The sequence below is a fragment of the Ursus arctos genome, unplaced genomic scaffold, assembly GCF_023065955.2.
Source record: "Ursus arctos isolate Adak ecotype North America unplaced genomic scaffold, UrsArc2.0 scaffold_3, whole genome shotgun sequence".
Lineage (NCBI taxonomy): Eukaryota > Metazoa > Chordata > Mammalia > Carnivora > Ursidae > Ursus > Ursus arctos.
In genome coordinates this window covers 70,736,739-70,806,739 of record NW_026622985.1, presented here as the reverse complement: position 1 = coordinate 70,806,739, position 70,001 = coordinate 70,736,739, and the positions used below count along the sequence as shown (strand labels likewise).

At 34.6% G+C, this 70,001-nt stretch overlaps 1 protein-coding gene across 3 annotated transcripts; it reads left to right on the top strand.

Annotated features, from left to right (window-relative positions):
• Window positions 1-12,418: 12,418 nt before the first annotated feature.
• On the top strand, window positions 12,419-62,066 carry ASZ1 (ankyrin repeat, SAM and basic leucine zipper domain containing 1). Of its 3 annotated transcripts, none has more exons than XM_026510001.3 (13): window positions 12,419-12,535; window positions 12,943-13,042; window positions 14,985-15,107; window positions 17,200-17,311; window positions 48,310-48,421; window positions 48,939-49,073; window positions 50,225-50,349; window positions 51,293-51,368; window positions 52,359-52,415; window positions 53,361-53,470; window positions 57,040-57,145; window positions 57,968-58,081; window positions 61,518-62,066. In XM_026510001.3, exons 1-13 carry the CDS (start codon window positions 12,419-12,421, stop codon window positions 61,668-61,670), a joined length of 1,440 nt encoding a protein of 479 aa, XP_026365786.1. In that variant the 3' UTR covers window positions 61,671-62,066. The 3 variants fall into 3 exon arrangements, with proteins under 3 accessions (XP_026365786.1, XP_026365793.1, XP_057160274.1); XM_026510008.3 differs by having other exon boundaries at window positions 12,431-12,535; window positions 57,995-58,081; XM_057304291.1 differs by lacking the exons at window positions 12,419-12,535; window positions 12,943-13,042; window positions 14,985-15,107; window positions 17,200-17,311 and adding an exon at window positions 42,092-42,140.
• Window positions 62,067-70,001: the final 7,935 nt, after the last annotated feature.

The following is a 70,001-nucleotide window of genomic DNA, read 5'->3' as shown; positions in this document are numbered from 1 at the left end:
AGAAAAAATGGTTGAACCCATACCATCGCTGACCAAACTTATTTGTGAAGACATATGACACATCTGTTGGGGGAGGAGGTTCCACACAACACAAAACTCAGGTCCTACAATAGCAAGGGGATGGTGATAAGAGTCAGATAAAGAAGAGTAGTAACGGATCCCTAGGGACTACAACTCTCATTTTTATTAATGTTGGGGATATATGCCTAACTTACAGGTACAGGCTGACAAGTGACATTCGTGATTGGCATCACGTTCAGGTGGCTCGCCTGGAGCACTATTCTAGGGTCATAAGATACATCAGGAATAAAGCAGATGTCTGCTATAGCGTATACCCTAGCAGGGGATAAACATAATAAATAAACAAATAATACCCTGCAGTTATGTTAGACGGAGGTAAATGCTATGGAATTAGAACAAAGAGAATAGAGTAAGGCATGAAGGAGCAGGCTGAAGTATTAAATAAAGGTCAGGTAACGTACAGCATGGTGACTATAGTTAACAATGCTATATTATATATCTGAAAGTTGCTAAAAAATAGTAGATCTTCAAAGTTCTCATCACAAGAAAAAAATTGATAACTGTGTTGTTATGCATGTTAACTAAACTTATCATGGTTATCATTTCTTAATATATACATGTATCAAATCATTATATATCAAAATATATAGGGTGGTCATGATAAGCCTTCAGAAGAGGGTAAGATTTGAGCAAAGACATAAAGGAGGTGAAAGGATTATTTTAGTGGTTTAGTGGATGTCTTAGGGGGAGCATTTCAGACAGAAGGAACAGCTACAGAAAAGAACAGTCAGCAGAAAATCTGGTGTGTTTAAGGGAAAGCAAGGAGAGGAATACGCAAGGGGAAGAGTGTTACAAAATGAGGTCCCGAGAGTGACAAGAAGCAGCTGCGATGTGTGCAGCTGGGGATTAAAAGTGGAAGGACGCTGCAGGGTTGTTGCTCATCCTCTCTCTTACGTGGCCTGGCTCCTGCTCCCCATTAGAAGATTAGAAGCCACAGCTATTCTGTTGTTCTGTTGTTGAGTATCAACTTTTGCCCGCACTAGCCTTTTGTTGTGTTTTGCCTGCTGGATTAAATGCACTACCCTCTCTCCCATCCCCTGCTGCTAACTCCTACCAAGTCTGTGACATTCTTGGGATTTTCCTACAACTAGCATATTTTTCTCCTTAGCCTTTCCACCTCCATGCTCCCCTGGTCCACATGTGTCCCTCTATCACATTCTTCATCATACTAAAGAGTGGGTGCTGCTGTCCTACTTTTAGGCAACTCCCATCGAAACATAAATGCATTAAACAGGGCTTTTATGTGTACCTTTGCCCAGCAAGTAATAGTTCACCTTTCCTTCCTAAAAATGGAGAATTTGATAAAATGACTATATCTGGCAGATGATATTTTATAGTAAATACATTTGCAGTATAATATGAAATACTCCTTCTTTGTGTTTCTCAAAGCCTTTTTTTTAAAGCTCTATACCCAATGTGGGTCTTGACGACCCAAGATCCAGAGCCACATGATCTATCCAGTGAGCCAGCCAGGTACCCCTCTCAAAGCCTATCTTGGTGTCAGGCAATATTTGCACAAATGTGGAACAAAAGAGACTAGGTTCAAATCCAAGCCTCAGACTTAGTGGCCCTAATCAAGGTATTAAACTTCTTAGCCTCAGTTTTCTCAAGCACAATGGGGCTGACACATAATTCTCAGGGTGATTTCCTGACTTAAATAAAAGAGCATAAAGAAGACCCCACATGTTGTAGGTGCTCAATAGTAATTCCATTTCCACCTTAAATATGCTTTTTCTTCTTTGTGTTGTTGCTTTCCACTTATCTTGCTGATAATACTCAGCATAAAACCGTGGAGCTTTAGAAGATCTATTCCTTAGCTCATTACATATTAATAACTCATATAGGCCTGGTCAATCTGGATACTATACAATCTGGACCCTTATAAGAATATAAGGAAAACAATGGCCATTAAGCCAGGTCAGAGCAAGAAGACAGCTGCCTCTCTCTCCCAAAATATAATAAATACCATTCAAATAGCCCCCATTTGGAGATCTGTTTGTTCTCCAAATAACAAATTGTGAGAGGTACATTTCTGAAATTTTTCTTGGAGGCCAAAAAAATTCCATGCACACTACTGGTCTTTGTTAATGTAACAATTCCAAACACAGCTTTAAGCCAAAGACACACAAGTTATAGTTAGCTTTAGTTACCGTACACATAAAAATAAATATGTTTTTTTTAAATAAAAATGATACGTGCCAGAGGTCATTTTCTACAAGTTCACAGCAACTGTTTCATGTGCATTCTATAGCAACAATGACTGCATAAATCCATTTTCTAGAGTTAAATTGACATCTTCCATAAACTCGCAACACTGAAAAAGGAAAGCTTTTTGACATGGTAGTATGCAAACAAGAAGTCTACTAAAGGGAAATAATGATCTATTTTATTTACAAAACTCTGTAAAAATTTAAAAAATCAATTTTGCCTATTAGAACAGGAAAAAATTAGTAAGGAAGAAAACTAATTTGATTACAAGAAACAAAATAAAAGATTAACTCCAACCGAAAGAATATTTGATATAAGTGATACCAATGAGTCTTTAATTTCTTTCAAGCAATAATAAAAAAGTGTACAATTCATTTCCTGCAGGAAATTTACGATTACTTGGGGTAATAGTTTATATAAATAGAGCCATAAAAATGTGTCAAAATTTCAAGCAACCAATGGAATTAGCTCTTATAAAATATGGTACCTCAGAGCCCATTGTTAAGAAAGGAAATGAAGATATATTTAAATGCTCAATTATCTTTTGGATTTTACTTGTTTATTTGAGAGAGAGAGAGCACGAGTTGAGAGGGGAGCAGCAGAGGGAGAAGCAGACTCCTCACTAAGCAGGGAGGTCTGATGTGACCCTGAGATCATGACCTGAGCCGAAGGCAGGCACTTAACCAACTGAGCCACCCAGGTGCCCCTTAAATGCTCAATTTTAAAGTTTTTAGGCTTTGCCTAGGTAGGAAAATTTTTAATATAACACTGGTTCCCATTCTTCTGTAAATTTATTTAAATATTGTCCTAAAGTAAAAACATCTATACTTGCAAGTGTCTAATGAAGAATGCCCTGGCTCTACGTAGATCTGAGTTTAAGTCTCTGATCTCTTTGACACAACTTTGATCTAGTATTCCCGATTATCAAATGCAAACGGTCATACCTACCTCTGTCTTTTTCTTACAGGATTTATGAAGAAATCACAGGTATGAAAATATGCATGAAAATGTGTAGAATTCTTTGAAATAGAGTCTTTACAAATTTAACTATGGTGTTTATTATTATTGGTCAGATAAGAAAATATAACTGCAATAGCAAACATTTATTTGATTTTAGGTAATACTTTGCCTGTTATAAAAAAAACAACATGGCATTCATGAGCATGTCAGGACATTATATGAGAGAGCATTCACACAAGAAGGTACAATGTGGTATCATTGTAAGGCTTTATTTCCACAACCTAGAGAGGTGGCTGAGAAGAGTGTTAACTCTGGAGGCAGACCACCTGAGTTGATTCCTGGTTCAATCATTTCTTAGTTATTGGACCTTGGTCAAGTTTCATAACTTCTCTACATCTTAGTTCCCCATTTGTAAAATGGCAATAAATAACAGTAGCAATTTGGTAGGGTTTGTATGAGGATGACATGGATTTGTGAAAGTCACTGTTGTCTGCTTAACCCAACACCCTTCCTCAACCTTCTTTTCCCTTCTCCTGCTCCACTACAAAGCCTGAAAAAGTGTAATACTTGATTTCTCAATCTCCCTTGCAACTTGGGATCCTAGGTAACAGTGTCAGCAGAGGAAACAAAAGCAGAAATCTGTCGCAGCTTTTGGAAGGCTTTGTCTTCCCTGATAAAAGAGGACGGATGTGACTGGGACCATCTTTTCCTTCCATTCTCTGGCTTTCAACACAAACACACTGCTTGGAGCTGAGAGAGATATCTTACAACTACGATGACAAGGCCAAAAGAATGGGGTAAATGCTGCCAGATACCACTGCCACCGAACCAATGCCAGTTGCCAGACTCCTTTTAACAGGAGAAAAACAAACCGCGTGTTTTTAAATGACTGATATTAAATACAGTCACTTGTAGCTAAAAGTATTCCCAACCGGGGGCGGGGGGAGGAAGTATTCCTAACTGATACAGAATTAACACATATAAAATGCTTGGCATAGTTCTTAGCCATGATAAATGTTCAATATTTTAGCTATAAGTTTTATTTTGCAGTTAATCACATGTTGTATATCACCCACTTGATATTCATTAATTCGTGATATGTATTTGTCTGGTTTGTGTATCCTGTCTTACAGTTTCAATACAGACCTGTAATATTGTTTAAAATTCATTGCATTTTAAATATATGATTAATTTGATTGTTTCTTGTAGCAATTAATCTAAAAGCCCACTTTCTGCTATTTAAATTCAAGAACCCATTATATTTGTTGAGCTCCTCTTACTGTTCATCAATATGTTACGAATTTAAAGATGCCCTTTAGTTAAGTAAGTTTTGGAAAAGTCGCTCCAGAATTTTATAATTAGCTAGCTACCTTTTAATTCCTTTTTAAAAACTAGTAATTTTCTGCAGTGTTTTCTATGCAAAAATATTCAGGCATTTATGACTTCTGCGATTTCGCAGAAGTCTACGTTCATAATATTTTGTTGGAAGTAAGGGTTACCATACTCATAAGGCACTCTCTTACACAATGGTTATCTGCGATGCAGTAGCTTTATGAGTATACATTAAAAATCAAGGAAGAAAAAAGTAAAATTACATGGAAAAAATTTTAAATGTACAAAGGCTGCCTTTACAAGTGAAGTAAATAATAGAGTAAATTTCCTAGTTAATATAAATAAGAAATAGATACAAAATTGAAGACAATTATTTCAGGAAACTGATAATTCAGTTGTGAACCTCTATCTAACTCTCTACTTAACACCCCGTTTTAGAGTTGATTAGCACTCTCTACATTATGAAGTACAAAGTGATACTTTTTTATTTCAATAGCCACCCACACCTACACACACACAGACACGTATATCCCTGCTTTTCCACCAATTTGCTCCCATTACAGTAAATTCAATCATCACTCACTCAGCTTTTCAGGATTAAATTTGGAGACCAATCCTGACCCTGTCTTTCTTTTTCAGCTCACTTTCCATCTCCCTACTGTCTCCACAAAACATCTAGCCACCTACAAATATAACTTCTCTAGATCCAGCCTCCCATATTCTACTACAATCATTTTCAAATCTGGGATAATATCAGAATATTTGAAGAAATAAACATAATATAAACAAACATTTTCACTATTACTTCTTTGTATTATATTGGTTAATGCTTGTTAACCAATACCCATTTTCATCATTACCTGATGATTATTTTCATCTTTAAGGATATGTTTTGTTCTTTGATCTAATCATATTTCTTAAGGAAGAAAACAGATCCAAATAAAGATCCATTCCTGTTTTAATAGCTTAACTTAAACATTCTAATTTTTTATATTTTCCTACTGGATATAGATAGCTGCTCTAGATCCAAGCCCTGACATCTTTTTTCCACTTTTTCCAACCCTGGCTACATATTAAAATCACCAGAGGAACCTTAAGAAACATCAACTCCTGGACCCTACTCCCAGAGATTCGTACATAATTGTGATTTATATGAAGTCTGGCTAGAATCACCTCCAGAGTGATTCTATGTACAGATAGGGTTGAGGACCTAAAATGTTGTAACAGACTTGTAACTGGTATTCCTGATTCTATTCTTGTCCTCCTACTTACTTTTGTCCTTGTAGCCAGAATAACTTTTTAAAATGGAAAATCAAGGGGAAGCTGGGTGATTCAGTCAGTTAAGGTCTGACTCTTGGTTTTGGCTCAGGTCATAATCTCATGGGTCGTAGGACTGAGCCCCGCGTCAGGCTCTGAGCTCAGTGCGGCATCTACTTGAAAAGATTCTCTCCCTCTGCCCCTCCCTCTGCTTGCTCACTCTCTCTCAAATAAATAAATAAATACATCTTTTAAAAAAAATGGAAAATCAAATCTCTGTAACTTCCTATCACACTAAGAAGACACTTCAGAGAGGTCTTCCCTGAAATCCAGATTTTAAATTCCCAGTTGCCTCCATTACTCTCTATCCCCTTCACCTGGTTAATTTTTCTTCATAGACCTTATCATTACCTAATATTCACTTATATATTTGTTTGTTTCTCTTACTACACTCTAAACATTCGGAGATGAAGGATTTAGCCTGTCTTCCTTGCAACTTCATTCTCTATGCCTAGAAAATATAGTGGGAGCCCAGTACATACTTATGGAATCAATTAATACCATATAATTATTTTTAAATATTGCCTATCTCTCCCCTTGGCTGTCTTGTGAATTTTAATAATGAAACATGAATTTTAATAATGAAAAAAATGTATTTGCCATTTTTATGCCTCCAAAGTTATCCCTAAAAGGGGCAGTTAACCCAACTGGATCACAGACAAGATTAAGAATTAGGGATCCCAACAGAATATTTTCAAATTATTGAAAGTGATACCACACACATCACCATAGAAAATAAGCAAGAATTATAAAAAAAAATGTGATAACATTAAATTTAAAACAAGTTCTTCACAAAAATACAGCATCATCATGTGTAATGATATAATGAATTGTATTAGCTAATCATCACTCATGTCTGAGTCAAAGCTTAAAAGTTAAACAACAGAAAACTAAAAATGCCCAGGAACTAAGGAGAACCTAAATTTGAGTAACTTTTATTTCTCGGATCCAGCTGGTTTCTTGCCCCCTTTGTTTTACCAGTCTCCTGTCATCATTGAACCAAGCAGAACACTGAAGTCATTAACAATGGGTAGGTGGCTTTCTGACCCACTCCAGGAAGTCACCCTGGGGGAATTCCCAAATCACTTCAGACAAAACTAAATCACCGATTTCTTATCTGTCCAGGAATGAGCCTGTGATTAACCTGTAAATGAGTCAACATTTATTCCGAGTCTGATTTATTAGTCAGATGAAATCAGCTTGGGAAAGGAGAGCTACAGTGTGAAAGTGAAAACCCACTGGCGAAATGCGTATCCCATCCCCACCCCTCAAGAAGAGAGTGCTTTGGTGGGCTTCACTTTCCCACTCTGGAGCCAGAGAGCCTGTTGTGAATTCTGACCCGTCCCACTTAGCGGCTGCATGATCTTGGGCAGTTTATATAAACTTTCTGTACTTCAGTTTCCTCAACTATAAAATAGACATATTTAAAATAGCACATACCTCAAAAAGTTACAGTGAGGATTATGCGAATTAATGGATGAAAATGCTTAGATGAGTGTCAGGGCAGAAAGTGCTACATCAGTATTAGATAGTAATTAATGACTAAAAGCATGGACAGCAGAGCTGTTTCCTGAGTTAGAATCCCAGCCCTGCCAGGTAGATGACCTTGAGAAGGCGACTTTGCCTCTTTGTGCCTCCATTTTCCCTTCTGTAAAATTGAGGTAGTATGTACCTCAGTAGGGCAGTGAGAGTATTAATGGGACTTTGTATAAGTAAAGACCTTAGAACAATGACTGGCATATAGGAAGTACAATAAAATGAATTTATTATCATTATTGCTATTATTGTTACATCTTTACACTACAATTCAATGTAAGATTTTTGAGACATTGATTTCTTCCTAGTCTTGTGCTTCTAAGATTACTATTTCTTAGTCCCCTTTGTTGCTTGCTTTTCTTGGTGGCTTCCTAAAAGAACAGTCATTCCCTAGGGATATATTCCTGGCCCTTTCATCATCTCATTCTATCCCTTCTCCCGTGACAATATCATCACTCTAATACGTCCATTATTACCTCTTAGGAAGATGACTTCTAAGGCTGAACTGATAGTCCAGGCCTCTCCAGGGAGCTCCTGACCTTACCTGGACATGGATATTCCTCAGGCATTTTCAACTGTCTCTGTGCAGAACAAAATCTACCTCTGTTTCCTCAAAACATTTTCTTCTTCCTGATTTCTTACCACATCAGCTTTGACTTCTCTCTCCCTCTCATCCTCATATACAGTCCCTGATTCCTATTGATTCTAATTCACAATAAATTTTGAATACATCGTCTCCTCTCCACTTTTCCTTTTCCTTCTCCAGTTCACAATTAGAGTAACCTTCTTTCTCTTTTTAAAGATTTATTTATTTAATTATTTTAGAGAAAGAGAGCGTGTGTGGGGAGGGGGAGCAGAGGGAGAGGGAGAGGAATCTCACGCAGACTCTGCACTGAGCACAGAGCCTGAAACAGGGCTAGATCCCGCAACCCCGAGATCATGACCTGAGCCAAAGCCAAGAGTCAGATGCTTAACCGACTGTGCCACCTAGGTGCCCCCACAAGTACAGTAACCTTCCAATGGATCCTGCCACCTTCTGAAATCACCTTCTGAAATCAATACCACATATTATTCAACATAAAAAGGAAATGAAGATTAGAACATGCGACAGTTTAGATCTGGAAAACATTATGCTAAGTGATATGTATAGTATACTAGATTAAATAGTGCCCTCCCCAAATTTATGGCCCCTCAGAACCTGTGAATGTGATCTTCCTTGGAAATAGGAACTTTGTAGATGTAATCAAGTTAAGATGAGGACATACTGAACTGAGAGAGCCCTAAATCCAATATGACTTACAAGAAGAAAAAAATTTAGACAACACAGGCATGCAGAGACACAGACACACAGAGAAGAATGCTTTGTAAATATAGAGGAAAAAATTAAAGAGATGCATCCAGGAGCCAAGGAAAACCAAAGATTGCCAGCAACCACCAGTAGTTATGAAGAGGTGAGGAAGGATCCTCTCCTAGAATCATCAGAGAAAGCATGGTTGACGGTGACACCTTGATTTTAGACTTCCAGCCTCCAGAATGGTGACAAAATAAATTCCTGTTGTTATAAGCCACCCAGCTTACGGTAATTTGTTATTGTAGTTCTAGGAAACTAATATATATGGTATGGATATCACATTTTGTTTATCCACGCATCAGTTGATGGACATTTGAGTTGTTTCCACTTTTTTGGCTAAAAGAAATAATGCTGCTATGAACATTTGTGTTCATGATCCATTTTGAGTTAATTTTAATAGAAGACATGAAGGTTAGATAGATTCATTTTTTTTTAACCTATGGATATTCAGTTGATCCAGCATCATTTGTTGAAAATGTTAAGGAAGCTCCACTGAATTCTTCTTGTACCTTAGTCAAAGATCATTTGGTCTTACTTGTGTGGGTCTATTTCTAGCTTCTCTGTTCTGTTCCACTGATCTACGTGTCTATCCCTTCTCCAATACCACACAGTCCTGATTACTGTAACTACACAGTAAGACTTAAAATCAAGTTGAGAAATTCCTCTTACTTTATTCCTCTTTCACACAATTGTTTCAGCTATCTAGTTCCTTTGCCTTTCCACATAAATTCTGGAACTATCTTATCTATTGTCATGGTCTGTTTGGGCTGTTGTAACAGAATACCACAGACTGGATGACTTATAAATAAGAGAAATTTATTTCTCACCATTCTGGAGGCTGGGAAGTCCAAAATCAAGATACTGACAGATTCAGTGTCTGGTGAGAGCTCACTTCCAGGTTCATAGAGCATCTGGTTGTGCCCTCACGTGGTGGGAGGGGCAAGGGAGCTCCTGGGGTCTCTTTTATAAGGGCATTAATCCCATTCATGAAATTCTGCCCTCATGACCTAATCACCTCCCAAAGGCCCCACCTCCAAATACCATCATTTTAGGGATTAGGTTTCAATATATGAATTTTGGGGGAAAGGAAACACAAACATTCAATCCAAAGCATGTATATTTACAAAAAAAAAAAATCTTGCTGGGTAAATTCCCAACTTTTAATAATCAATATGTGTATTGATTGTTGTGTGTAATCAATATGTGTATACAATAACAATATGGGTATAATTCCCAAATTTATATCTCTAAGACCAGTCTTTCTCCTGAGCTCCTTACATGAACACCCAACTACCCACTTGACAGCTACACTTCAGAGTTTCATTTTGAATACATTAATTTTGAGATGCTCATTTCATCTTCAAGTTTATCCTCTGGTCTTCCCCCATCTAGTAAATGGTACCACTAATTAGCCAAATGCTTAGACCAAAACCTTCTTTATGAAAGAGTTTGAGTGTCTTCCAATACACACACACACCAGAATGTCTTTCATTAGTTGAAAAATAGTTAATGTTATATTGTTCTTAAAGTAAAATCCAAACTACTTAAGTTCCATAACATCCTCTCATTACATACCCCTTCCTTCATGATGGTCCAACCTCAGGCTTCCTTTCTGGTCCAAGCAGGGCAAGGATGAAATAAGTAAGATGCCCAGATGCAAAATATAAGAATTGCAAGGTCCTTCTTGAAGGAAGTGCTGCCTTAAATTTTGCTTGTGATGCAAAACAGTGTGGTTGCCTTTGACGTCACCTGCTTAAAGAAGTCTCACTTGCCTACTTTAGTCTCAGGACTGGGTGCAAGCTTTTTCCTGCCTTCAGACCTTGGTACTAGCCATTTCCTCCGCCAGGAAAGCTCTGCTCTCCTACTTTTTATGGCTGGCTTCTTGTCATTCAGAATTCTACTCTGGTCTAACTACCTTATTTAAAATAGTAATAATAATAATAGTAGCTACAATTTATTTACCTCTTACATTGAGACTAACCCTATGCCGAGCCCATTACTTTATTTACTTTATTCAAACAACGCTATATGGTGGATACTATCATTATCTCCGTTTTACAGATTAGGAAAGTGAAGCAGAAGAAAGAGGCTAAATTGCTCGAGGGCACACAGCTAATGGCAGTAAGTGGTTTGGCTGGGAAACCTAAGTGGTTTGATTCCAGAAACCCAGCACACTTATCTACTTTGTGGCACCTCTAATTTGCAATAGCCTTATTTATTTGTTTAGTTGCTTATTGTCTTTCCTGGTTAAAATGTGAACTCCTGAGGCAGCTTGGTTTATCTTTGATGTTGTCTCCCCAAACCTAGTTGCACCTGGTTGTATGCAACGATCCATAACACTTACTGAAGGAACGCATTTAGAAAACACAGGTGGGTCCTAAAATAACCAAACTACTTAAAAATACTTATCTGTGAAAGTGAAGGAAATAATTTCAAAATCTTACACTGGAAATTCTTTAAGGAAAAAAAAAATATTACAAAAACTTTTAAAGAATGGGGTATGATTTTCCTTTTAAATTATCTTGACGGAGGTGCCTGGGTGGCTCAGGTCATGATCCGAAGGTCCTAGGATAGAGCCCGCGTGGGGCTCCCTGCTCGGAGGGGAGCCTGCTTCTCCCTCTCCCTCTGCCTGCTGCTCACCCTGCTTGTGCTTCCCAACTTCTCTGTCAAACAAATAAATAAAATCTTTTAAAACAATCATCTCAAGGAACACAAACGTGCCTTATTCCTTGATGGATCCACTTTTCTGTGGCAAAGATAATTAATGTGTTACCATTTCATCCAGAAGTTAGATGCAGAAAGCCAGTTTGAGGTTGGGCTGCTTTCACCTGGAGTTGTTTGTATTATTTACTTACTCTCTGAAAGTTTAAATCATTTCTTCTTCCTAGCACTTAGATCCACTCTCTCCCCAACTCCCCCTTTGTTGACTGACTTTTTCCTTTAGGGCACCCAGTGTCTAGCTGGGAAGGTGTTTTGGTGGCTTGAAGTTTCCAAATCTAAGCTGAGATCTGAGGTCACATGAAATTTAAAGGAAGAATTCTTCCTGTGGAATGGCATTTTCTCTTGGCTCCTTTGTCAGCTCTCATTTGTCTGACAGCTTTTTTTGAATGTAAGGATAGTGCTCCCATCTGTATTCTGGCCAAGAGTTGTCCCTCTTCCAGGGGTCGCATGTTTAACAGGCTTTCTTCTTCATCCTCATGGATGAGGGGGATGAGGGGATGAAGGGGATGAGGGAGAAAGCCTAGTCTTACTTGGCATTTTAATCCCCATTATGCTCACCGAAAGTAGGGCGTTCCTTGAAGATCAAGAACTTCATCAAACAAATACCGTAAAAAGAATGAAGAGTAAGTCCCGGAAATGAATTGGAAGCACTGGCTAGAAGCGTGACCCCCGAGTCTTCTCAGCTGCTTCAGGCCCACAGACCCTACCACGTTAGGCAGCATTGCACCTACCTAGACCGCAAGGCTGGTTGCCGATAGAGGGAAGGTGAGGGCCACTACGCATGCCCACGCGCCTGCGCCTGAGAGCTCAAGGCCTCCGCGCCAGCATGCGCACCTTCCCGCGCAACCCTGCGTGCTCCCCCAGTGCGCAGGCGCCAGGGGAGCTGGCGGGCGGTGTAGTGTGCTTAGGGAGATGTCGGCGGGCATGGCGGCTGGTGCGCTACGCGGCTTGGCAGTGGCTGGTGGAGGCGAGAGTAGCGAGAGCGAGGATGACGGCTGGGAGATTGGTTATCTAGACCGGACGGTTCAGGTAGCCCAGGAGGCCTTTTCTTGACCACACCTGGATCAGCACCCCCTGGCTCTTGAAGGCCTGACTTCGTGAAACCTCTTACTTGCTTTCCTGTGTTTCCCTAGTGGAAATACAAGCGTCTAGACTCCCAACAAATCCTGAGTTTTTCTGTTCCCTACTGTGCATTCCATAAAATGTGCGGTCGTCGATGTAGCTCTTGGTTTGGGTTTGGACCCATAGCATTACCCATTCCATTTAAAGATAATTTTAGACATGAATTCCTTACGAACTTTGTATGTTGCACTCCCTAGCCCCCCCCCCCCCCCCGCGCGCAGCCAAAAAGATGTACCTGAAACCAATCATTGTTTTCTGATGTAGTGGAAATGAAAATATGTATAACAATTTTCTTTAACTTTATCCTTTTTTAGAAATTAAAAGGACCATTACTCCCTGAAGAAAAGAATGAAACATTTAAAAAAGCATTGACCACAGGAGATATTTCATTGGTCAAGGAGCTCCTAGATTCTGGTGAGAGATAAGGGATAGTTTCAACCTAACACAGTTGTCTACATTTACAAGGGTTCCTTATTTTAAAAGGTTTGAGTTGCTTTTCTAGTGTAAGCACAATGAATGTTAATATATTAAGTGCTCTCTATATCTTACTTGACTGGATTCTCTTTGCCTTATTTTCTTCTACCCTCAAATTTGGAATGCCAGCCTGTTGCTTCCATCAGTTCTTCTACCTCCTTCAAGAAGCCTGTTCTGATTAATCCTATCCTCTCCAGTAACTCTTAGACATTTTTTCTTAGCATTTACTGTCTATAATATTATTACATGTTTCTCCAAAATTGTTTCTAGTTATGTTCTTTCCTTGTGCTAGGTGTCTGTGTAATCACAATATGTGGATATCTGTTCCAGCTTTATTGCTTACTCATTGTGGTTCCTTAGGAAAGTCATTTAAACTTCTAGAGCATCAGTTTGTTTATGTAAAACATCATAATTATGTCCAGGGTCCTGTAACATTTTTCTGTGATCAAATTAAATATTAATTTTTTAAATTACCTGACGTAGGAGTATGAGTTGTTGATAATAATGGTTGAAATTATCCAAAGGAGTAACAGGCATTTACTATCTACTTGTAAATCCAAACATTCACACATACAGATAAATGAGATTGTTTATAGCAAAATGTTTTTCTTGTATGCTAGAGACATTGCATGGTTTAGTGGAAAAGGAATCATTTTGGAAACAGTACATTTCTGGGTTTGATTACTAACCCTGCCACCTGATGGCTCTGTAATCTTGACCAAGTTACTAAACCTTCCTAAACTTCAATTTCCCCCTTTTTAAAATGGGGATGCATAATATCAAAGGGTTTGGGGGTATATTAAAATGAAAACACACATAAAGATCTAAAACATATAGTTGCTACGTAAATATTAGCTGTTGTAACAAAAAAGAAGGATTTGTGTGACTGTGGACAATGGAACTTGAGTTTGTAATTGAAGAATGAAACTAAATAAAATTTGAATAATTGAAACAGGCTCAATACCTAATATGAACACTTGCAGGAGTGTGCATAGTGCTGGATTGGATGGAATAGTTAGAAATTTGTTTTAGAAAAGATAATTTGCCTTGGGGCCTGAGTTGTAGGACTCAAGTAGTAGGACTAGGTGTGGTGAAATGATGGAGGCTTCTGAAAGATTTGGACTTGAAAAGACCTACTGGTAAAGTAGATATTTAGTCAACCTTTTAAAATTTTGTTTTTAATTACAAACATTCAAAAAATTAATTTTTGAAAACCAATAATAAATATATAGGTATAAGTAAAAGATACCTTTGTTCCCACTTGAGAAAGTACCCCTGATGTCTTACTTCCACAGGTAACTCTTAATTTAGCATTTCCTAGTTTCCTTCCAGATGTCATTATTTCACACTTCAAAAAATATTTTTAGTTTTTTGCCTTCCAAAGTTATTCTTGGTTTTGATACATATTTCTGCACCAGTTGAGAAGTTTGATAAAAAAATGAAAGTTTCCTTTGAGTCAGCCACTTCTAACACTTCAAAGATGTCTCCAGTTTTTGTTATTCTTTTAATATGTTTAGTTCTCTTAAAATTACTAAATATTTCAGATATTCTAAAAGGTATAGCAGTTTCTCTCCTTAGCCCTGGAGATACCACTCTGCTGTAGTTGATATTTATCATTCCTGTGCATGTCCTTATATGCTTATTAGACATGTATGTACATATGTATGTACATAACCATATAGTGTTACTTTGAATGTTTTTGAACTACAATCATTTACTGTGTGGATCCTTTTAAACTTAGGCCATTATTACCAAGAAATTCCTTTTTGTTATAAATTGCATGGAATATGTTACTGTGCACAGTACTTTCAGCATATAAAAGTGGCAGTGATTTTTCTTCTGGTGGGGGAGGCTGTTAAAAGCTTGCTTTTTATATTGACAGGCATTAGTGTGGATTCCAGCTTTCGGTATGGATGGACTCCTCTTATGTATGCTGCTAGTGTTTCCAATGTAGAGCTGGTTCGTGTCCTTTTGGACAGAGGTGCTAATGCAAGCTTTGATAAGGGTAAGATGTTTTAAACATTTAAAATATGTGAGTATTTACTTTCTATGTATCTCTGTTTACAAGCCTAATTATAATCTGTTTAGGGGTGGTGATGTACACTTTCCATGTTCTGTTTTTATATATACGCTTTACAATAAACCTTTGTCCTTGAAAACAAGGTAAGATGTTGAGGTAACCCAACTGATTATGTTTACTGTGATTTTCTTGATTCCCAAGCAGCTATTATGCAAAGTGACAAAAATTAAAGCAGTTTAAAAAACAAACCTATTAGTTATATTATGTAATTAAGATACGAAATCAACTTAAAAACCATAGGTTTTTGGGTTTTTTTTGGAAAAACTCTCTTACCAGGAAGGTAGATTCCATGTATGTTACCTTAGTAACTGCTTATGTTATTATATACCTTTAATTTCTATGCTAGAGGGTTTGGTTATTTTTTAAAGGAAAAATGCATTGAAAGAAAACAGCTGATAATTTTGTCAAAAATTACTTGAAAATTAGTCTTTAAAATTTAAAACTCAACTCTGAATTATATCACCTAAGGTTGTTTCAAAGATAGCTTATTAAATTTATATGTTTCTTTGTTATTAGATTATTTCTACTTCATACTGCTTTGGATGCTTCTGAAACATAAGAGTATATGTCCAAATCGAGTTTAATTATTATACTGAATTATTGCTTACTTATTTTTAACATGTTTCCAATAGGCAATTAAATTCATTTCATAATTCAGATTTTGATTTCACTTTAGAATTAATTTTCACATTTACTTTGTACCTACATTAGATGTTTATAAAACCATTTCTGTTTTCTCATCTGTGTGTTTTATATAACTTCCCATCTTATCAATAGTTTTATGTTTAATCTGCTTCTGTGATAGGTTTTTCTTTTTATTATGTCATTTTAAAATATCACCCAGTGAAAGCTGGACTTAGGAATGAGATTTCTGAAAGTATAAAAAATATTCTCAAAAAAACTAATAGTTTTCTTAACTATAAAGAACAAACTGGTGGTTACCAGAGGAGAGATGGATATGGGGATGGGTGAAATAGGGAATGGGGATTAAGGATTGCACTTGTCATAAGCACCGGGTATTTTGTGGAAGTTTTGAATCACTGTATTATACACCTGAAACTAATATAGCACTGTATGTTAACCAATTGGAATTTAAGTAAAAACTTTAAAAAAATAAACTAAAAAAATTAGTTTTCTTTCTCTGCTTTTTGTAATCAGAGGAATACTTACAATTATAAAACAGTTTATATTTTTCTCAGCATGTTCACATAAATTCTATTATGTATTCAGCAATAGCCCCATCAGGTAAAGAGGGCAGCTTCCTACCTATAAACTAGGTCTACTGAGATATTAAGGTATCACTGGAGTCACAGTTTATCAGTAGCAGAACTGGGACTAGAATCTTTATGCTTGATCAACATTAAACCACTAATGTAAACCTTAGTTGCCATGACCTATTTTAAATTCCCCAATTCTTACCTGAAAAGGGTTTTTGTTTTTTTAATCTGTGATTTCTGCTGGTGCCCTAGGGGCCAAGGGGAGAAGTTTTTAGGAAACAGACTGAGCTCAGAGAGATCCAGTAGAAGAGGACCAAAAAAGAAACCAATGGATATGGCAGTTAGGTCATTTTCAGTAGGATGGTTCGGATAAAAACCAAAATTTCACTGAAATGTCAAATGAATGAGAAATAAGTGAAATAAGAAAATATCAGTTATTGTTTTTCAACTACAGTTCAGCAAAGCAAATTTTAATCAACCAAAAACTGTTCAACTCCAGGCAGTAACTCTACACAGCATTCATGTTCTTACCACTTTCCTATTTTCTTAAAGGAAAGGGGGAAAAAAAGGGAAATTAAGAAATGAATGATAGATATATTTTGGACATTAAGGAGTTCATCCCTAATCTCATTTTTTGGTGAAGGAATACAAAGGTATCTACTAAGAGTAAGAGATTTGGGAATAGGTATAAAATTTTAAGAGTACAGTAAATATTTAGAATCTTTTGAATGATAAAAGAAGTCAGTTAGATACACTTCTTGATGTGTGGGGGGGTTTCCTCACTTTTCTTTTCACTACAGATAAGCAGACTATTTTGATAACTGCTTGTTCTGCACGTGGCTCAGAGGAACAGATCTTAAAGTGTGTAGAGCTACTGCTTTCAAGAAATGCTGATCCAAATGTTGCTTGTAGGTAAGAGCCTTATTATCTATTAAAAACTATGGATATTTTTCTTTGATTATCAGCCTGTTAAATATTTGATAGCATGATTTTTTAAAAATCATAAACAATGTGTTTACTTGGCCATATGGTTGAGGAATGAAAATAGGTCATACTGTCATGGTTCTAATTTTATAAGATTACCAAAGGAAGGGTATATCATGAAAGTTGTCTTTCAACTTTTAATTTTTAGAGGAATGTTCTAATAATTTGAAATGAGAGGGAAAGAAAGACAATAAACTATATCATTTCTTATGAATCATACACTCAAAAGAATGATTAAGCTGTAATGGTAAAACCTCTTCATGTACTCTGTGTATACCACTTACCTGCTAAACAGTTCTACACAGAATTCCTAAGTAATATATTGAAATGTTTTCATTTTCCTAAGACTCTTCCAATTACATTATATCATATAGGTAATAATGTCTAGATGCATAGAAAACAAGCAGTAACTGCTTGTTGGATCTGTTGAAATGTTAGTAATTTAAAAAATGAATCAGATAGCTTAAAATTTCTGTTACTGACTTCTTTCTTAATCTGGCTCTGTCTTCTGTTTTATTTAATCTCTTTCTGTTTTATTTAATCTTCAAAATAAATAGAGTAGGAAATAGGCTATCCAACTGAAATATGTATAGCGAAATAGAATTATTATCCATAATTCATTCAAATAATAATGATCTAATGCCTGATATATAGAAATGACTATACTTGACTTTAGAAGGTTTTTTTCCCTATTTAATTTCTATGACAGCTAGACAGCAGGTGTCTGTTTTGTCTCCCAGGGGACACTTGGAAATGTCTGGAAACACTTTTGATTGTCACACCTGGGAGATTCTGTTGGCTTAGAGTACGCTACTGGCATAATGGGTGGAGGCCCGGGATGTTGTTAAACACCCACGGTATATAGGACAGCCTCTCAAAACAAAGAAGTACCCATCCCAAAATATTATAGTGCCCAGGTTGAGAAACTAGTGTGAGAAAAGTCAAGACTGGGAGAGTGGATAATCAGTATTTAACAAACAGATTTTTTAAAGATCTGGAAAGACTACCTGCAGATTTGTAGCAAATCAATTCACAGGAATTTTAATTCTGTCATATAGGGTATAAACCCTAGGTAGGTATAACTTTTGGATTTGACTATACTTTGGAATTGGGAACTCCAAGATACCTAGTTTAAGTAAGCCTCGATGGGTGCTTAATTTTAATTTTTACCTTCAGAAGTTGTTTATGATAAGATTTGCCATTCTGGGTTCAATGGGAAATTGTTTTTTGCTGGTGCTCTTTTTTTTTTTTTAATTGCTTCTGCACTGTATTATAGAGAGCAAAATCTTTACCCTTCCAATTACTTATTATCTTGTAAACACACTGAAAGAAAAGTCAAGCAAGCCATTGTCATAGGTTCTAGACTGTTCTGCTTCCATAAGAACTAGAAGATATCTTTTAGATACACAAGGTATATTTAGGGAAAAACTTATTTGAATTAAAAATAACGTAAGGTAAGCATCTCAAACTAAAACTATAAGGCAGCCACACAGTTTCAAAACTGAAAACCCTAGAAAAGCTGATGAATCTGAAAGAACATAAAATTTGAATTGATATGTGCTCAATTAAAACAGACAACTTTACAGCATGGTTGAAGAAAAGAACAATCTGCATCTAATTAACAAATGTGAGAAATACCTGAAAAACTATTCAGCTGTTTTTATTTTAAGCTCAAAGCATAAAGTAGTGCAATAATTGAACTATGTTTTCTTGCAGAAAATGAGGACCTTGATAGAGCTGAAAAGAATAAATCATGGGAAATAGTGCTTTTAGGCTGCAAATTTTATAAGAAGGATAGCATTAGTGGACAGATGGGGATAGCATGGTGGCAGTGGAAAAGAAGAAATTTCAGGACACAGGGACAGTGCAATAAGACTTGGCAGGAATTTTATAGATAATTCATTAGAAATGACAAAAATCAAAACCTGTTAGAAGACTGGGAATTTTGGTTTCAATCCTTTTTCCCTCCCCTCTTCTTTTTTGAAAATTTTTTATGGCATTTAAGTACATGTAACATAAAGCTTGCCATTTTAACCATTTTCAGTGTATAGTGTATTTTCCTACTGTAAACTTTTGCTTCAGGCATCTGAAGTTTGCAGTCTTTTTGAGCATTGTTCACTTTTCTAGCCTGAGATCTGAGTTAAACTGAATAGAGACCTGCAGCTTGTATCTGTTCCTCAGATACCTATGACTATCTGGGGCTTTGTTTTACCTACTGAATTGTTTTTTTGGAAATCATGATTGGTGTTTGTTGCTGTTTGTTTTGCTAAAGCAAGCTGTTTACATATGTGTGCTAAAGATCAATATCACTAAATGCTTTTATATTTTCTGCTTCTCTTCTACTTCTTTAGCCATTCTAGTTCATTATTATGGTGAACATATAACATTCATATGTATTAGGTAAATATTATTTGAAGAGCAACTGTCATCTGCTTTGAAATTTTATGTCACTTTCTAATATTGTATGTACGTAGGCTTTAAAATCTTCTAATACCAGGGCACCTGGGTGGCTCAGTTGGTTAAGCGTCTGCCTTCAACTCAGGTCATGATCCCGGTGATCTGGGATCAAGCCCCAAGTTGGGCTCCCCACTCAGCAGGGTACCTGCTTTTCCCTCTGCCTCTGCCGCTCCTCCTGCTTGTGCTCTTGCTCTCTCTCTCTCAAATAAATAAAATATTAAAAAAAATAAAATCTAATACTATTTGATTCCTAAGTGTCAGTGTTTTTTGAGAAATTTTCTTAGTTTCTTTCAACATTTCTGACATTTCTTGTTTCACCTTGAAAATGGCCAATGGAAAAAAAATCCATCACTTTAACATGGTTATCATTAAGGTGTCTTCATCTCCTACATCAAGCATTATTATGACAAGCATTTTCTAAATTTTGGATTAATGCCTCGGTTCTAAATAAGTCTCATTCATTATCTCTTCAAATATTACCTCTGCCCTGTTCTTTCCTCTTTGAGTCTCTAATTGTGTATCTGTTAGACCTCTCTCTTTTTCCCCATGTCTTTGTTTCACTGTGTCACATTCTGGATAATAGTTTTCAGTTTGCCTTCTCAGTCACTGAATCTCACTTCTAATTTATTGCTTCTAATTTATTGTTAAATTCATCAATTGAGTTCATAATTTCAGTTACTTTTTTTCTAGAAATTCTGTTTCTTTTCAAAACCAGCAGTGTCACTTTTTTAAAAAAAGATTTGCGAGAGCAAGCACATGCGTACTTGCACGGGGGAGGGACAGAGGGAGAAGGGAGAGAGAATCCCAGGCAGACTCCCAAGCTCGGCGTGGTGCTGGTCGCAGGGCTTGATCCCAGGACTCTGAGATCTCCACCTGAGCTGCAACCAAGAGTAGGACACTCAACCAGCTAATGCCACCCAGGCACCGCTGGCAGTGTCACTATTTATAGCTCTTTGTTCCCTGAAAACATTTTCAAGCTCTAAATTAGAACTTCTTTAGGATGGCAAACATATGCAGTTGACCTTTGAACAGTGCAGGGGTTAGGAGCACCAACCCCCTGTGAGGTGAAAATGTGCATATAACTTTCGATTCCCCCAAAACTTAACTACTAATAGCCTTCTGTTGAGCAAAAACCTTACCAATAACATAAACAATCAATTAACATAATTTGTATGTTATGTATAATGTATACTATATTCTTACAATGAAGTAAGCTAGAAAAAAGAAAGTGTTAAGAAAATCATAAGAAAGAGAAAATATATAGTACTGTACTGTATTTTTTTAAAAGATTTTATTTATTTATTGAGAGAGAATATGTGTGGAGGAGGGGCACAGAGAGGGAGGGAAAGAATCTCTAGCAGACTCCATGCTGAACGTGGAGCCTGATGCGGGGCTTGATCCCACAACCCTGAGATCATGACTTAAGCTGAAATCAAGAGTTGGATGCTTAACCGATTGAGCCACCCAGGTACCCCTATACTGTACTGTATTTATTGAAAAAAAATGTGTATAAGTGGACCTATGCAGTTCAAACCCATGTTGTTCAAGAGTCAGCTGTAGTTCAGAAGTAACAGTTACAATATTTGAACAAATCTTGGTGGGTTTGTTTCTGTTAACAGTAGCTTCTCATGCTTCTGATTCATGACTAGGTGCGAGTCATTAGATTTTAAAACTTACTCTTTGGCATACTATGAGGCCCTAAGGTAGGAATTTATGTGTTTCTGAAAGATGCCTTGGGCACCATCAGTCCAGGACTCATGTAACCTAAGTTCAGGGGTTGAAGTTCCCCGGGTCATTTGGTGATGTGTACCAAGAAAGCTAGTTTATTTCTGTTCATCCTTACTCTGAAGGTGTAGCCCTTAAAGTCCCGGCCTAATGTATGTTGAGTATGGTTTAGTAAACTTTCTACTTTGTATAAGCCCGGAACTTTGAATTTTGTTCCTCTTTGTGTTCACTGCCTCCAAAGCCACAGCTCATTTTCTCATTGGGCTCCTCTTGACGGGCGAATGCCTAGAAGGCAAAAGCAACCACAAATGCTATGTTTATTTACCTCTTTGGGGTTTTGCCATCTAGATTTTGGTTTAGTGGTTCTTCAATATCTTATTAGTCCTTCAGTTTTTAAGAAATTAAAATTTCATTTAGCCGTTTTAGATACCTTCACAATTTTGATACAAATTAGCTTGCCATTAATGGAATTAGAAACCTGCGTCTTCTGAATGTTTTGTTTTTTACTTATAGATCATCTGTTAGCTCTTTAATTCCTTGTATTCCATGCAATCTGTTATCTTGTTGAAAATAGCACTAATTTAATATTTAATGATGAACTTTCTGTATTACTACCTTGGGGTTTTATTTTATTTTTTTAATTTTTAAAAATTATTTTTATTTTTCCTCCTGTGGGACAAATGGTAAAAAAAAAAAAAAACTGACAACTTGAAAGCCATTTTTAAGTTGACGCAAATCTGTATCTTATGTTTCTCTTGGACCTTGGCTACTGACAATTCTTAGCACAGTGTACTATGTCTAGCAAATATGGAAATTTAATACTGTTTTTTTTTTGGCTTTAAAATTTGTTTCTGGGGGTAGTTCTTTAGCTTGTTTTTAAATGAAACTGTGTACCAGGCAGTGTGTTGATTGCTCTTAAATAAATTCTGTAATATAATCCTTACACCTCCATAGTAGATAATATGTTTTTTACAGAACAGAAAAGTGACTCTTAGGTATTTAAAACTTTGAAAGTAGCACAGGTTTGATAAAGGAATTTACAACAGTTTAATCCAAACAGGATTCACCATTGGAATGTATTTATGTTTCCCATCTTGTCTATATTTAGGATTTTTCAACACAGCCAGTTTAAACAACATGGTCTTTTCTAATTGTTGCAAAATACATGTTTGTGTTAACCTGCCTTATATCTTGGGATTTTTTTTTCTCTTTTTCCTAAAGTTTTGTAGATATTTGAATGTTTTGATTTTAAAGGTCCACAGATGTCAAAGGAAAGTATGTGAACACAAAAATATTATCACTTTAATGTAGCTTAGTCATATTTAGCCCTGAAAACAAGGTGGCCTGTAATCAAATTACTTGCAGCTTGGCAATTGTGCCGTAGTATGGACTTACCAGCCATTATTTTTCTTTTCATGTTGGATAATATAGTAACCAAGGACATTATGAATTACTGAAGTCTAAAAGGTCTGTATTAGATGATTGGATATATAATAAGATTTGAAAACTTCTTCAATCTTGCCTTAAATTTGGAGTTGAAATTTTTATTGTTAGAATAGTAATAAGCTTTCAAAAAGTATATGTAATTATAATTGGGTTTTTTTTTTAAGATTTTATTTATTTATTGGAGAAAGCCAGAGACAGAGCGCAAGCAGAGGGGAGGGGGACAAGGGGAGGGAGAAGCAGACTCCCCTGCTGAGCAGGGAGCCCCATGCGGCTCGATCCCAGGACCCTGGGATCATAACCTGAGCCAAAGGTAGACTCAGCAGACTGAGCCACCCATCCCTGTAATTTCTGTTTTTAGGAATTGTGTGGGTTCTTTTCTCCAGGTTTTCTGAAACATTTTCTTATATTAAAAAAAAATGTATATATTTTTACATTTAGAAAGAAATTTTCCTGGCAGAGAAGTTTATTATATTCAGGTTGCTCAGACATGAGATAAAGGTTTTGTAAAATGATGTGGCATTTTAATTTCAATAGATGTTTTTATTACCATTGATAAGACAGCACACATTAACTGATAGCCAAGGTTTTGACGTAATCATTGTGTGATTGTTAACTTGTTGAATGTTATTGCCTGTTCTAATAGACAGAAAATACTCTGGGAAAAATGTTACTTTCTTTCTCAGAATATAAATTTAGTTGTAAATGTCACTGGAGCATTTGGTAGATTGAGGTTTATTTTTGGATTACAAGATTAACTTGTTTTCTAGTCGTAAGTAAATATGTGGCATATCTTTGCTCTGAAAACATAGGCTGAAGTCACAATAATATTTTCAGAAAGAATTTAAAAAATAGCTTATTTAGAAAACTCCATACTTAGGTCATGGCATTAATATTGCTGTTCATAAACCTAGAAATCTACTTGGTCATTTTGAAAGCACAGAATGAAGAGGATAAAGGTGAGAAAAGCTAGTTGATGAAAGCCCTTGACACTAATCTCTGAAAACACATACACAGAAACCAAGACTTTAAAACAAACAAAAAAATAACTCCCAAATTCTGACTTGACTTTGTTTTATTGGTGTCTAGCACCAGTGTAAGTTGTGTTTTGGCTACTAAAGCTTCCACTTGGAGAGACCCATACCATTTCTTCTATTTAATTGTGGTCATATCTAGCTTCAAAGGAGTGAGGAAGTATAATCTTACTGTGTCACAGGAGAATCAGCAATATTGGGTGGACAGTCTTGATGATTTACCATATCAGCTTAAATGTCTTTTCTTCAGGGTCATAATAATTGTATTTTCTTTTAACTGTATGCTTAAAGCAATAATTAATTTTGAATTTTGAACATGAATTTGTAGCAAGAAAAATTGGTATTTACCTCAAACTTTTCATTTACTTTTATATATAATTTGTCCCAGATCGCCTGGGTGGCTCAGTTGGTTAAGCATCTGCCTTCCGCTCAGTTCGTGATCTCAGGGTCCTGGAATGGGAATGGAGCCCCACAGTCAGGCTCTCTGCTCACCAGGGAGTCCGCTTCTCCCTCTCCCTCTATGCTCGAACTCTCTCTCTGCTTCTACCTCTCCTTCTGTGCTTGCTGGCTCTCTCTCTCTCTTGCTCTCACTCAAATAAATAAATAAAATCTTTAAAAAAAAAGAAAGAAAAAAATTTTTTAAGATTTTATTTATTTATTGGACAGAGAGAGGCTAGTGAGAGAGGGAACACAAGCAGAGGGAGTGGGAGAGGAAGAAGCAGGCTTCCAGCGGAGCAGGGAGCCCAATGTGGGGCTCGATCCCAGTACCCTGGGATCACGCCCTGAGCCGAAGGCAGACGCTTAACATCTGAGCCACCCAGGCACCCCTAAAAAAAAATTTTTGTCCCTAGTTTGTTATTTATATTATCTCTTAAGTTCATTGCATTTTTGATATTTATAATCCTACCTTAAGGGCTGCTTTATTAGCCTCCTAATTGATATTTTTGATTGCACTATTTCTGTAATTTAATCAGTTTTGTGTGCTGTTACCTGTAGAACACACTTCCTTTTGTCTTTTAAGTGAAAGCCAAACCTCTCTGTAATTTGATCCCACCTTGATGACTTCTTACTATTTCCTAAAGTCTAATTTCATTTTATTTCAAAATTGTTCCTCAGATACATGGTCATTCCTGCCTGTTTTTGCTTTTGTTATTCTTCAGTTTGGAATATCTTCTTCTTCCCTCACTGTGCATTCAAATTTGTCTTCAAATGCCAGGTTAATAGTCTATGATGCTTTCCTTCGTTATTAAGCCCACAAGAGTACTTTTGTTCGTAAGCTATGATTTTGGATGGGTGACTATCTTGTTCAGCACATTTTTATACATCTCATATGTTGTCCTTTCATTGTTTTCTTGTATGAAAGTCTTGATTTCCCTGTGAGCCACTCGACTATCCTGGCACTACATATTTTTTGATTTTTTCACAGTTCTTTCATTTGATATTTTTCAAGTTTTTATTGACTTTAATAGATTTGACATAGAATGATCATTTGTCTATTTCATTTACAAAACTTAACTGAAACATATTATTTGTGAAGTAATTAATATGTCAATCCATTTATGCCACAAAAAACATGAACCTGGGTTCAAACACTATCTCAGCTCTTTGCCCAAGCTAATGTAGCCATTAAGTCTTTTGAAATAGTTAAGGCTCAGTTTCTTTAGGGATTGATAGCATGATACCTAACTAGCTATCAGGGTAGCTGTGAGAATTAAAACAAGATAATGAATATGAAAGTACTTAACATGCTGCCATTGCAGAGTAGATGCTAAGTATCACTTTACTTAAATTCATAATGTTTCCTGTGCTGTATTGTAAGAGCACAATTTCTAAAATGCATATTTCTTACTAATTTATGAAATTAAATTGATAAGTATATATACTATTTTTCTTTAAACATTTTTATCATGTTAATAAATTGTACATAAATGTGTAAGTATATTATTTTTTGAACTTAAAAATGGTTAAATATTTCAATATGACAGATATCTGGATTATTATTATGGTAGATCAGGAGTAAGTGAGAGTTGGGGATGTGGAAAGAATGTATATGAACTACCCTTTCCAGTGGCTTAACAAGAAAGTAAAGATACAGGATGTTAGCCCAGTGGGAAAGTTAGATACACTGTGACTTCAGCAGTTAGTCTTTAAACTCGTTCTAACTGCTAAAAGAATTATTTTTTTAAGTGAAGCTGTAGTTTGTCTAACACTCCTCAAAAAGATTACCCAATTAGTGAATATAATTGTTTCAAGTGCTTTGTAATTAGAAATTATAATCCATACTCTTCTGAAGACTCTCTTTGAACTTTGGTATTGATTAGGTTTAGGTCACCATACCCTTTTCATACAAAAATTAATTTGAAATAAAAACCAACCATATTTCATGTACTCTGACACATTTTTTTCACGTATTTGCATCTCTGAAATCGGCGTGCCTCCTAAAATTGATGGTGTCATAGATCAAATGAAATATAGATTTGTTATTTATCTATTTTAATTGTTTTGTATTGTTTTATATTTTTTGTATTTGGGGTTGTCCAGTGGTACTAGAAGTCCTGGAAGAAGTGAACAGTGTAAAAATAACATTTTAAGCTTTCTCTCATGATTTCTTAACTTTCGAAAATGAAAGATTTTTTTCCTAAATATATGCTGTTTCAGTGGTTCCCACCAAAATAGGTTACTTTCTACATATTAATGGTCTGTGCTAAAGAAGAAGGTTGGATTGCTGATGTAATGAAGCATAAGATTAAAAGAACTGATTTATTTCTCCATTATGCTTACCTTGTATACATATAGGTGGTATTTTAGTCAATAGGAAGCATACTGCTACAGTTATATTTCCTTTTGAAAATTTTTCCTGCATTCAAGTGTATGGCAACAACTTCATGAATACCTATACACAGAAGTGAATCCATTTTGTTGGGAAAGTTTAATATCTCCCGATAATATGTCGTTGTAGAACTGTGCACTAATTAGGACCTTTACTTAGTCAAGAATTTATTGCATCTCATTAAGATACTAATTTTTAATATCCATTGGCCCTTACTAAAGCCAACAAGACTTATTAAAAATCAAGAAAAAAAACATATAAAACTTTGCATACCAAAGCTGTAACTCATATAGTCTTTGAGAAGCCTAATTGATTCAATTTTGCTTTAAATATGTTTAAAATAATATGCTATAATTAAAGGCTCCTGTGCATCCTCCCCAATCATATTCATTTCACTTCTTTCTTCCCCAGAGGTAACAAGTCCTATAATTTGTATGTATTTTTCCTGCCCAAGTTGGATGGATGATCATCCACATGAACTTACATATAGTAATCCATCCATATATCTGTAAAAATTATATCATTTGGTACATTTTTTATTCCATTTTTCATTGAGATCTGATTTACAAAGTGAAATGTACAGATCTTACGTGTACAGTTTGGGGAATGACAAATAAATACACCCACGTAGCTCACATCCCTTTCAAAATACAGAACATTTTTCCATTACCCTAGGAAGTTCTCTTAAGTCCCTTCCAAGACAATCCTCTGAACCCTAGAGGCAACCACTATTTTATTTTTTTTCTACCCTGATTGGTGTTTTGTTTTGTGCATCATACATTATATACTTGTAGTATCTGAATTCTTCACTCAGCATAATATTTTTGAAATATATCCATGTTTTATGTATCAGTAGTTCATTTCTTTTTATTGCTGGTAAGTAGTCCAGTGTTTGAATATACCACAATTTTTTAAATCTCTTAGTTTTCGGGGCGCCTGGGTGGCTCAGTCGTTAAGCGTCTGCCTTTGGCTCAGGGCGTGATCCCGGCGTTGTGGGATCGAGCCCCATATCAGGCTTCTCTGCTAGGAGCCTGCTTCTTCCTCTCCCACTCCCCCTGCTTGTGTTCTCTCTCTCTCTGGCTGTCTCTCTGTGTTAAATAAATAAAATCTTTTTTAAAAAAAATCTCTTAGTTTTCTTTTTGTTACTGATTTCTGTTAATTTCACTGTGGTCAGAGAACATCGTTCTATATGATTTCCCATCTTTACAGTTTGTTGAGATTTTCTTTATGGCCCAGAATGTGGTCAGTTTTTGCAGATGTTGCATGTTCACTTCCAGTAATAATTTGGCAATAGTTGAGTATAATGGTCCATGTGTATTAATTAGGCCACATTTATTTGTTCTGTTATTCAGACCTTCTCAATGACTGCTGATTTTTTTGCTTGCTTGTTTTGTCAGTTACTGTGATTTCTATTTGATCAACTTTTGCTAATGTTTTAAGGTCACCATATTCCTGATGCATTAACCTTTTATGAAGTATGTTCCTCTGCATGTGTAGTAATGTTTCTTAATTATAATATACTTTATTTAATATAAGTATGACTGTATCAGCTTTCTTTTAGTATCTTTTTCCATCCTTTTGCTTTCAGCCTTTCTTAGATATTTATTTAAAGTGAGCGATAGATCTTTTTTTTTTTTTTTTAAGATTTTATTTATTTATTTGACAGAGATAGAGACAGCCAGCGAGAGAGGGAACACAAGCAGGGGGAGTGGGAGAGGAAGAAGCAGGCTCGTAGCAGAGGAGCCTGATGTGGGGCTCGATCCCATAACGCCGGGATCACGCCCTGAGCCGAAGGCAGATGCTTATCCGTTGTGCCACCCAGGCGCCCCGATAGTTCTTTTTTTTAATTCAGATTAATTAACAGTAGTTTCCTTTTAATTGGAATATTTAGTTCACTGGTGTTTAGGGTACATGCTGACAGATCTGTTTCATTTAGTTAGTGCTCTTTTTCCCAAAGATTGCTTTTGGATTAATCTTTTTCTTATTCATTTTCCTATCTTGCTAGTTATTCATTCTTCTATTATTCTTTGAGTGGCTGCTCTAGAGATTGTAGCATGTACTTTTTACTTTTAAGAGTCTGTTATATACTAATACTTTTACCAATTCCCAGACAATGTCAGGAATCTTAGAGTATTTTAACTCCATTTGCTCATCCCACTCCTACCTTTGTTGTGGTGGTGTCATATATTTTAAATATCTATGTGTTTTAAACCTCACATCACATAATTATCATCATTTTATTATTGTTACCAATTATGCTGTTATTGTGAACTCTTATTTAGATTTAATCATATATTCATTCTCTCTGGTATTAATTCCATCCTGTATTTTCATGTTTCAATCAGGGCTCATTAGTCTTCTGAAAACCTTTCTTTAGTTTATTTGCTGGTGACAGAGTCTGTTTTTGTTTGAAAACCTTTTTATTAAAACTTTAATTTTGGAAGTCATTTTAATTGAGCATAGACTGTAGGTTAGATGTTATTTCCATTTGGTATTTTAAAGCTATCATTTTGCTGTCTCCTGGCTTCCATTGTTTCTACTGAAAAGCTAGCTGTTAGTCTTATTGTTGAGGGTATTGTTTTTTATCCTCTGGTGGTTTTTATGATTTTCTGTTTGTTTCTTGTTTTGGGCAACTTTGCTATAATATTCTTAGGTATATCTTTCTTTGAATTTGTTCAGCTTGGGGTTTATAGAACTTTTTAAATCTATTGTTTGATATATATTGTGAGTCAAAAGTTTTTCAGCCAATATGTCTTCAAATACTGCTTTTACCTCATTCTCAGCCTCTCTCCAACTGAGATTCAGACCATTACACCCATATCACATATGTCTCTTAACAATCTTTTTTTTATTTTCCATCCTTTTCCTCTCCATATTTTACCCCAGGTATTTTCTTCTGGCCTCCTCCTAACCTCCAGGTTATTAATCTGCTGCTGCTGCAGTTAATCTGCTACTAAACTCATCCTTTAACTTCTTAATTTCAGTAATCCTATTTTTCAGTTCTAGAATTTCTGCTTACCTCTTTTTTTCCCCTAAAATTAAAGGTCTCTAATTAAATTTTTTCTTTGTCTTCTGTTTTCTGGAGCATATTAATCACACTTATTTTGAAGTATGTTTCTAGTAACATCTATAGGTCTTTTTTTTTTTATTGTCTCTTTCTCTTTTTTTTTTTTTTTTTTTTGGTCACTTGTTTTGTCTTCTAGAATGCCTAGTAATTTTTGATTGAATGCTAGGTATTATGTATAAACATTTGTATAGGTCTGTTTGCTTCCAGAAAATATTTTCTTCTGACTGGGAGTTAGAACCTTGAAGTAATCAGTGATTATGATTGTTCAGGTTGGATTTCAGGATTAATCTCTTTCCTGTATAGCCCTTCAGTGATCTCAACTCAAACTTGGGATTTTACCTGAGCCACTCCCCCTTCAACAGTCATGAATGATAAATTTTGTCTCCTCAGTTTTATGGGAGTGCTAAAAGCTCTTACCTTTTCAGCTTCTTACCATCTGTTTTATGGTCTTCCTCTCCTCCTCACACATATTTTATGTATCTTAGGAATCTGCATATGCCTTGAAGATAAAAGCGCAGCAGAAGATCTCTTCTCTGCAGGGTCTGTTTTATTTTCTTTTTTATTTTCTCTTTTATTATATTTTTCCTGGAAAAAAGGGAATAGCAGAAACGGACTCTTAATCCTTGCAGTTCTTGGTAGCCTTGAACCCCAGTTTTTGTGTCTTTATCCCCATAGAGGTACTGTTTTCTGCTTATGCTACCCAGGAATTGGTGAATGTCTCAAGAGAGAAAGTGACAGAGAATTTAGTACTCAGTTCAACAAATGCCTCTTTTTTCCCTAAGTATTGGCCTCTCATGTTCTGGCTGCCTTGGTTTTCTATCAGGCCTTCAAACATACTTTGTATTTTGTCAGCTTTTACAGGCTTTGTTAGTGGGAGGGTTAATATAATAAAACTACTCTGATAGCTGGATATGGATGTCCAATTCATAGTGTTTTATCATTGTCTAAGTTTCCTTTTTCATAGTTATTTCATTAATTCCCCAAGCTAAAACCTGATTGCTTAAAGCAAAGTAAAAACAGTAGATAATACTGAACTATATGGTAAAAATGTGACATGCAGACAAACCTACCATTGCCCTTGGTACAGAGAAGTAATAAATACATCATTATGAAGGTACATTTTCCCCGTCAGATTGAGAGTTTTGTTTCTACTTTTCCTTGTATGCCCTCTAGTGGAAGTTTTATTGAAATGACATAATTAGATGAATAAAAGGCTCTGTATCATCCAGGAAAAAAATTGTAATTATGGTAATAATATGTGTGCATTTAATTTTTTTAATCAGCTCTTGACCGTTAACAATTTTTGAGGAACTTTGGTAGGTGAAAGAAAAAACAATATCACTAATATATTCAGCTGGGTTTAAACAATATATGCTAAGCACTAGGAGATACAAGGTAACAGATTCATGCCCTGCCTCAAGAATTTGACAATATAGTGGAAGAGATTGCAAGATGGTAGACGTTTACAATATAGTTAAAGACTAGGGGTAATAGAGGGTTTCTCTAGGAGTTGAAATTAGGAGAGAATTTAACAGAGATGAAGATGTCAATGAAAGATTCCTATAGTTTTATCTTTAGAATTGAGACTTGAAGAATGAATAGCAGTTAGTCAAATGAAGATGATAGAATAGAATATTCAGTGTAGAGGGAGGTGCCTCTGCAGGCAGAGAAGGATAAGAGAGCACATTTTATTTGGGCAATTGTAAGTTATATAACCAGATCATATGGTATTAAGAGTAGAAAATGAGTCAGAATTTAGCAGTGGCTAGATAATCTGTGTAATCCATGCTAGAAAATATGAATTTCATCCTGAAAGCTATTGAACAATTTTAAGAAAAAGGAATGTATTAGACGTAGTGAAGAGAAGGGCCATATGCACCCCAATGTTCATAGCAGCAATGTCCACAATAGCTAAATCGTGGAAGGAGCCGAGATGCCCTTCAACAGATGACTGGATTAAGAAGTTGTGGTCCATATATACAATGGAATATTACTCAGCTATCAGAAAGAACGAGTTCTCAACATTTGCTACAACATGGACAGCACTGGAGGAGATAATGCTAAGTGAAATAAGTCAAGCAGAGAAAGACAACTATCATATGATTTCTCTCATCTATGGAACATAAGAACTAGGATGATCGGTAGGGGAAGAAAGGGATAAAGAAAGGGGGGGTAATCAGAAGGGGGAATGAAACATGAGAGACTATGGACTATGAGAAACAAACTGAGGACTTCAGAGGGGAGGGGGGTGGGGGAATGGGATAGACCGGTGATGGGTAGTAAGGAGGGCACGTATTGCATGGTGCACTGGGTGTTATACACAACTAATGAATCATCGAGCCTTACATCGGAAACCGGGGATGTACTGTATGGTGACTAACATAATATAATAAAAAATCATTTAAAAAAAAAAAAAAAGAAAAAGGAATGTATTAGTATTTTATAAAGGTTATTCTGACAGTAGGTTGAGGATCAGTTGGAGCCAAGAGGTCCAGTTAGAAGGGTGTTGCTCTCACCAGAGCCATGGACGGTATGTTCAGAACTGAAAATAGCAAGTAATTTTGCCTGAATTTGAAGAACGTTAGTTCCACTGTACCTCAAGATAGTTATGAGAATGTATTTTTACTTAAAATTCTAATCACAAAAGGTTCCTGTTAAAATTTTTTTTAACAATATGTAATTTAGAAAGTGAAAAGTCTTTTTTTTCTACTCCATAATAGGTTGTTTGATATTCTTACAGAATTTCTTCCATGTGTAAGCATTTTTCTTTTGTTTTCCTTTGTTTTTAAATAGGATCATATGCTCTATACTGTATCGCATTTGTTTTTTCAACTGATCACAGACACTATACTGCCAGTATGATAACTATAGTTTTCTCTTTATAATGGTTGCATAATATTCCACTGTATGGATGTGTTATCATTGCTTAACCTAATATTTTACTAAAAAACGGTTGGATTATTTTCAGTTTTTTTGTATTACAAAAAATGCTACAGTGAACATCTTTGGAAACATGGGTAGGTTTTCTATGAAACCTATTCCTAAAGTAGAGTTGCTGACTCAAAGATATATTTATATTTAGAATTGTGATAGGTGCTGGCAAATTGTCTTCTGAAAAATTTGGTTACTTTATACCACCTCCACCAGTATTTGAGAGGACTTATACCACGATATCATTGGATATTTTTGATGTTCTAAATTGTCCAATCTGATGTGTAAACAATGATATTTCATTTTAGTTTTCATGCTTTTCAGTAATACCTAATTGATTAGTCTTCTTCATTTTCGTGAATTGTTTATATTTCTTTGTCTATTAATTGCCTGTGACCTTTGTCATTTTTTCTATTTGGTGGTCCATATATTTCTTACTGATTTATAAGATCTTTTTTTGTATTGGATCTTTTAGCTTTGTATTGTTATATGTGTTGAAGATGCTATTTCTTGTATGTTTTCATTTGTGCTGTTTTTTGTTTTTAATTTTATGTTGTGATTTCTATCTTTTAAGAAAAAATGTCAGAAAGCTAACTTCCAAAAAAAGTCCTAGGCTCAGAGAGTTGAACAAGCTACTACTTTTAAATTTCTAAGGAATAGATTACACTAATACAATTTAAATAGTTCCATAGTATATAAAAAAGAGAGAGAAGACTTTCAGTTCTTTTTTATAAAGCAAACATAAATGATTCTGAAATCCAGTTTAAAAAAATTATCTACTCCGACAAACTTTATAAATCAATCTCAGTTACAAATATAAATACAAAAATCCCAGATCTTTAACAAAGTATCAGGAAAATTAATGTTATAAGCAAATTAAATAAATAACATGCAGTGATCATACGGGATTCATGTCAACTACAAAAAAATGGTTCAATATTGGGAAATATATTTTATAAATAGGTCAAGGGATTTTTTAAGGGGAGGTTACCATCATAATAGATGGCCAGAACTGTGTTTTTATAAAAGTTGAAATCACATTCCAATTTTCATAACCTTAGTACAATGTGAGTAGATGAATAGTTCCTTAATTTCATAAACATATAAATGAAACCAAAACAAGTCATACACTTAACAGAGAAACACTAGAGGCACTTACATTGATGCCAAGAAGATGACAAGGATGCTTATCATAAGCTCTCCTTTTGTCTTAACATTGTTTTAGGAATTGCAGGGCAATTCAATTATGCAAAAGAAGAAAACGAGATACAAATAATAAAATAGCTAATAATAATGACAGATAATTTATTTCATGCTTAATACTTTTCTGGTTATTGAACATTATTATGTCATTACCACAGATATGAAAATATCACAAATAGGTGCCACAGATGTAGAAACTATTATCATGCCCCTATACAGTAGTAGAAACTGAGGCATTAAGAGTGTAAGAAACTCCCTAAGGTTACACAGACAATAAATGCTGAACACTAGGTTTTAATTTAGGCAGAATGACTAATACAAGTATACAACTTCTGCTTTAAACCAAGAGTTTGCAAACCTTTAAAGTTTGAAGCAGGGCCATGAGCATTCACTTTTTTATTGTCTGTGGCTATTTTCATGCTACAACTGTGGACTTGAATGGCTGTGACACAGCCTTGTATACCCTATAAACATAAAATATTTACTCTCTTGCCCGTTACAGAAAAATTTTGCCAAATCCTGTTTTAAACCATTGAACTATGTTACCTTTGATGAAACTATTAGGCTTTTTTTTATTAGGAAAGGGGATAAAATTTTAGGTCATATGACTATATGCTTGGTAAACCCCAACATAATCAACCCAGAAACTGTTAGAAGTAGCAATCATAAAATGATGTAGGTTTTTTTTAAATACTAGTAGGCAAAATAAAGTTGGTTTCCAACTTACAAATAATAACCAGCTTGGGAATATAATGAGATAATAGATCCCAGTGTCAAGAGCAAAAAACATAAATATCTAAAAGTGAGTGTATAAGAAATGTGAAAGATCCAAATCAAGAAAAGTTTAAAAACTACATGGAGTGAAACAAAAGGAGATTGAATTAAATAGATGTGTCATGTTCTTGGCTGGAATGACTCAGCATTAAAAAAAAAAGACATTCTTTTTTTATCTAAATTAGTCTGTAAAATTAAACATCTCATTCAGAGTGGGGGATTGTTTTAATTTGATGAAATGATTTTACAAATTCTGAGAGAAAAACATGGCCAAATAAAAGACCAAGAATTTTCTGAAAAATAGGTTTATGACTTCAAGATGTTAAAGTGAACAAATGCTAACGTCTTGCCCCTCCACAACAAATTTTAGATATCCATAAAGTATTAGTAAAGTTATTTTGGAAACAGGAAAGGGAATAATCTCTGGAATGGAAAAGGAATAACTTCTAAAGAAAGAAACAGATGGGAACCCTCTCTGGCAATCCCTAAGAACTACAGTACTGATAGGCGAGGCCAGGGTTGCTTGAATCTTCCATTGCTTGAGAGGCCTTTTCAGGCCAGAAGATGGTGCACAATCACAAATCATCAAATCTGGAGAATGCAAGCATCATAAAACCGGGACAACAAATTCAACAAAAGAGTAACTTAGACTAGAGAAAGTGGGAAAAAATAATTTAAAAAGGACTTCATTTTTCTGAACAAAAGAAGGATTTGCCTCCACTAAATAACAAACAGATATTATCAAACAATTACAGTGAATTATGAAAAAAAAGAAACTTGTTGAATATTAAAACTAAGTATATGTGAATAACAGCAGGTGGGATTCAGCTGAATTGCTGATTAATAAACTGGAAGATAAATGTAAGGAAATCTAGAATATGACATCAAGTGTTACAAAGGAAAAGATATGAGATACAGAGAGAACCTCACCGAAGTTCTAATGTCTATCTAATAAGAGTTCCAGAAGGAGAAAATGAAAGAGACTATATTTGAAGTAATAGTAGCCAGAATGGAATGTTCTCAAACTGAAAACACAAAGCCTTAGGATTGAAAGATCTTTGAAAGCAAGATTTATACACATACACAAATAGATAAAGATAAATAACATTTTAATTAAAAATCAGAATATATGGACACATCACAATGAACTTGAGAATATCAATAATAAAGGCAAAAATCATAAAAGATACCTGTGGCAAAGGCAATTTATCACGACCGTTCCTATCAAGAAATGACCATTTGATATTAGGCTTCTTAATAACAACTATATACAGAAGAAGATAAATGATCTGAGGAATAAACTTTGAACCTGTATTTCTATATTTAGCTATCCTATCGTTCAAGAGTGTAAGCAAAATAAAGACATTTTCATGCATATGAAAACTTAGTTATTTCAGTATAAGCGCAGTTGACGTTTTGAGTGAGGTTGTACTGTGTATTGCAGAATATTTAGCATCCTTGGCCCTCGCCCATTAAATGCCAGTAGCTCCCTCCAGTCATTTTGGTAAACTAAAATGCTTTCACGTATATCATAGAAAAGTGTTCCTGGCCAAGAACCACTATTCTTCTGACTGTTTAAAATAACATCTAAAAAGTTAGCTGCAAAAAGAAAAATAAAGCCAGAAGAAATAATGTTGGACAAAGAAATTAATAAACATTATAAGTCTAAATAACTAGCTTTTTAAAAGAAAAGAGCATTTATAATAAAATGACAAGTTACACTAAATTTCCATGCCAACAATTTTGGAATTTGGGTGGCTAAAGGGAGAATGAAGCAAAATAAAAGTAAACTTCACTCTTCAAATGAGACCACACTTATTAACTTTAGTCTTTGTTAAATGGTAAGATTAAGAGTGTTGGGAAGAAGGTGAGAAGGAATTAAAAGTACTAAAATAAGGATATTATAAGCCTTCAGATCAAGGGGTTGAGGTGGGGGTAAGGGGTGGATAGAACAAATAGAATTTGATCAGGCTAATAAGACTGAAAAGGAGACATGGAAGTATGTATTTACCATGGAAACATGGTAAATAAAAAGCACAATGTCATAAATAAGTCTAACTGGGGCACCTGGGTGGCTCAGTTGGTTAAGCATCTGCCTTTGGCTCAGGTCATGATCCCAGGGTCCTGGGATAGAGCTCCGCATCGGGCTCCCTGTTCCGCGGGAAGCCTGCTTCTCCCTCTCACACTTCCCTTGCTTGTGTTCCCTCTCTCGCTGTCTCTCTCTGTCAAATAAATAAATAAAATCTTAAAAAAAAAGTCTAACCATATTAAGAGAATAGTAATATAATTGGTAAAACTCAGTGACTAAAATATAGTAACTCTTATTTTGGCTGAAACCAAAATCCAGTAAGAATGACAAAATAATACATAATGGTTGAAAATAAAATGATCAGAAACTATATTCTTCATTTAGCAAATATCTATACCTGGTAGATAACCAAGACAAAAAGGACCTCTGGGGTAAAAAGCAAAAATTTAACAAGATAGTTTCAATATATATGGATTTAAAATATATAAAATGGAATTACTAGAATTTTTTAAAAGGATAGAAAATCTGTAATCATATTTGAAGATTTTAATAAAAAACAGACAAAAAATAAAGATATAGGAAATATAAAAACACTTAACAAGTATATCTGATTGATATTTATCTAAAATTCTAACTGTAACATAATTTTATACATATGGATTCTTTTTAAATACGTGTAGATTGCTTTCAAAATATGGTGATATTCTAGGCCACAAAGGAAGCCTTAATAAATTTCTTTTAAGAAAGTGATCTCTTACAGAACATTTTCACTAACTACAGGGTAATGAATTTAGAATTTTACAACCAAAAGCCTCTCCAGTACATAAAATTGGGTACTTAAAATTATACACTGCAATAATTTGTAGATTAAAGAAGAAATCAAAAGAGAAGTGGTAAAACTTAGTCTGAACTGTTGAAGCCTTGATATCAAAACTTGTGTGATTGAGACAAAGCAATACTCAGAGGGAAATTAAAAGTCTTAAATTCATTTATTGTCAAGTCAAAGCATTGCATGAATAGCATGATATTATTTATGTTTAAAAATACCAGTTTTTTCTGCATATGTTTATACAGTGTAAAATTTATTATTTTTCTTTGCTAAGATCTGGAAAGATAGCCAACTCATATCAGAGATTACCGTAGTGTTCTTAGGAAAAAGTGCATATGTATGAATTTTTTTTTTTTTAAGAGAGAGAAGGGTGGTGGGAAGGGGCAGAAGGTGAGGGAGAGAAAATCTTAAGCAGGCTCCACGCTAGGCAGGGCTCCATCTCATGACCCCGAAATTATGACCTGAGCCAAAATCAAGAGTCAGACACTTAACCAACTGAGCCACCCAGGTGCCCCTGAATTAAGTAATTTTTTAAAATTAATACCTCTTGTTAAAGAGTAATCTTATAGAATTAGCCTTATATTAAAAATAAATCACAATAATTAAAGCATTGTGGGATTAGTGGGAAGCTGTCTATTGCTGATCCCTAGAAGTAAAACAGAAAAGAAAATGTAAGGGAATTCAAGAGTATATGAAATTATCATATATGATTAATATAGCATTTCAAACTAGAGGAAGAAAATAGATCATCATTTTAGTGCTGGGGACTTGCATAGCTATTTGAAGGAATAAAAAATGCTGGGTTTAAACCTCACACCAAAATTATTTTATATGCCTCAAAATAGTAAAGTATAAAGCCACACAAATACTTAATAAAAAATACTAGATGAAAATGTGGATGAACATATGTTGGATTGGCAAAGGCCCTTGTGTACATGACACAAGGATATCTGGGAAACTGTCACCAAAACATTTTTCTCTCCCTCTTTTTTCTCAGCTCTAAGCTACTTGCCTTTCTTTGAGCCTCAGACTGCTGAGACATTAGGCAGCTTGTTCCCATCCCTGCAAAATGGTGGGAAGTCATTAGGGGTAAGTCGAGATGGAGAGCAGCTAATCCCATAAAAGCCTGACATTAGGAGGTTTATGGACCTGGGGTGAAGTTGATCCTGCATGAATGTCTTAGGTTTCCAGACTCCTAAAGACTTGGAGCTATGCAGGTGAGCTGAGTTGGCTCTGTTGGTGAGGTTGGTAGAATTTGGGAAGATAAGAAAGCAGGGAGAATGCTCCAGGTACTTCTGGAGGGTGGGAATAGCCTGCTCTTAAACTATGGACCTACTGCACAAGAAATTTATTTGATTTTCAAAATCTGTAAGGATTTCTGCCATTAAGAATATTCCTAATTGGTAAGAAGAAATACAATTCTCACTATTTTCAGATGATATGATACTGTATATAGAAAACCCTAAAGACTCCACCAAAAAACTATTAGAACTGATGAACAAATTCCATAAAGTCACAAGATACAATATCAATACAGAAATCTTTTGTATTTCTATATACACTAATAAGGCAGCAGAAAGTGAAATTAAGAAAACAGTCCCATTTACAGTTGCACCAAAAGCAATAAAATACCTAGGAATAAACTTAACCAAAGAGGTGGCTCTAAAAAGTATAAAGCACTGATGTAAGAAATTTAAGACAATGCAAATGTATGGAAAGACATTCCATGCTCATGGATCAAATATTGTTAAAATGTCTATACTACCCAAAGTAATCAACACATTTAATGCAATCCCTATCAAAATACCAACAGCATTTTTTACACAACTAGAACAGACAATCCTAAAATTTGGATGGAACCACAAAAGACCCTGAATAGCCAAAGCAATCTTAAGAAAAAAAAAAGTGGAGATATCACAAGTTCAGACTTCAAGTTATATTACAAAGTAGTAGTAATTAAAACAACATGGAACTGGCATAAAAATAGACACAAAGATCAATGGAATAGAAAACTCAGAAATAAACCCTCAATTATATAGTTAATTAAACTTAGACAAAGGAGGAATGACTAGTACAAAAAGGACAGTCTCTTCAACAGATGGTAGTGGGAAAACTGGACAGCTACATGCAAAAGAATGAAACTGGACCACTTTCTTTCACCATACATAAAAATAAACTGAAAATGTATCAAAGACCTAAATGTATGGGGAGCTTGGGTGGCTCAGTCGTTAAGCGTCTGCCTTCAGCTCAGGGCGTAATCCCATGGTCCTGGGATCGAGCCCCACATCGGGCTCCCTGCTCCACTCAGAGCCTGCTTCTTCCTCTCGCACTCCCCCTGCTTGTGTTCCCTCTCTCATTGGCTGTCTCTCTCTCTGTCAAGTAAATAAATAAAATCTTAAAAAAAAAAAAAAAAGACCTAAATGTGAGGCCTGAAACCATAAAAATCCTAGAAGAGAGCCCAGGCAGTAATTTCTCTGACATTGGCCATAGCAACATTTTTCTAGATATGTCTCCTGAGGCAAGAGAAATAAAAGCAAAAATAAACTATTGGGACTATATCAAAATAAAAAGTTTCTGCACAGTGAAGGAAACAAAACTAACAAGTACTTAGTGAATGGGATAAAATATGTACAAATGACACATCTGATAAAAGGTTAGTATCTAAAATATATGAAGAATTTATATAACTCAACACCCAGAAAACAAATAATCCAATAAAAAAATTGGCAGAAGATATGAACAGACATTTCTCCAAAGAAGACCTACCCAGATGGCTAATAGACATGAAAAAAATGATCAAGATTACTCATCATCAGGGAAATGCAAATCAAAAAACTACAGTAACATATCACTTCACACCTGTCAAAATGGCTAAAATCAAAAACCCAAGAAACAACAAATGTTGGCAAGGATATGGAGAAAAAGGAACCTTCTGTTGCAGTATTGGTGGGAAGGCAAAATGGTGCAGCCACTGTGGAAGACAGTATGGAGGTTCCTCAAAAAATTAAAAATAGAACTACCCTATGACCAGTAATGACACTACTGGGTATTTACCCCCAAAGATACAAAAACAATAATTCAAAGGATACATGCACCCCTATGTTTATTGAAGCATTATTTACAATAGCCCAACTATGGAAGCAGCCAAGTGTCCATATCAATAGATGAATGGATAAGGAAGAGGTGGTGTGTGTGTGTGTGTGTATATATATATATATACATATGTATATATATATATACATACATACAGTGGAGTTATTCAGCCATAAAAAGGATGAAATCTTGTCATTTGTAACAACATGAATAGAGCTAGAGAGTATAATGCTAAGCAAAGTAAGAGAAAGAAAAATAGCATATGATTTCACTCATGTGGAATTTAGGAAACAAAACAAATGAGCAAAGGAAAAAAATGAGAAAGAGACAAAGCAAGAGACAGACTCTTAATTATAGAGAACAAACTGATGCTTACCAGAGGGGAGGTGGGGAGAGATGGAATAAGTAGGTGATGGGGATTAAAGAGTGTGCTTATCATGATGAAAAAATTCAATAAATATTTCAGCAACTAGATCTGAGTTTTGAAGAGGCAACAGAAAAAACTTCCCAGCAGCTAGAGAAAGGATTTGTAATTAAAATATTTGCTTGACTAGTACAGTAAAATTGCTGACAGAGAATGGTGAATACCTGAATTAAAAATTAAGAGCACATAAGGAGATCTAAGTGCAGCATGAAAAAGATCTCTTGGAACTTAAAAAAAATGTAGTATTTGAATTCAAAATTCAGGGAAGAAAAAAGAACAAATGCAAGATTGGTAGTAAACACATTCTAGAAAAAAAAGAAATGGTTCCTGAGCTGAAAACTCTAGGACTGCATATTGAAAAAAAGACTGCGTATTGGAAAAGTTCTTGAGTTTTAGTTTAGATTGATAAAGAAGAAAAGACACACCTAGGCATGTATTCTGGTTAAAATGTGTAAACTCGAAAAAACAAAGAGGAAATTTTTACAAGCTTCTGGGCAGAAAAAATTAAGTTTTTAACAAGAAGTAAAAAGGTCAGAGTAGCATCAGACTTCTCATTTGCACAGCTGTAGGTAGAAAAGAATGAAAGTACATATTCCCTTAGATAAAGGCCCACAGCCTAAAAATCTTTTTCTTAGCCAAACTCTCATATGCCTGACAGGGCAAAAGAAAAATGTTCAAGAATATTCAAGAACTCAGAAAGTACATTACCCAAATGCCCCCTCTGAGGAGAATACTTGAGAAAAGACTAACCAAACAAAAAAAAGAACCAGAACAGAGACCTCATGAAGGCAGAGGATGAAAACAAGAAGCAGTGAAGAGAGATGAACTTTGATACATGTGTAGTTAATGGATAATATGAGGCTAGAAATATGGAGTCTGAGTGCTAAATAAAGAGTCTGGAAACAGACAAGACAAACTGTAAGTAAAACTCTAATAAGTACTAAATTGTGATAATAAAATCTAAGCGCTATCGTTTACAAAGAGTTGGGAGCAACCTAAGAGGAACTTAAGAGTATTCAAAAGGTCTTATCCTATTAAAGTAGAAGCATGGGAGAATTACGGCATGGTGGTGGAGGAAACCATAGTCTGATTAGGAGAAATAGGTCTTACCTTGCTTACATATTACAGGGTCGTATGTTTTTTACTAAGAGCAGAGAAAGATGATAATGCTTAATGACATTTTAAAAAAAAAAAAGGAAAAGCAGAGACATCTGGGTGGCTCAGTCAGTTAAGTGCTGCCTTTGGCTCCGGTCAGGTCCTGGGACCTAGCTGGCATCAGGCTCCCTGCTCAGCAGGAAGCCTGCTTCTCCCTTTCCCTGCCGCTCCCCCTGCTTGTGCGCCCTCTCTCTCTCTCTGTGTCAAATAAATAAATAAAATCTTAAAAAAAAAAAAAAAGGAAAAGAAGAATCATAAGATTTTCAAGGAGGAAAAATATAATGAATAGCAGTTTATTGAACCAACAAAACAAAAAAGAAATACTGTCAATGAATTTATCAGTCATTACACTAAATGAGAATGGACTGAATTTATCAACTGAGATGTTGGCTTAAAAAACAAAAGATGGCTAAATGGTATTTACAAAAAAAGGAATATGAAAAACCCTTTGCAAGTGAAGGCAGACTCACAGAAATCAAGATTGTCAACATCAGCTATTATTAATATTAAATACAGTAAATAGAATAAAGAATTTTGTTTGACAATAAAAGGCAAAATCAATGAAAATACAACAAGTGTAAACCTGTACACACTAGACTACATGGCCACTAAATCCACAAATCAAAATCTATTAAATTTAAGGAGATGTAGATCAAAATAAAATTAGAGCAGGAAATTTCAACAGATATCTAATATGTCTAAAATGAGTAAGGACATAGATGCATTAAAAATACACTCAATACACATGTAATGATGGACTAGATAAGGAGAAAATCCTGTCTGTATTAAATGTAAGCATGACACAAAACATAGAAACACATGATTATACTAGTTACTGTGTGGATTGGATGTGGATACAGAGACAGGCTAATGGGATTATCCTCAAAGAACTTACAGTCTAGTTGAAAAAAGAGATGAACAAATACATTTTGACCTGATAGCTGATGATAAAACTAAGCACAAAATGCTAAGAAAACAGAGGAGAGTGGGATTGCTATCTAAGATGAGGTAGAGCGTCAAAAAACTGGGGAATGTTGGCTTTTAAGATGAAGCCTTAGAAGTAGATTATGAGAAAGCCTGTTGATGAAAAAAAGTGAAAAGACATTTCATTCAGAGTGCTCTGAATATAGGACATCCAGAGGAGAGAAAAATTGGAATCCATGCCCTGTAGATATGACCGAAGTCTGTTCTTAGGATGGAGTAGGATTGCAAATGCTAAAATGGCAGACAGAGCACTTAGCATGAAAGATACACTTACATATCATAGGTATAACCTTGAAATTTTGGAACGGTAAATTGACAAGATTCACAAATGTGGAAGAAAGACTAGAAACAAGGAGGCAGTAATCCATGTAAGAAGTGATAAGGACCTAAACACATGGAAGAAGGAGAGAGAGAGCAAAGTAGACAGATAAAATGATGGGAAGGAGGTAAAATTCACAGGAATGCTGACTTAGTTATGAAAGCACAATGAGGAGTCATGAATAAATTCCAGGTTTCTGAGCTGGGCAGTGCATGGATTGTGATGCTGTTCACAGAGGTAAGTAATAAGAGAGAATTGTGTGTTGGAGGTAAGATGGTGACTTCAGATTGGGATATGTGTTGGATATGTGTTTGGTTAGGATACCCATGTGGCAATGACAAATATAATCTGGAGCTCAGGAGCAAAGCCTGGCCTAGAGATACAGATTCAGCAGGCAATAAAGTTAGGAGAGTGGGTGAGATCATTCAGGCATGGTGTTTATGCAGTGAAAAGCAAAAGCATTGAGGACAGAAGCCTTTGAAATACATACTTTTAAGTGCTAGAAAAATAAAAGGTGTCCAAATAACTTGACCTTTGCCAAAGCAATTTTGTTAGAAGGAACAGACAGAACAAAATTGCAATGATTTAAAGAGAGAATTGGAAGTAAAGAATTCTTTACAGTAAATCTTGGGAAATAGATGGAAATTAATATTGAAAGTAAAGTTACCAGTAGCACAAATTGTTACATTTCACCTGAGTAGACCTGTTATTATAAAGTTTTATAACTTCCCTGAAGAGTTCTTAAGATTGCCCATAAGAGTTTGTAAGATTGAATAATTCATTTAGATTTTGTTAATCAGTAACAGGCAGGAAACTACAGATGTTACAAATTTCTACAGATGTAAAACCACTGGAAGAATTGTTCTCTCCCCTCTCAAAATTGTCATGCAATGTTACTGATGGTATCAGTAACTATTTAGAAGCTAAGTAATAAACCTTCTAGGTAATGTAGACCCTGTTATAAGAGTTTGCTGTTCCATTCAGTAAATTAAACTTTTCTTAAAAGAAACCAATGCAACATTTTTGTAACACATTTTTCAGTAGTAATCTGAAGCTTCTTAGTAAGCAAACTATGCTGGTCCGGTACTTTTCTTATCTAGGAGGAAATAAGCATCTCTAAGATGCAATTTATGTTCATGTGAATTGACCAAAAATATAATCTCTGCTGGTTTCCAAGATTCTACGAGAAATTGATATTTCAAACAACTTCAATTTTCTATGCAAATCCAGAACAAATTTCAGTACAAAATCAGAAATTTCACTTACAAAGTTCAAGCAAATGGGACATGCACACTTTCATGTCACCTCTGGATACTCTGCCAGAGTGTCACTTCCTTCAGATTATATTTTAGCCAACTTTATTTAGGTTTCCAATTTTGCCATCTTGTGGAGTTTATGAAATTTATCCCATATTTCATAATCAAATACATAAAAATTTAGAAAAAGAACTTTAGATTTCTCTATATCAGGATAGATTATAAAAGTAATTTTCAGGAGATTTGGCAGGGAAGGGGGAATAAACACACAATATTACTTCAATAACACACCAACAGTGATCTTTCAGTAAAAATTACTTATTTCCCAACCTATGTTTTCTCATCTCTAAAGTGAGAATAATTTCTGCTTTTATAAAGTTGTCTTGAGCAGTGAATGAGGTAACTGCCCAGTCCTGCATAATGATTTTGTTTCTCCAAATTGATAGTCAATGCTGAGGTTACCAAATCTTGATTCTGTGTTCTAAATTGGTGTTTACATGTAAGTTTTTTATATGGGTTGAACTATATGAACTAGACTTTTGTAAATTAGAAAGAAATGATTCTGCCCTGTTGATTTTAATTCTGTGCAATGCTGGCTTATCATTGAGTTCAGCAAGATGAAATAATAATTGTAACTAATGTTGTGTGTATTCCATTAGATCTTGTTTCCTGCAACCTTGCTAATTCATTTATTAGTTCTAGTACTTTTTTTTGTAGATTCCATCAGGTTTTCTACACAGACGGACCGTGCTATCTGTGAATAAAGACAATTTTACTTCTTTTTCTATCTAGATGCCTGTTTTTTCTTGTTTTATTGCACTGGCTAGAACTTGAAATAAAATGTTGAATAGAAGTGTTGAGAGCAAACATCTTTGTCTTGTTTCTGATGTTAGGAGGAAAGTATTCATTCTTTGACCATTAAGTATGATGTTAGCAATAAGGTTTTCCAGTTGAGGAAGTTCTCTTCTATTCCTACATTGCTAAGAATTTTATTAGATGTTGGATTTTGTAAAATACTTGTTCTGCGTTTATTGAGATAATCTGGTGGTTTTTCTTTTTTTGGTCAAATGTCACATGTCAAACCAATCTTGCATTCCCAGATAATTGTACTCAGTTATGATGTATTATCCTTTTTATGTATTTTTGGATTCTATTTGCCAAAATTTGTTGAGAATTTTTGCATCTATGCTCAGTTAAGATTATTGGTCTATAGTTTTCTTTCCTTGCAATGCCTCTTTCTAGTTTTTATTATTAGAGTAATTCTTGCTAATAGGATGAATTGGGAAGGATTCTTTCTGTTTCAGTTTACTGAAAAAATTTAAGTAGAATTGGTATTATGTTTTTTCATCAACTGTTTGGTGGAATTCACCAGTGAAGCCTTCTGGGCCTGCTGTTTTCTTTGTGGGAGGTTTTTATTTACTAATTTAATTTTTTATAAATCTAAGACTATTCAGGTTATTTTTTAGTGTGCTTAGGTAGTTTGAATCTTTTGAGAAATTTGTCCATTTCATCTAAGTTGTCTAATTTATTGGCAGAATTTGTTCATAATATTTCCTTATACTTTTAAACTGTGGAGAACCTGTATTGATGTCACCTCTCTTATTCATGATATTGGTAATTTGTGTCTTCTATTATCTTGATCAATTTGGTTATATGCTTGTCAATTTTATTGATTTTCTCCTCCTAATGAGGATCTAAATAAGGCGAAGGAGTATGCAATATGAAGGTCTAGGAAAAGGTGGAGGGAATAGCCCTTGCATAGTCCCTGGAAGGGAAAGAACTTTTCATTTTCAAAGAGAATAAACTCTTGAGTGGTCAAGAGCAGAAGCATGGAGAGCAATTATGAGGCTATTTCAATAATATACATCAGAGAAAGATGATGATGGCCTAGACTGCTTATAGTAGCTAACAAGATAGTGCAAAGTGGTTAAATTCAGAACATATTATGAAGGTAGAGCCAGCAGGACCAGCTGATGACTCCATATACAAGAGGCATAAATGGAGTCATGGAGAAGAGTCATAAATTACTCTTAGTCATAGGCCTGAGTTATGTGGTCAATGGTAGCTTTGTGAAATAGGGAGGACTAGAAGGAGCAGATCTGGGGTGTTACAGGGAAGGTGGGGTTAAGAAAAGGCATCAACATGTTTAATTTAGACTTAGTGGAGAATTTGAATGACTAGTTGACTCATAATTTTGTTCTATTGTATGTATTTTCCACGTTTTCTTCAATTATCCGGGCAATTCACTCTTTACTTTGCAAAGATTGTCTGGGTGAAGAAGCCATTATGTAGGAGATACTCAAGATAGAAGAGGCAATGCTTGACAGCTACCTTAGCATATAATTTCCAAGAAAACATTGAAATTGTAATACACTAGGAAATAGAAGAAAGAAGTGTGTGAATCTTTTTGTGCTAAATACATTAATGTGAAGTGATCAGATTCAGGATATATACCTTATGTTAACAAACCTTATAGAGAAATTTATAGGTTATATATGTAATGTGAGTTAACCAAGGTGAACTTCCTTAATGAGATTCAAATAGAATTCTGAAGTCACTTAATTTGTTGTTCTTTTGTGAAGTTCTTTGTATATAAATCAGATATTTGAGGCAACTCAGGAAGACTGAGCCCAGATGCCAGATCTCCTTTAAAACAGACCATGAGACTAAGTTCAGCCCACGTAGAACTAATAGAATCTTTCTGGTGTCCTTTGTAGTTGAACCAGAAGCTGACCAACTTCCAGGAGGAAAGGGATTGAATCTCTATTTTGAGAAACGACACACTATAGGGAAACCACTGTGCTCTCTCAGAAAATAGTCTTAGAGTCTGGCTAAACTATTAAACTAATCTCTTTCTTGATTAGAGTATGACTTCAAGTCAGGGTGAAATTCTTTCAGACTTAAACTAAAATAAAATCATAATGGACTACATTAAGAAATAAGAGAAAATTTTAAACTTTTATTTTTATTAAATGTAATAAGCATTTAATAAGTATGAGCAATGCTGAGGGGACAGAGACCTTATTTGTGTCATTCATCATTATATGCCTTGAATAAGCATTGTGGGTACTCTGATATTTTTCTATATGAATATGTAAATTAATGAAATCTCATATTAGAAAGTATGGCTTGTTTAGTGATTTTTTTAAACACATGTCTTCACTAGAGGGTGCTGTGTAAGCATTCAATACTTTAAAAGTGTCTTCACATTTATTTGCTGGGAGATCGGATTTTTAAATCATCTGATTTATTAAAAGGTTTCATTTCCTTTGCTTTCAAAACAATACTTTGGTATCGGATATGAAATTCATGAAATTGAGTAGCTGTTAATGGCGTCATTAACACAGATGTTTCTTTTCTTCCTCCTCCTCAGGAGACTTATGACTCCAATCATGTATGCTGCCCGAGATGGTCATCCTCAGGTTGTTGCTCTCCTTGTTGCTCATGGAGCCGAAGTTAATACCCAGGATGAGAATGGTTATACTGTGAGAACTGACTGCACAATGTTCCTTTTTATATCCTGTCATTATCAGTAGTCCACAAAAAAGTTTTTAAGAAGTAAAAATTACAGAGGGGCTGGGTTATAATAGCTGTTTGGTGAAGAAAACAGCTGAAATGGAAAAAAAAAGGAAGGATCTGACTCTTTTTGTCCTTACCCTTGACACAAGAAGCTGCAGCACACAACAAAGCCTGGGTTCTGGAGAATTCGTTTTTACAGAAAACAGTTCAGTGATTAGCAGATAAATTATTTCATTCTATAACATCACTTGACTATGTAAAACGTTATTTGGTTTTATAAAATCAGTGAGCACTGGCAGTCTGCTTTGCAATTACAACTTTGGAAATATGTTTACATTATATTGTAAAATGAAGAGATTGCATCATTCTGTTAATTAACCATGTTCACTTTTTTATTGTGCCATAAATACTGTTGAAAAGTTTTCCTTTCTGTCTCATATACACTCCCTCTCTTTAAACAATCTTCTTTTTCCCCACTTACAGGCTTTAACATGGGCAGCACGTCAGGGTCATAAAAATGTAGTTTTGAAGTTGCTTGAACTTGGAGCTAATAAAATGCTACAGACCAAAGATGGAAAGACACCAAGTGAGATTGCAAAAAGAAATAAACATCTAGAGGTATCCTATCTATTAATTTTTCTATGGCATGTTACATTATTATTTCAGAAATTTTGTATTATTTTGTTAGAACTTACAACTGTCATAATAGTGTATCTGGCTACTGTTAAATGTTTAAATATCTAATTTTCTTTTGGCCAGGTAATGAAAACTTTATTTTACTAGAGTATTCATTTTTACTAAATAAGAGGCATTTATAATGTGGTAATTTAAAAGCTATATAAAGAAATAATAAAGTCTTATTCTGGCCCTAGAAATAAAATTATAATAGACCATTTAACAATTCAAACTGGTCCAGACTTTTAAAAATTAACTAGTGTTTTGAGAAAGCTAGTAAAATGCCAAAATTTGAATGTGTAATTATAATGTTGTTTTTTAATTTTAATTAATACATATTAAATATTTTAAAAATTAAATCCTTTAAGCTACATTTACTCCTATACATGTGACAAGGTATATAATAAAGATAACATACTTGGGTAGATGATCTACTGTCATTCACATATAAAGTCAATAATAAATATTTGCCATACATTAAATCACTTTACTGATATAAACTTTTAGTCTGAATATTAAAGTTTTTGGCCAAAGGCCTATAATTTCTAAGCAAGGATCAAATACAGTATAACAGTAAAACTAACATACAGTTCAAGAGCATCTAAACCTGAGTTTCTGAATTTGGAAGCATGTAGCATTCCAGAAGTTCCATTACATAATCAGACCATGCCACTTTTACTTCATGGAAAATAACGTTTTCTATTTTTTAATCAATCTGATAAACATGTCTCTCATTTTCTAACTCAAATCTTCATTTCCACAATTATTCTAGAGTAGTTACTAATTACGAACGCCCTGTGAAACTTCAAAAAGAAATCTACCATTTTTCTTCTAAGCTTTGAAAATTTGGAAACTTCTAATGAGTTTACTGCATTATTAAATTTAGGATAGATGACACTGAATTTGACATATTAAGAAACTTATGAACATCAAAGATTATTTTGTGTCATAAATTGTTTTTTAAAGAGATTTGATTTTGTTTTCTGGCTGATTATGTGACATAACCCTAACTTACAGAAAAGTTAGATTCTAAGTCTAAGTGATAGTATATAATAATATTACCTATATTTGAATGACTTGTTAACTTTTTGCAGATCTTCAATTTTCTTTCTTTAACTTTAAATCCATTGGAGGGAAAGCTTCAACAGCTAACTAAAGAAGAGACTATTTGTAAACTACTGACAACAGATTCTGATAAAGAAAAAGATCACATATTTAGGTAAGTAACATGTTTTCATTCAACAAAATACCTATAAATAAGTAAGAAATATGCACGTTTTTAGGGGCGCCTGGGTGGCACAGCAGTTAAGCGTCTGCCTTCGGCTCAGGGCATGATCCCGGCGTTCTGGGATCGAGTCCCACATCAGGCTCCTCCATTGTGAGCCTGCTTCTTCCTCTCCCACTCCCCCTGCTTGTGTTCCCTCTCTCGCTGGCTGTCTCTATCTCTGTCAAATAAATAAATAAAATCTTTAAAAAAAAATATGCAGGTTTTTAGAAGTTTTAGTAAATGTGATGACATTTAAAATATATTTTACACTTTCACAAGCATTTTAAATATCACTGAGAACTGTCTACATTTTAAATGCTTTTTTCTCCAGAATTTTAGAAAAACTTTATATATGTGTACTAACAGTAATGAGAATAAATTCGGACTTTAAATAAAATATCAACAATGAAATTTATTTCCAAAAATGTCCAAGATTATATTTTTATTAGTGTTCAAACTAGACTGCATCTTGCTTTCTAATTCTTTTTAGATTTCTGATTTTATAAGCTAAAATTAAAAATACATTTTTTACTGAACACAGTTCAGTACATGGCCACAAAATTATTCTCTGCTTACCATATTTAAAATTATTAAATATTTACTTCCTACAATTAAAGAGATTTTCATATATAGAGACCTTGCAAGGAACGTACATAAAAGCAACTAATTTCATTCTCAGGAAAGATGAGCTACATTTTACTGTCATCATTTTCTGTGTTTACTTAATCTTCACTCAAGAAACCTTCCTTATTTCTTTGATATAACATAAGTCTAGTGTGCACATTTGTAACTGTGTTCTATATAGATTCATTCTTATTCTTTCTGTATTATAAATATATGTTGATTATGCATTTATAGTCTGTTCTGAAACTGACATTGCTATAAATATGTATAGTTCATATACAGCATTTGGAGATCTGGAAATATTTTTACATGGTCTTGGACTTGAACATATGACAGATTTATTAAAGGTAAGATTTTGTGTGAGCTACAGTGAGTTACATATGTATGTTTTTCTGTTAACTAAATATTAATTCATAAGCATGCTGATATAAAAGTGCCAAGTGTACTTTTCTCCATAATTTGTAGTAGATCCCATTTTAAACTTAAAAACATTTGAAAAATGTGTTATTCTAGAAATTTATATAAATTTGAATCTGGCTGGAATAAACAGCTTTTACTCACTGCCTGAAACTTCATAGAACTCCTCCTTGTACATTTAAGCCCTTAGTTTGTTTTCACAGTTGATCTTCCCATATAGAATATTAGAAGCATGACTTTCAGTCAAACAAATCTGGTATCAGATTCTTGCCTAATGATTAACTGAAATATGTTACTTAAATCTCTTTTTCTCATAAGGATGAGAATACCTAGTTTAGGATTGTCATAGAGATTAAATTAGATCATATGCCTAGCATTGTTATAGATACTTTAGGTATGTATTATGGGGTTTGAATAGATGACAGTTATCAGCCATTCAGCTGATATGAAGCAGTAAAACACTATTTAAGATAGGCTCTCTTTAGGAATATGCACATTCTGTTTAGGTAGTTCAGAATTGTACTTCATTGTACAATCTAGAAACTTCTTCCTATTTGAGAAATAGTGAGTAAAACTAAATGTTATTGATTGTGTAACATGCAGTTAGAAACTTAAAATATTGATAAAATATAATTTCTGTCAAATTTTATAAAGCTGTCTTTTATGTGAGCAAATATAAGTTATTATGATTTTCTTTGAATCTGGGAAACTGGCTATGTTTGTACTTTTTAAGGTACGTATTACGACACTCTACTGTCTACCCAGTAGTGTAGTTCTGTACCTGCATATCCTATCCTCTTTTAGAACTGAAAGTTGTCAAGGAGGGCAGCATGTAACTGACTAATTTATGACACTTGTCTACTTCCCTTTCTAAAGTTTGACTTATATTGAAAGGTGGAATTTTTTTTTCTTTTCTACAGGAAAGGGATATAACCTTAAGACACCTTTTGACCATGAGGAAAGATGAATTTACAAAGGTTAGTATCAGCTTCAAAAACTCCAGACATTATTTCATATTTTTTAAAAAATTCTGGATGCTTTTATTTTCTGTTTTAAAAATCCTAGGGGTAAAGACTGTAAATGATCTTTTGCTAGGTTTTTCATTAGATATGATTACGGATAACCATATTTAAAATCTTCTGTTATAGTATTAAGTTCCTTTAAGAACATTTAAAGACTTAGAGTTGTTTTTTTTTCTTTAATCATGACATCTCAACTAAAACTGGTGCTTCATTTCTTAATTGAAATAGTTTTGTAAAACAGGTTACTTAGAAATGAGGTGGCTTTTGTGTACATAGGTATGCATATGTGTCATCCAAATACTGCCTTTTGCTAGGTTCTCAAAAAGACCAAGACCTATTATTTTGTCATCTAGGATTATTAAGTAACAATTCGAAAATAAGCTTGGGAAATATTAGAGATCCTTTAATAGAATACCTAAAAAGTAATAATCTTCCTCCATGAATACACTGGCGACTTGAAATCTTCAGTATTACTACTGAAGTCAAAATACACATACTACTTAGCTAAATCCAGGAGAGGAAATTTAGTTAACACTAAAGGTAAAGACAAAGGAAGACAATCTTCATTTAATCACTGATAATATTTTAAATAATACTTTGAAGGAAAAATTGTTTTACTGTGGTGGTTTTGGAAATTTTAGTATCTAGTAATTTGCTTTTAGAATCCCAGTTTTTCAAAAAATTGGCTATAGTCACTATATATCTAAACATTTTAATGATGTAACCTTGTCAGTCAGAGTTAAAAGCAAACCATCTATTTTTCATTGTGTTTATTTTTCTCATATGTATTTGTTTTTTCAAGATGTGAATTAATCAAGTAGAAAACTTCTTTTATAATATTGAATATTAAATTACCCAAGTATGACTGTCCTGTTGCACCTTAAAATTATTTCTACTTAGAATGGAATTACCAGTAGAGATCAGCAGAAAATTCTGGCTGCTCTTAAAGAACTAGAAGTAGAAGATATAAAATTTGGAGAATTACCTGAAGTGGCAAAGTTGGAAATCAGGTAAAATTAACATTAATATTGTTTAGAATCAGCTGTTCTTAAAAAAGAACTAAAAAGTTTAATTTTGATAGTTTCTGAGTCTTTTTACTTGATACTGTCATTTTCCCAAGGAAATGGATAGTTCATTTTACAATATATTGTATTCTGAAGTGGGGGGTACTTTATAACATCAATTTTTATAAAGTCATTTACCAAAAAGCAAAACAAGGCATCTTCTTGTTAACTCACTTAGAAACATTCTTTTATTTTTTCATTGCATTTTGTTAAATGAACTATATAAGATCTCATGCTTTTTGTAGTATAGCTCTTACTCTCTTTAAATCATTTCAAAAGTCAGGTTGAAAATTCAGAGTAGTAATTTTTTCACTTAGGGCAATAAGAAAGTATTTGCAGTGTAGCTCAGCTCTATTTTCATCCTTACTCTTTAAGGAATTATGTTGTCAATATATAAAGTTCGGTTTCAATATTATAAACTTGTCAAGCACTGATTATTAGTAATATTAGTAACTTAAAGCCTATTTTAAAAATAATTGTATTTGATTTTATTAATATTTTGTGGGGCAGTAAATTGCTTTAACTTCCTAAGTGAAATAATTATAGAATCACAGGAAATTGCAAAGAGATGTACAGGGAAGTCCCATGCATTCTTTACTCTGTCTCGCCCAGTTTTAACGTCTTGTATAACTATAGTACAATAGTAAAGCCAGAAAACTGACATGTGTGATACAATCCACAGAGCTTATTTGTAGTGCACCAGTTAAACATGTGTTCAATTTGTATGTGTATGTATAGCTTTATTCAGTTTTATTGCGTGTGTATCTTCACGTAACCACTGCCACAGTCAGTATACTTCACATACCATGACCATAAAGCTCCCTCACGCTGCTCCCTTATAGCCACACCCATCCCCCCAATCCCTAACAACCAATAATTTGTTATCCATCTTGGTGATGATATCATTCATGAATGTTACCTAAATGGAATCATACAGTATGTATCCTTTTTTTATTGGCTTTTTTCACTCATCCAAATTCTCTTGAGGTTCATCCAAGTTCTGTCTTATAAAATGTACTCACAAAAGAAGTACTATCAGCACTAATGTATCCTATCTAAAAGTAACATTGCAACTATAATAAATAGGAATTAAACAAATAAATGATAGATTTCCACAACATCTTAGGATTTAGTTTTCCATGGGATAATAGATGACCCAGATTTCTCTAAAAAGCTTATTGCAAAATTAAATTATTTCTCTTTATCTTTTTCCTTATAACAAGATGATCTGTATTCAAAATAATGCCTCATCATCATTTCAAAATACATTATAACTCTTAAATATCTAAATGCTTTTAAATATTTAAAAGGATTTCAGTTGTGAGAACTTAAAATCAGCAAAACTTCTTCAATCTGTTACTTTCCTTAATTTTTTTAACTTGTCTCTGTGAAGGAATATTCTAAGTTCTATGTGACTAAATTGGAAATTAAAATTTTTAATGTAACTTATTTATATGATGGCACAGTCGCCTGTAAGAATTTACTCTGTGGAATAATAGACTTAAAGAATGTGCAGAATCCTGAATGGTTCACTTTATTAAAACTGCTGAATTTTTTAAAAAATATAACTGGCAGACATATATTCCAGGAATTTGACCTTGTTATTAAATCACAGACTTTGTTTACATGCTGTTATGAAAAAGGTTTTACTTCCCATTTGTTCAAAGTCATTCTTTAAAGAAGAATTAGTCATTAAGTCATAAGAAAACTAACAGCAGGAAAAGTTGAACTGATTGATTATAATCTTCTGGTAATGTGACTTCAACAATCTAGCTACTGATTTATTTTGTGATACTTCCCTTCTATGTGTTAAATTTTCTAAAATAGTCTGTTACAAAAACACATATGCACAGGACATTTACTTTTTTCTACACTTAACTTAGCCTTACTATGTTTGCAGAATTAGAGAATGCAATTTAAAAATAATAACTATTTCATTACTACCTTCAGATATTTTGAACCGAAATAGTAAGCTTTCATCCATATCTTGACATTTTCAACAGTTTCTGTCCAGACCTTTTCTCTGACATTTACTCGAATATATCAAAGGTATCTCAAAACTGTGTCCATTAAGGAAATACTATTTCTCCTCCAAAAAGAAAAAGATACAGAATTTTATGTAAAAATATATTGTTCACATCTATTATTTATAAACATTCTAAAATTGGAAACTCTAAATATTTAACATCAGGGGAATGGTTGAATTACATTGCATTAATATATTCTATTCTGTCCTTCAAATTATTTTAAGACTTAATGTCATGAAAAAATACTAATAAGTATAAAAGGCAAATATAAAATGGAGTGTGAGGTATAATACCAGTTGTATATATGCATATGAAAAATACTGGAAGAAAATGTGTGCTATAAGAAAATATTCTGGAAGAAAATAGTACTAGTCATTATCTTTATGTGGTAAGAGTAGTGGTAATTTTAATTTTTCAGATTTTTTTATTTGAAGGACCTTTATTTAAGGTATAAATTTTATCCCAATACTTGAGTTCACATTTTTAAAACATGGCCTTTTGTTGTAGTTAGTTTACACCATGTCATGCTGCAGTAAGAAATAATTTGTCACCCCATGCTTCTTTTTAATCCATCCCAATTAAAAATAAATTAAAATAAGATAAATAAAAATAAAAGCACTACACTTAAAAAAAGAAATAACTTCTAAATCTAAATGATTTATAATAACTTCTAAATCTAAATGATTTATAATAACAAAATTTGAGTACCTGTATCATGGCTGTACCTGAAGTGGATCTCCTTCTTGTTGTTATTCTGAGAACAGGCTGGAGAAACAACCCTACCCAGGACATGTTGCTCATATAGCACAGGGAAAAGAGAGATATATTCTAACAGCAGGTATACTGTACAGCTCTGGGGTGGGGAGTGGGCAGCCATTCACATAGTATGTGATGAATGCATACTACAGAGTTGTGATTTTTTACAACGTACCTATCAATATTCGGTGGCCCTGAAAATTATGCATCACAAGAAAAGTATGCATTTTCCTTTTATTCATTAACACTGTGTAAATTTATATTCAAGTACCATCTCTGTGAAGCATTAAGAATTCTCTAATCCCATTATACTGAGTTCATTATCTCTGAGTTTTAGATGTCTCAGCTATAAGCTAATGTTAACATCTACCTTATAGGAGTTGTTGGGAGGAATTAAAAGAATGATAAATGTAAAATAACCAATGCAGTGTCTTCATGTAATAGATACTCAAATATTGGTACTTTTGTATTCCTTCTTTATATGTCTCTTTGAATAATGAGATTATAATTGTATGTCTGCCTTTTCATGCTGAAGCTTGAGACCCTCAAGATTGGAGACTTGTTTTCTTTGTATACCCAATGTCTATTTCATAGTTAATACATATTAGCTATTCTATAAATATTTTTAAAGAATCTAGTAAATATTATGACTAGACATTGAGTAACTAACCCAGTAGAATGAAGTAAATTGCTCATATTAGTGATTCCTATTTGTTTGTTTCCTCTCTTTAGTGGTGATGAGTTCCTCAACTTTCTTCTGAAATTAAACAAACAGTGTGGCCATTTAATAACAGCTGTACAGAATATCATTACTGAGTTGCCTGTAAATTCTCACAAGGTATTCTATAAAAGTTAAGAAAAGTATGAGTGCTGAAGAACATTCCAGATAAGTTAATGACAGTTCTCTAAACAGTGATGTAGTAAAGTTATATCTTTCATCTACAAAATTGCATAAAATGTAAATAAGTCAATATGTTTAATTATTACTCTTTTATATACTAATTAATTGGAAAGCTGTGCTCTAGTTCTCAGGAAAAGGAAAATGAGTCAGACCAAAAATTAAACTGATTTGTGTATTGAACTTAACATTTGTTCTTAAAGGCAATATAGTTGTTTAAAATATAAAGTGACAGGAGACCTAAGTGAAAGTTGAAACAAAACAATGTGTTGAGTGTTATTAAAAACCATATCAATATAGGGTTTTTTAATGAAGGAAAAGTTAAATAGAGAAAGTGTAAGTGACCTGTAAAAGCAAACTTTTTTATAGAGTTTTTCATGTGATTTGGCTTTAGCTATTTGTTTATAGTGAAAAATTTTTAATGCATTTGTTTTCCTCTGATTTTTATATAACACTAATATAGGAGTCATATCATTCTTAAAACCTTCATGAATTTATTTGTTCACCATAAATTTTATTATTACTAAATATTTGTCTCCATAAAGTCATACCTACATATATTTAGTAAATGTATTTAGGAAACTGATGTGACGATATAAAATCACTAACTTCTTTTTGGTGTCAGAATTTATCCTGAACAAAAAATGCTTTTCAGTTACATAATTTAATGGGTGAGAATACTGTATAATTTTTGTAGATATAAAGTTGTAAAAAGTCATTTCCCATTCTTTAAGAAAATGTAACTTTTGAAAATATTCACAGATAGTACTAGAATGGGCTTCTCCCCAGAATTTTACTTCAGTTTGTGAAGAACTGGTTAGTAATGTTGAAGATTTGAGTGAAGAGGTCTGCAAACTAAAAGACTTAATTCAGAAGGTATTTATTTTAAATATTTAAAAAGGGGAAAATGATGTACTAATAATATGTCAGATGATGAAGCAGTTCTGACAAGAGCAACTTAAGCTCCCACTAAACAAGTGGGAAAAGGAAGGAAGGAAGGAAGAAATAAATATAAGAAACAAACTTTGTGGGTCATTATAGGAATGCAGACTAAAAGAACAAGATCTATCAATTTCAACTTTTAAATTAGCAAGGTAGAATGCATCACCCTACCCATTACTGGTTATTCACCAAGCTGCTATTTTCATGTGAGACTGGTGTCACAACCCCTTTCAGAAATAGTTTGGCAAGATGTGCCAAGGACTATAAAAATATTTGTATCTTTCAATAGTACATTTCAATAGTACATTTTAATGATTCCAAAATTGTATGTGCCATAATGTCCTACACCAGGAGAATGATTTAACGGATTATGGTACACCCATTTGTTATAATGATATGCAGCCAAAAAAAAATAATGAAAGTCAAGTATCAATTTGTTAAAGATGTGAAGTTATATTTGTAAAATTTACTTACATATAAATATGCAGATGAAAAATTATGAAAATGACGTTTATCAGTTCTGTTGATGAGATAGATTTTTAGATGAAATATTCTATTTTCTAGACTTTCTTAAAGAGTGTGGGCTTTTTTGGTGTTGTTTCTGTATTCATATAGAACTATATATCTGGATTTAAGGACAGATGATATTCCCCCCCTTTAAGAAAATTGACTATGGGGCGTCTGGGTGGCTCAGTCGGTTAAGCGTCTGCCTTCAGCCCGGGTCATGATCTCGGGGTCCTGGGATCAAGTCCCATGTTGGGCTCCCTGCTCAGTGGGGAGTCTGCCTCTCACTCCCCCTGTGTGCTCTCCCTCTCTTAATAAGATCTTTTTAAAAAAAGAAAAGGAAAATTGGCTATAACAAGATCTAAGTCAATAGGGAACTCTGTTGAATATAGGTAATAAAGGAAAACACTTTCATTTGACTCAAGAACGCACTTCTGAGTTCTCTTAGTCTATTTAATAAATACCTTTGGTATCTATAATCTTTTTTTGAAATAGCTGAAGTGAATGTTAGATGATGCGTTTAATTTGTATAGCTTCAACCCGTAAGTCATTTGATATTTTCATTAATATTTTATCAAAAAAAGTTCTTCTCAAAATCAACTTTATACATACATGTTCCAGGTAATTTGTCATCCTAGCTATTAATATGTGTCAATTAAAAGGAGTCTTTAAGAAGTGAACAGAAAATTGTGAAGTAAATTTTACAAAATAATAAGGGAATAAATAAATTTTAAATGGGGCAAATGAGCAGTGTATCTCAAAATTCTTGTAGAAGATACCTCCTTTCTAGAGAAAGAGGCATCTTAGAAGTTGTATTATCTCTGACATTTATTCGTTCACAGGCCTAAGAGTGCCTGCTGTATGTCAGGCAGCTGCGCTACCCGTTAGTCTCCTAACTACACTCCTTCCACTTTTGTGTTCCTTTAACCCACACCACTCCTCAAACAAACCTTCTTGTACAAACATCTGATTTTCTATTTTCTGAACTTGTTGACAACATGAAAATTATAACACCACTCATCTTCACTCCCTTCATCATCTTGAAGAAGTGAAGAAAAATGGTATTGATTTTACTTAGCATGGTATTTTTCATGAAGATCCCGGAGAAATTTGGAAGGACTATGTAAGGATACTTCCTGCAAAGCATCATCCTTTAGTGTTTATAGTGTAGGAAATTCCCCCAAGACATCTTTTCCTCAGGATTGGTAATTATTTGGTTTCTCCAAAATGAACTAAAAACATTTGGGGAGGGGGAAAGAAGCCTGAGATGAAATTAGAGAAGACAGGTTTTTCCTAAAGGAATGAAATTACGAAACACTACTCTAGGGGTGACTTTGACTCTAAAACATAAATAATTCAGTCAGGTACTGATATTTAATAATGTGTACCTATAAGGAGAAATTTTAGCTTTCCTTAGCTAAACAAAGTCTTTTTTCTATGGCCTTCTCTACCCTGAATTTATAATTTCTATATAAGAACCAAACTTGAAAATACATTTATTGGTTTATAATAATGGCAGATACAGTTCTTTGCTCAGGAAAGTCTTAACTTTTAAGCAAGCTATTACATTGGTTTTTCTGGCTTAGTCTAAAGTAGTAATCACCATAGTGAGATTTGATTTAGAGAGCTGTGAAGGCTTCCAGATTTGGGAGTATGCTATTATGCCTGTTTAGCTTATGATACTTGTTTACCAATAATAACTGAAGCAAATTTAAAAAAAATATGAGTTACCATAGATAAGTGTATGGAGGTAACAAAGAGAGAGGGTAGGAGAGGTCAAGGCTAGACTTAGCACCACATCACTCTCTTTCATAGCAACACACTGACAGGCTCCTGTCAGAAAGGGTCATTCTAAATAATTGGTTAATAAAAGGAATGGCTGTCTCAGGATTCAGTAAATGGAGCATCAGTGTCAAAAAGGAATCTGTTACTGAATGAAGCCATTTGGAAGTTAGGCCAAGAATACAGTATTAATGAGATTGGCATTGAAGTCTGTTTTCTGCTGTAAATTTAAAATTAATTTTGCAGGCCTTTTAAATTAAATATTTACACTGTAGATTTTAGATGTAGTTATTCTTGCTAATGTTGAAAATATTTATGTCACCACTCCAGCCCAGGATGTTTCTAGTATATATCACTCTATAAATGTGCCTGATTTCTTTTTATCTTTTGAAGATCTTTTGGCTTCTGCTCATTCTCCCTCTTCTGCCCCTCCCCCATCAACTGTCTCTCTCCCCTTTCTCTCTCTCTCATACACATACACAGAACCCACACACACAGTTGGGGGGGGGCCTTCTTTAGCAACGGAGTTCTATATGTGAGTATTTAGAAACTGACTGAGCCATGTACTTTCATTGCTGAGAAGTCCTAAAAGAACCACTCAAGTTTTTGTTAGTATTTGTTCCTACAGTTATATTTAAATAAAGGATTAAACTTCTAGCAGTAGCCTCAAATCTTCTAGTTTTTGTTAAATTTCATGTATTGTAGGTATACTATGAGGATGGTTCACTTTTTTGTAAGAAATCATTTGATGTTTATAGAAGGAAAAATAACAATTGTCATTGGTTGTAGGTAAAAGCAGAAACATTCAAGGAACTTTATCTCCTGATACAAAAAACATGATTTTAAAATGTAATAAACTATGAAAGCATTTATTCTTAATGTGAAACTAATTTACCGTGATAGGATCCTATGGAAAAAAAGACTGTCTTTAAGACATATTTGTTCACTTTAAATCTTCCATGGGAATCTTACATTGGCTGCCTCTACATCAACTGAATTAACATGGATATTATATTTTAAAAATCAAAGGTATTTTCAGTGTACTGTACATTAACTGTTTTCATTTTCTCATACTAAATATTAGTTGCAAAATGAGCGAGAAAACGATCCAACTCACATACCATTAATGGAAGAAGTATCTACATGGAATAGTAGAATTTTGAAGAGGACGGCTATTACAGTATGCGGATTTGGGTTCCTTCTTTTTGTTTGCAAGCTAACCTTCCAGAGAAAATAACCCTAATATTGGTTTTGAATATTGTATGTATAATTCAAATTACCTACAAATGTTGCTTTTAACTATTTGTGGTACAGTATAACTACATTATTTGCTGATACTCCATAGGAGAAATTATGATAGCATAGAGCAGAAGTTTCTTTAGAAAGTGGTTTGTCAGTTTGAGCTAAAAGCATAATTTGTTATATTTTTATGTTAATTTTGATCAAGCAGTAAATTATAAGTGATTCTTAAGTTTGATTCTATGATTCTAAATCACATTCAAAATAAAAGTTTTATCTAATATTCTTTGACATATAAAAACAGTGTGTTCCTGACTCTTAACTATAGAGAACAAACTGGTGGCTACCAGAGGGGATGTGTGTGGGAGATAAGGGAAATAGGTGATGGGGCTTACAGAGGGCACTTATCATGATGAAAAGAATAAAATAATTTTTAAAAAAGAACCGTTCTTTTGTCACAGTGAATCTTAAGAAGTTGCAAAGTGTTCATAAGTCCATACCATTCTTTTAGTCCTTATTTTTCCCTTCCATTATTATAAGGAATTTTTAATTTAATTTTTTGGTTATATAACATTAGGAAATTAATAATTTTGCAACTATTTCAGAGAATTCAAAGGATAAAGATAAAATGTAAAATTTTTGAATGATGGATTAAAACCTAGGGAAAATATTTAAAATGTAAGTTTAAAAAGAAAATTTAGACAATAGTATAGAAAGCACAGAGTACCTTAAAATTTTTATGTAATGTACCTATGGGAGCTATGACATGTACTATGTGTAACATTCTTAAAGATGTTATGAAAGTGAGTGGCATATGGCAAATAATTCCTCATATCAATCTAAAGAAGTAATACATGATTTTGATTTTTTTTCTAAATCAAAATCATGATTTCAGATTTTAAAAGTGAAGGTAAAAAAGGCAGGCCCAATTTCACAGGCATATAATAGTTAAATCTTGCTTGACTTACTGCCGTGCTTAGAATAGATGCAGTTGATCTACAACTGTTGAAAGGTAAACCTCAAGCAAAAGGAAAAAAATTGTAGAAAACGAGAATAGCATAAGAATCTATAATTAGTGGTAACTTCTGCTCTTGGTTATACCAAAGCAGCAAGACTTGCATCATTCCTTTTCTGAGAATATACTCAACCATATATCTCTGGAAGGAACTGGTGTCTGACATTCTATCCTAAGTGCCATAGCAAGACTTTTTTTTTTTTTCTGATATCCTTCAATTTAAAAGGGCTCAAGACTTTAAACTAGAATAGGATAGGAGAAGAGGTCCTTATAACACAGATCGTGTTTCACTCCTAGCACACTTAGGGCAAACAGAGGGTGTTCAATAAATGTTAGTTTCCTTACACACACACACACACACACACACACACACACCTACTACCTGATTATTTAACAGTAGTCTTTCACCTCAGTTCATCTTAAAGATGATCATATTTCATCTATTAGGTGAATAGGTCACTGTTTTTTTCCTCTAATCAAACCAAACTGTATGCCTCTCTCAAATACTAGGATGAACTATGAAAATGCAAATTGATAAAATATTTGCTTTCCAAAGAGATGACTGAATTCCTTAAAATAGTGATCTGCCCCAGTGTACTTCAAGCATAATCAGCTATTCAAGGAAAATAAATACTATAAAGTCCATTTTATCTGCATATTCTGAGTATATTTTTACTTCCTTGACAAATACAGTATAATTTTCAGATTACAGATTGAAAATAAATAGGGCAGCATTTGTTGTCATCAAATTGTGTCTTCAAAGGTGCCTGGCTGGTTCAGTCGGTTAAGCATCTAACTTCAGCTCAGGTCGTGATCCCAGGGTCCTCGGATTGAGTGAGTCCCACACCGCATCACATCAGGCTCCCTGCTCAGCAGGGAGTCTGCTTCTCCTTCTGCCCCGCCCCCTGCTCGTGATTTCTCTCTCTCAAACAAAATCTTGCAAAAAAAAATTGTTTCTTCATGCATAAAGTATCAACAGAATAAATAAGATTTTCCTCATCATTTAAAAATTGGTAATTTTATCTAGAGTGTAAGTCTCTTCCTACTCTGTTTGACTTGATTACAGTGCTTTACCACAAGAGGGGTGTATCTTCTGGAATATTCATTCTTTTATAAGATCGTACAAATCATTTTTCTTCTCTTCTTAAAACAAGTTTCACAGTGACCCCTCTAAAACCACACAGAAATGTAACCTAAGTGTTAATTCTATGCAGTTGAAAGTAGAAAAACTTTATTTTTTTAATTAACTGGCATTTAATTTTTAATTAGTTGGGATCAAAAACGTTCCTACGTCTTAGAATCAACTTTGGAACCCAAATAATCCATTTGTAGCACCTCTTTCAAAGAAAGATAAGTATGCATACTGGCCAGTCTCCTTAAGTGGGGTGCTTAGTGCCGCCTGGCAACTCTATTCAATTTTCCCAATACGTTTTTCCCCAGTACAAATTATCCAGCTTTTTCACTGGATGACTATTTTATGATTCTTTGTACTCAAACTTCTAAGACCTCCTCCTCATCTCACTCTTAGATGATGGCCTTGCTTCTTCCTTCCCTTGGGAATAGAATCAGTTAAAGAACTTCCACATTGGGTTTCCTTTAGTTAAGAAGTCAGCAGACATTCTTGTAAAGGGCCAGATAGTAAATATTTTAGGCTTTATAGGCCATATGGTCTATGTCACAACTCGTTAACAGCTATTGTAATGCAGAAGCACCTGTAGACAATACATAAATGAACAGATGTGAGTGTGGTATGATCAAAATCTTTTTATAAAAACAGGTGGTTGCCCAGATTTAGCCCCCCAACCTGCAGTTCACCAACCTAGTCAAAGGTCACAGAGTTACAACTAGGAGTCATTTTAATTTTTATGCAGTCTGATAGCCTCTGCCTTCTGATTGTTTAATCCACTCATATTCACTGTTACTATTGGTATATTATTGGTGTATTGGACAGAAATAGCCATCATTTTACTTTTGTTTTCTGTATGACTTACGTAGAAAAACCTCTTTAATGATTTTTTTACCATATTTTTGAGTTACTTTCTTCATGGTTGCTCTAGGGTTTACCATATGTACATCTTAACTTATAAGAATCTCTTGAGACTATAACTAAATTCCAGGGCCCTTTTTAACTGTGTCCTTTTCTGATCATTCTAATACACTGCCACCTTTGGTATTACACCCAACCCTCAGGTTCCACTAATTACTGGTTGATTGATCTGCTGTTTACGGCATGCCCTGAGGCATGAATTGCCCAGCAGTCGCTTGGAATTAAATTTGGACGGGGGGGGGGGGGGGGGGTAGTTTTTGAAGTCAGATTTTGAGGTTTGTCCTGACCAGGGGAGGGCCCTTCTTAGCGGTCTCTTTTCCTGGTTCTCTCGGGTAAACTAGCCGGCCTACAGTTTAGCTTGTTGCTCCTAATTAAAAAGAGCTATTGTCTTTGAGGATGACCTTAGGCTTGATTTTCTTCACATTCTCTTTCAAATAAAGTTTCTTTGGGGAGAAGTTTCAAGCTCTTCTCAAGGACTGATTCTCCCCCTGACATCTCTGAGCCACTTTCTGAGTGCTGGGTAAGGCGGTAGCCTCTGGTCTTCTGGGTTGATTCACAACTCTGCCCTGTAAGTGAGCTGGCATGAGAGAGGAGATCACGGCCGCAGTATTCGGGCCTGCAATTTCCAGGATACAGTTGTCATCCTGTGGGGCTCAGTGGAAGGAGAAAGCCCTCAACTCTATCAGCTACACACCAGCATTTAGCCACTTAAGCTCAGAGTTCAGGGGACGTAAGAAAAGCTGGTGACTTGTCCTTCAGATGAGATATGGTAACCTTTATTTGGCAGCCGAGAGGAGAGGTAGTAGCCCATCTTCTTGGCCACATTCTCCCAGAACGGAACTTCTGCCAAGCTCAGCTGATGTGGGGCTGCAAGGGGCAGGTGGTAAGGGAGAGAATGGATCATGATTTAATATTCTTACCGAGTTTTAGTAGATTTCCTTGAGTAAACGTTTCTTCATTGGTTCTGAGCCCTTAGGACTCTTTCCAGAGACTTTAAATAAAGGTGGTATTTTTATAGCTTTCTCTAGCTTTGCTTGTTTCTCTGGGGAGTAATACCATGCTGCTCCTCACACTTCCATCCTGGCAGTGAAATTCCTTAACCAATATTTCTAGGGTATCTGCTATGTACTTAGTATAGTGTTTGGCCCAGAAGAGTGTACAAGATTTTTTTGAAGCCAGAAACATTAGCTAAATACTTTTCACGTAAGCTTTACCTAGTTCTAGGTTAATATCCTAGGATGCTGAAAATTCTCGGAGCACCTGAAGCCTGTTGGAAACAGAAGGGAAGACCCACCTAGGTTGGACTAGGACACATTAGGGCTTAGATAAATGATGGGTAAAGCAAGGCTACACTCTCAATGTTGAAAGCTTTCCTGTGGGAGGTATTTCAGCTAATACCTAACTTAAATTAACTGTATTTAGTAAACATAGAAATCAGGATATTTAAAAGTCTGAAAGGGTATCACTCAGAAATTAGGCCAGTTACAATTTCAAGCACCAGAAGCAAAATTGAGTTTTGGTTTCTTTTCTTTTTTTTTTTTTTTAAGATTTTATTTATTTATTTGACAGAGAGAGAGACAGCCAGCGAGAGAGGGAACACAAGCAAGGGGAGTGGGAGAGGAAGAAGCAGGCTCATAGCGGAGGAGCCTGATGTGGGGCTTGATCCCAGAATGCTGGGATCACGCCCTGAGCCGAAGGCAGACGCTTAACCGCTGTGCCACCCAGGCACCCCGAGTTTTGGTTTCTTTTATGGGATGATTTTATAGTGAAACACTTTTTGATCTTAACACTATGTGAAAGTTAATCTTTAAGAACACAGATAATCATGATGACTTCTGTTTTGCACTCCCAAGTCACTCTGTCACTGCTTAATAAATAATCATTTGTAGCTCTGTGGGGGTGGAAATAGGGTGGGGATTTTCTTTCTGGCACATCCACTAGTGAGTAATACATTTATTTCAAGTGCCAATAAAAATGTTATACTGGACTTATGTGACACATTTGTTAGTTATTAGAGAAACCAATTCTAAATCATTTGAGCAACGCTCTATTATGTTTCTGTAAGTTCAGACTATCTTATCAATATTCTAAACAAAATGAACAAATTTTTAATACTTCATTACAGTATTTTATTTGCCGTTAAATAAAATAAGGACATTTTCAGGAGCGGCACCATCTCTAGACTTCTCTCAATAAGATAATATTATCACCTTTTTCTTTTCAACTAATCTTTCATAATTGTTTCCATGAATTTTCTTCCTGGAATCTTGTGAACACTTTAATCTCCTTTATTTTTTTTTTTTCCTTTTGAAATCCATGTCACTGTTACATGCTACCTCTTCCCTCTCACCCCCTAACCTGTCCCTCACCTCTCCGATAACCGTGAGATAGAAAGTAGCCTAGGCTCCGGCACTGTTGTTGTTAGTATGTACATTCTCTGGGTCTTGATTTCCTCATCTGTAAAATAGATTATTTCTAAGACTGACTCAGAATAATGCCATCTTCAGAAATAGATCCAATTTGGAATTCTGAAAATAGAATAAAACCTTAGGGGCTTTACGAGAATCAATGTATGCTAAGTAAATTGAACCCCTTGTGAGAGGTTTTGCTTTTGATCTCAACATTCAGAGATCTAACGTGTGAGAATTGATTTTAATATTTGGTCGCTGCCATTTTATATTTTTGGCAAAATTACTAGTAATGACACTTCAACTCGTTAAATGATTAACGAGTGCATTAAATTATTACTGAGTAGGTAAGACATTATACCCATACATTATATATTTTATATGAGATTGGAAAACCTAAATACTTTATTATTAAGAGAGGCAATAGGATTACTGTTACTTTAAGGATGTAAATGTTAAAACTTTGTGAGACCTCATCATAAAGGGTGGGGTCGAGTGTTTTGTTTGTTTCTTTATTGAAATTTCTACCCTTGAGAATGTGGTGAAAAACTGCCTTACCTTGTGGGGTTAGGGCTCAACCTCAACTATGCCCTCCTACAAAACACAGTTTAAAAGGAAAATCGGCAAAATCCCCAATGTGTGAAATCTTTTAGAAGAGATTTAGACCGAATGTAAAGTAAATTTCTACTACTCGTGGATTCAAGGCTCATTAGTGTTAAACCAGTTTTGGGATTGCAGATGTACACTTTTTACTGCCTCCAGTGTAAGGAATTAAAGTGAGACCCCTAGAATCTTCAGTAGTAATACCGTAACTACCCAGTCACGGGTAATATAATTAATTTTCGTATTAATGGCAGTATTATAATATACTCATGGTTAGCTGTGGCCAACCAAGACTGGACTTAAAATGGGGAAATGAAAAATTAAAGTTATTATGCAAAGTCCCTAAATCAGTTTCTAGATAAAATAGGAATAGCATCACAGCATGAAAGAAAAAACTGCAAATTTTGTTCTTCGTAAGGTTTTGTGTCCTGAAGCGGCTTCTGTGATGTGGCTCCTAGATCTCCCTTGAGGAGGAAAGGACTTACTACCCCAGCTGCTGTGAGTGCAGGGAGCAGACAGGCCTCTTTGAGAGTTTTCTCCACTAGAGCAAGCTGCCTTCCCCAAAGCGACAGCTTCGCCAAGCTATCTCCAGGGATGGCTAATCAACCTAGGGGTTTAAAGGTCCCATCTTCAGGCGGCCTCATCCCAACTCAGGATAACTCTAAAGGACCATCCTGCTTCAGAGCTTCTGGCGGGCCTGGCTGAGGCCTTCACTGAGACTGTGTCACAGCCCCTCTCCCCCTCTGCCCACTCCTGCTTCCTTCCTCCCCTTGCACAGGTGTTGCTCTCCAGAGCACTCCCTAAGAAATGTCCAGTGTGCTAATCTCCACCTCAGTATCTGCTTCCCAAGGACCCCAGCTGTCACCCTCAGTGCCTTGCATAAGTCATGAAATACATGATTATTATTAATAATTATTTTCTCTGAAACTTAGTTTCCTAATTTGAAAAATAAAGATTATCCTGAGCTAGGGTTGTTAGGAGTGTTAAATGCAGTGACATAGAAGGGGTTGTAGAGTTTTATAATTAATGCAGATCTGTGGCCAGGCAGACCTGAATTCCACTTTCAGCTCTGCCCCTTACTAGCTGTGCAGCTTTTAGAAAGCTAGCTAAGCCCTGCAAGTCTCTGCTTCTTCATCTATGACATGAACATAACAATAATAATTATACTTAAAAATTATCTTTAATTGGGCATTTACTGTATGCCAGTCATTTAGCTAATTAAAAAAAAAAACCTTTTTTAAAATAAACCTATTGAATTAAACCTATAGGGTTGTTACAAGGATTAGTGAACTAAGGCTTATAAAGGGTTTTCTACAATGTCTAGTATATGCCATAAATTAAATACATGGTAGCCAGCATAATTTCTCTTGTTATTACTCATCTAAAGCATTTATTACAGTGCCTTACATACACAAAAATGATACTCTACATGAGAAAAAAGGTCAGATTTTTCTAATTTCTAGGACCATATTTTTGTTTGAGAGAACTATTTTCTGTCATGTAGTGATACATAACTAAAAATGCTTAAATTGTCTAAACTGACACAGATGTTTTCACAATGCACAAGATAACAGCTAATAGGTCTTACAGATGATAAATTGTCTGATAAGACTCCCTTCATTTCCCCTTTCCCTTTTTAACAGATTGTACCATACTCAAGTACAGAGAGGGGCAAGCAGCCACAAGTCAGAGTAGAAACCATTTGTCTATAAAGCCAAGCTTATTAAACCCTCTTGTGATAGTGGAGAGAGCTGGAGTTTGCATTCTTACTGTTCCATAGATGAAGACTGGATGGTGTAAGGAGGTGTGTCAATCAGTTGTGGTCAGACTGTCAGCTTGATACCTACCCTAATACACTTTTACCTTCCCTAGTCACAGAGGACCTCATCTCCCTGAAACATTTTACACACCACAGGGGGTGACAGTTTATCCACTGGAAAGGTACACATTATCTCAGGTTTTTATTCATTAAATTCACCTAACTTGAAAAATATTTACTCATGTCATGTCTGCTTGAAAACTAACACTAAAGAAATGGGAAAATCCAAGTTAACTGAATTGCTAAATAATCTGAAGGGATATCATTTTCAGCACAGATATGGGGCTGCTACCAAATACCTAGAAGCCATAAAAGGGAGCCACACACTAAGAAGAGCCCTCCTTGTACATATCCCCAAGCAGCTGCACCAGCTCTGGATAGTCTGACTCTTCAATGTGAGAAAAATAAGCTCCTCTTTGATTAAACCACTGTGGTTG

Coding starts and splice junctions, on each gene's coding strand:
- ASZ1 (XM_026510001.3), top strand. CDS start 12,419: ATGTCGGCGGGCATGGCGGCTGGTGCGCTACGCGGCTTGGCAGTGGCT. Junction 12,536..12,942: donor ATCTAGACCGGACGGTTCAG/GTAGCCCAGGAG, acceptor ATCCTTTTTTAG/AAATTAAAAGGACCATTACT. Junction 15,108..17,199: donor TAATGCAAGCTTTGATAAGG/GTAAGATGTTTT, acceptor TTTTCACTACAG/ATAAGCAGACTATTTTGATA.